The following is a 69,842-nucleotide window of genomic DNA, read 5'->3' on the forward strand; positions in this document are numbered from 1 at the left end:
TCCTGCTTTGCTCTACTGTAGCTTTCATTCACTGTACTACTCTGTTTTTTAGGTTCATGATGACACGATCATTCCCCTATGGCGTAGGCGTGGAAAGACACCCATCAAGTAGACAGCCTGTTAACCAGGCACTAAACACACTGGAGATAAGAGGAGATTATCAGACTGTTATTGTTCCAAAGGGGAGTCCTCTGTCACAGAGACCTGGCCAGGCTCAGTCAGTCAGAGAGGATGGATGGATGGATGGATGGTACAGTATGTGGTGATTACTTAGGGGGAAGAGGATCCTCACTATCTCTTCCTTCTGTTGTAAGCATAACCTTTGTAGTGTCGCCTCGGGGATTCAAATCAGATAAATATAGATTAGGTATATTTGTTTTTCACATCATATTATTAGAATATTTTGCATTGATGTGTGTAAAATTTACAAAAAAGGCTGTATTTTTAATACATTATTTTTGTTGAATCATAAGGTTTAATCTCTTAGTTTTCTGTTTTTGTTTCCCCTGAAATTAAAATCATCATATTCCACACTGTCTGACAGAATCATATGAATCTTGTATCAGCTGTGTCCAATTTTTTATTTGGACTGTATATATCATTATATATGTATATATCATATATCATACACTGAATGAAATATTCAAACCCATGACACATTTTATCACATTGAAATATTTTAGATATTTAATACATAATATTATACGCCTTTGGTGTCGTTGCATGAGTTTGAAATGTCTGACTCACCTGCTGCTTGTTCGGGAGTTAAAATTGAATTTAAATTATGCTGTCTGTGTTTATATTTGTTATTAGTAATTATCTCACACCTTGCATCTTGATAATTAAATCCGAGATGAAACAATTTAATTTTTAATCAAATAATTCATTCTAAAATAAATATGTAAATGCCTTTTATTTATTTTGCCAGTAATAAAAAAATAAATAAGATAAAATTACAAGTACTATCATAATTCTAGTCTCATTTTTGCAGCATTTGATATACAATAAATAAACAGATTAAATTTGGTGTAATTTGTTGTACATATTTTTTTCTTTGTCTTTTTTCCAATCATTTCAAATCACAGCTATACAGCTATATACATTATCCACATTTCTAAAGTACATAATAAATATATATTTAGATTCAGTATTTTATCTGGATAAAAATAAATCTCACCTTATACATCTCTACCTAACACTGAGACATGACCCTTTTGACCTTTTATCCAGTGTTTTACTTCTGTTCCACTTCCTCAGTAGATAAAAGCGAGGATGAATGGTCTCTGTGGGCATACCAAACACTGAGCATTATTTGATTCAGACTCCCTTGGGTGTTATGACTGGGAAATAATTGTACGTATTTGTATTTGTTTCTTTTTTGCTGTGGTGCGCTCTGGGTAATTCTTAATACCTTCTAGAGATTATACGGTAACTCCCAAACTCCCATGATTATAATTAAGCCTGACTTGGTTATAAAATGAGCAAATACCAATTTAGTTTTGCATCTTGTGAGGGAGCATCTCTGTGTGTTCCTCTGTGTTCCCGCGTCTCCATACATCTTTACATTTCTGAATATGCTTCAGTTTGTGCTTGAATATGCACACGCATTGTGTGTGTGTGTGTGTGTGTGTGTCAGGGGGAAAGTGCTGCAGAGGAAAAGCATATATGGGAAGGTTTGGTTAAGCATGGAGACTGCTATCATCTTCCTTCTGGCAAAAAGAAGAAGAAGAAGAAAAAAAACACAAACATTCCCCCATCCATTCTCTTTCTCCTCCTCATTCTCTATCTTGCACTCACTCTCTTCAGCTTTCTCCCTCTCTCTGTATCACTTACAAAGGCAGCCGTTTCCTCCAAAATGAGGCCACGTACGGAAGGTATGCAAATGAAATCATTGCTCGTGGATTAGAATGGGACACCATATACCCTAAATCATGATTGTCAATCATGGCTGGGGATTAAGGGATATGGGCTCACAGACCTAAAAAAGCAACATTTCCCCCCTCAGGCAGATCCCCATTGTGAGGAGCTCTGAGGAAGAGAGGGCTCCACAGGGGAGGTGAGCAACACTGGAGCACTAGTGCCCCCTTCTGCCTGATGTTCACTGCACCATTTCATCATCAAACGGAGCCAGTCTGAGCAGAAATAGAGGCTGGCACACACAAGCCTATTCATTTACATTCAATGTAGCCGCAGGCAAAAGCTTGATTAGACAAATGCACATGCTTTGGTGATGCAGTGTTTCATCTTCAGTGGAGGAGAGAGAGACCTCATTTGTTTCTCTGGCGTGTACACAGGCTTGGTTCAACATCAGTGGGTTAGGAGGGCCATAGGCCTTACAAACGTAACAGATGTTTGTTTGCCCTGTGAGTGAATGTGTTTAGCACTGAAGTCCCTTAACCATCAGAATCAATTTGTTCTTTATACTCTCACTGTGTGATTTTAATATGTAGTGTTTATGTACTGTATGTTTTTATGTACTTGTACTATGGATGTGCCAATTTGCCAGTCAGTGGTGTATGTTGTATCTATTTACGCATGCATGCATGTAATCACAAGAGTGCATTTTAGACTTTTAATTAAACTACTGTTACATCTACAACAATAAAGCACAATTTTAGCTAAGTATAATTATATCTTATGAAATATACTTAATAGACCCTGGACTCTCAGCTAGAGTGCCAGTCTGTTCCTGTGGAGCAGTCAACCAGACAAACCCAGCCAAGAGAGAGCAAGGCACAGGCACTGGGCCAGGAAATAGCACTGGAAAACACTCCACTACGGCAGAGAATTAATAGTGTTTTTATAGGAGAGAAGGCACAGGGGAGGGTGGAGGAAAATAAGGGACAGAGCACTAGTTTAGCATCATCAAAAGGACGGTGGTGTATGATTGCAAGAATCAAGGGAGAGTTTCATTAAGCCCCATCAGACGAGACCTTCGTAATGAGAAAAGTGAGCAAAGGAGGAGAGTTGGCATCGTTCACATCCTGCACAGTGCAGCTCCTGGCTGCCCAAGACTGAAGGTGGTGCAGCACCTGTGCCATTTTGGCCCCGGCATCACATGGGCAGGAGGTCAAGGCCAGGGCAACATCTGCATCTCATCAGAGAGCCTGGCTGTGTGCCCCATCACCCCACCATTTCCATTAAGTCTGTCACAGAAATCCTGAAGAATAGAAAATAACCATTTTCTATGGATATCCAGTCCTGCTTTCGGTTTATAAACCATTCTCAACTCTACGGCTCAATATTTTCAGTGATCACTGAACTGATCACTAATTAAACATTTGACTCTGATGAACTTTGTTATGTTTGAAAAATAAGAGTCAAGGACATTTACCTGCATGTGAAATCCTGCATGAGTGAAATGCATTCTGCAGTGTGTTTGGTGACAATTACCTGACTAATTTCAACAGGGAGATCCTTAATACCGTCCTAAGTGACTGCTACGGCTAGACCACCTGAGTCATCTTCCCGATCGCGGGAAAAATAAACCACCAAAATTGATACGAGCCGCCGGCACACTAAAGAGCAAATCATTATGCATCATTAGGTGAAGATTTAGTTTAAACGTGTTTAGCAGGAATTAAGCAAAGCTGTTGTTGACATGGATTGACTGCTGTAATGCTTTATTGTCAGTGCTCCAGGAGGCAGAGGGAGGGCCGGCCTAGTTGGGGTAGCAATGTGCCGAAAGCGAGGATTTATGGGATGTTGGAGGACTAGTCGGGTGTGCAGAAAGAGTGGACAAACAGGAAAAGTATGGTTGATGATTTGGCAGAGGAGACACATGAAGGAGGGTAAACAAATGAGGGCATCTGTGGTCAGTGGCAGAGAGGATTCAACAGTAGAATTTAGACATTTGAAGCTTAGCTTGAATATGGATGTTGTTTGCTGTTGTTCCTTGATTAAAGATGGATGCATATGTGCATGAGAAGGTCCAATTAAATATAATGATTGGTACTTAATGTGATAAACTTAGTTTAATGGAACTATCCAATGTTCAACCTTAACTTCATAAATTGACCTGAATGAAATTTCAGGCTTATGTTCCATTTTCTCTGGGTTGAAAAAAGGCGTTGCAAAGGTCAAAGGGTGTTGCACGGCAAGGTCAGTGTACAGGTTCTACTTCAGGGCTCATCACAGTGGTGTAAATGTTACTAGGAAGGTTTCTTGTTATCTAAATAGCTGCAGGGAACATGTTGCAGATGTTGAGTGATGGAAAGGCATGCAGCAGGAAACAGCAGCAGGAAACAGCCTCAACAAGGAGTACAGTAGTGTCAAGGTGTAACATGAACAACAGTGGTCAGTTCAACCACCGACAAGTTTCCTTCTTCTGTCCTTACGCCCCTGTGTTTGTACGTATTGGCGTCTTTATGTGTCTGAATGTGTATGCAAGAGCTGCTCAAACTGACGAGTAAGAGAGGACAGTCTTATCCAGCTCTCCAGTGTTGACAGTATTACTAATCCCCTCCACCTGCTCAAACACCCACCCCAAAAAACACATCCCTCCCCCTCTTCCATGTGCGTGCGCTGGGAGTCCCTGGGGCCAGGCTGTGCCTCTGCCTTCGTCTCCACACCAGTTATCGTCCCTGGCCCGGCTTCGCCCCCCCCCAACCCCTTCCTGCGCCGCGCACATTAATCGCCGCAAAAACAAATAGTTTTCAAATGTTTGGAAAAGACCCACTGTTTGCATCAGGGCCTAACAAAATAATTTTTACAAGCTATCCAGTTGTGATTAGGGCTGAGAGAATTGAATTTATGTGGCATTGATAATATTAATATTAGCCTAATTAATTATGTTGTTTGAACTTGCACAGCACTGTGTGTACCTTCTACACAACACTAACCAGCCGGAGCTGGAACTGAGCTCTCAGGCGTCTCTATCTCCCCGGCTCTCCCCAGTCCATGACTACTGCACACAATTCATCAACTCCTAGATATCTAATCCCCTCTGGCTCTGCTCACTTCCTGAAGTCTAAGAAAGAACTTTACTCTGGTGGCAAGAATTCCCATGAATACTTGATGACTTCTATAGAAAGGAAGACTGTTTCATCTCACTTTGAAAGTGACATTCACAGAGAGAGCTGGCCTAACTTTTGATTCACAGCTAAAGGATATTCATAGGAGGGACAATGATAAAATGCAACATCTTTTTAATGAGTCACAACAGCAGTACAGTGGGAGCAGCTTTGCGTAGCAGACATTTTCAGGCATCGGGAACAAGATCCGTCTTTTGTCTTAAGAGGAGAAGACAGTGACTGTGAACTTCCAATAAGCCCTGTGTGAAGAAGTCCCCGCTAGTTTGTTTCCTTAATCAGCAGAGGTCAACATTTCAATGTCCCCTGACCCAGAAACACAGCAGATCCAGCCAACAATGTCTTTGGACTGTGTGTGTCGCTGGATGAGCAAGTGTTGATCTGTGCAATTACAGTGACACATATTCACTGACCCATTACACCAATCATCTGAGCCTAAGAGGGACCACCCAAATCTCCAGAGAGGTTCTCAGACCTGTTTATAGTTCAGATCACACTTCTCTGCGATGGCCTCTTGACCTCTACTTTGTGGTCAGAGGTCAAAGGTTAGAGAGGTGGTCATGTGTCTCTCTTATCCAGACAGAGCTCTATCTCATGCTTGGTCGGGCTGTCTCTGTTGAGTCCTCTACAGTTCATTACAAAGGGATAGCTGTTCCCAATACAGTGCTACTGCAGGCCTGATGTCTAACTTTACAGTGTGATTGTTGACAATCTCCCTTTACAGCAGCTTTAGGGTATATTCCTGTGCAGCCACAGAATGTATATATATTTGGCACAATCAAAAAAAAGTTTTTCTTTTCCTTACATAAGCACAGAAATCAATGTTGTCCATTTACTTATGTCTGAAATCTTAGCCATGTATACTGGTGATAGATTAGTATTTAAAAACAAATTAAATCTTAAGTCAATACACATTTAAACTTCTTCAGCTTGGAGAAATCAACATGAAGAAAAAAAAAGAAGGTAAACTGCACATTTCCCACATTCAAAGAGCAGTGGCCTTTATGTCCATGATGTACAAAGCAACCCTGGAAAGTCTGTATGCTGGGAACAGACAGACGCATTCTCTGAATGAAGCAGGGGTGGCCATCTCCAAGGTGCATCATCTTATGAAAGCATGGGCATGGGAGGGAGAGGGGAAGGGGGGGGGGACTGCGTTACTGGACGGAGGGCAGCCAGGTATTGAATCAGTCATTAACTGAAGTGTCGGCCCAATCTGGCTGAACGGTAGTCCACTCTGAGCTGGACGAAGGCATGCAGGAGGTTCCGGTCCAGATTGGTGAGCTGCTCACCTGAACAAACCTGCTTCAGGTTGTCAGGGGCAACGACCAGGAGGTTACAGAGGGCGTGGAGTGTGTCGAAGAGCTGCAGCACGAGAGGGACCTGGAGGACAGAGGCACAAAAATATTTACACCTTGTAAAGTAACACATTTATTCCCTGCATATCTGGAAGCCTCTTATGACAAACGCTCCACATGATAAATCGCAGATTTCTAAGGAAAACTTGTATTGCTTTTAAATGCACCGTTATATCTAACATCCACATCAGCTCAGTGTTTGAAAAACTACCCTCATCTCTTTTATGAGTCCATTCACACTTTTATGTATTGCTTAAAGTATTAGTTGATTCATTGATTGGTCGATCAACAGAAAATGTATCACATATCAAATAAATATGTAAAAAAAAATCTAACTTCCAGCTTCTCCAATATGAGAATTTACAGCTTTTCTCACATATCATATCATTATAAACTAATTCCCTTTAGGTCTTTTAAAAGCTGTTGTGATAAAATAGGATGATGAAACCTAAGGCTCTGGGATACGTGCATGTCCTTATTTTCTAACGTTTTATACACTAAACATTTAATTAAATGTTAAAATTATGAAAATAAATACTTAGGTGCAGCCCCTCAAGTATGCAAGGATTAGAGCATTCAGCTGACCAGTTTATTTAATAAAATCACAGGCAGAGCCTTTGTAGGCAGAGCCATGTTTTGCCCTGTGACCAGTGTATCCTGGACCTATGCCCCCCGCTCACCCTGAAGTCCTTGGCGCATCGTCGGTATTCAGCCACGTCGCAGATGGCCAGCATGCCTCCCATTGAGCTGTAGCTGTACTGCTGTAGGTGCTCGTGGATGAGTCGGTGGAAACGAACGCCCAACTCAGTCAGCACTGTATCCACATTTTTCCCATCCATGGACTTCCGAACATGCTCCACCTGCCGACTGACGTAGGCACAAACCTTGGAGCAAGCCTGCCAGACGGGGGGAAACACAGGGAAATTAGATTAACAAGAGATACCGCTTTGTGGTTGCATGCGTCCGCCAACCAGTCAAGTTGCAGTTTACATCCGTGTCTGTCCAGACTCATAATATTTGTAGTGAAGACTTTGAAGAAATTTAATAAAAAAGGTATTAATTGTATTTTCTTTGTATGTGTTCACATATTTGGCCAATAAAGCTGATTCAGATAGAACACAAAATTGTAGAAATGACAGTGGACAGACGTTGCTGCAAAGAAGCTACAAATTCTAAAATGTGTGATGATACATAATGAGTTATGGGGATGAATACTGGCCGGAAAAGTGTTTTTGCAGAACATTATGATGTCACAGTGACGTTGACCTTTGACCTTTTGGATATAAAATGTCATCACTTCATGATTTTATGCTTTTAGACATTTGTGTGAAACTTTGTCATAATTAGCGTATGAATTCTTGATTTATGGCCAAAAACGTGTTTTGTGAGGTCACAGTGACCTTGACCTTTGACTACCAAAATCTAATCAGTTCATCCTTGAGTCCAAGTGGACGTTTGTGCCAAATTTGAAGAAATTACCTCAATGTGTTCCTGAGATAAAGCGTTGACAAGAATGGGATGGACAGACAACCCAAAAACATAGTTCCTCTGGCCATGGCTTTCACCAGCGCAGAGGCATAAAAACAACAAACAAAAACTAAAAGCCAACTTTAGTCAAAGAACAAGCAAGTTATTTGCCAGTTGACTCTGCAGATTTGTTTGTTTTGTATGTGAGCTCAGCGGCAGAGGCTGAATCTCTTACTGTAGTGTACTGGATCATGACGTTGTTCTCGTCCTCAGGCCTGAAATCAGTCTTCTTCTGCTCTGTTGCCAAGATGTGCTTCATTTGCCCCACCATGCAGTTTAGTGTTCTGAGTGTAACAGAAAAGACATGAATTAGAGAATGAATGAGTCATGACTCATTAATAAACATTTATTGTTCCATTATGTTGTTTTGATTGCACATAGTATAAATGATAAAACACATCATATGTAAGAGTAGCTTGTTAGTTATAAACATACTAACCTGTCAATTCCTGTGTCCAGTTTCACTTCCATCTGTTCAATCACCTCTTTCTTCTTGTGCAAGCACTCTGCTAATTTTGGGGATGAGCTGGAGACACAGATTTTAAAACAGTAAATTCAGAGGTCTCCCTTTGATCTGAAAATGAAGCTATTTAATAACTGAATATCGTGGAATATGGAGGATTTTGACCTTTAACTGACCTTATAAGAGGCATGAGCTGGTCATTGAACTGCTTGTCAAACAAGTGAAAGATAGAGTTTGCCTGCTGAACCACATCCAGGAAGTACAGGTTGGCATTCTTGGCATCTGATGAGGGAATTGCTGTAGATCAAAGAGGGAGAGAAAAAGTCCAGACTATAAACTAAAAGATAGATGAAAAGATAAATCAACATGTTCACACATGGAGGAAAACTGCTGCCACCCGCTCTTCATGGATCGAAACCACATAAACACAAAATATAAAACAGATTCTCATTCACAGCAACACTCTGCTTCAGCATCAGACAGTGAGGACAAAGTAAGTCTCCAAGGTCAGCTCAACACAGGAAAGAGAAGTTGTGGTTACAATGAGCTGAGTTGAATATACCTGAAAGGCCAATCTCCAAAGCATAGTCAATGTGCTCCACACACAGATGTTCAACCAGCAGCAGGAAGATTGAGAAGGCATTCTTGGGCAGGTCAGAAGGATCTGAAAGCTGAGTCACCCCAAACAAAAAGACAGGCAACATGTTTAACTCATTTAACCCAGCAGGAGTTTTCTCTCACAACAAAACGAAAATTAGTTCTTTCTATTTGTAGCTGCCGTTACCACACGCCCCTCCAGTCTATAGAAAGCACAAAAGGCTCACCCTGTGGCATCTCTCAAAGGCATGACGTGTCTCCTGCAGCAGGTTGACAACCAGCTCAGGGGACAGAAAGGTCTCCCCATGGGTGTCAATGATGGGGCCCAGGGGAAGGTTGGTGCGCTGTCGGATCCGCTCCTTCAGCTCTTGGATACTGTAGAAAGACATGAATAACGATTGTTTGTACTACATTTTATCTTTGTGCATAACATGTTCAAATAATCAAAACAGTAGGAGAACTTCAATCTGACCTGCCAGTGCCAATTGGACGTTTCTGGTGGTTCTTGGAATCATAGTAGCGCTGTAGAATCATAGCGCCTCGAGTGCGAAGGTATTCCCTCTCCATGTCAATGTAACTCTCCAGGTAGGAGGAGAAGATGCTCTTTATCAGCTTGGACAGGAAGGTGTGCTTGTCTGAGCCCAGGTTGAACTCTGTCAGCTTGGTGGCCAACGCTGTGGTCCTAGAGAAGTCACAATACACACAAAATGTAAGGGTGAAGGGTACTGTGTATACAGAAGGTCAATCAAAAGTGAACAAGCTAATTACCTAGTGTAAAGGTCATAGAGGTTCTTGAGGTACTGTTCCACATCAGAGTGTCGGGTCTCATCCAGTTTTTCCCTTACATGCGCCTGTGGACATAAAGTCAATCAAATATAACGTGACAGCTGAGGCCGGTCTTAATAAGCCTGAACAGATGGGAAACAGTAGAAATACCTGTAATTTGTTTTCAAAGATGTTCTGGATGAGTTTGGCCATGACAGTCTCTGGGCTGCTGAAGACTTCGCCCACTTGTTTGTTGACCCTCTGACAGAGGACTGCTGTGTCCTCAAACACGTCATTCCTCAGGTAGGCCCCCTAGGAAGACCAACAAAGGGTTAATCCAGAATCTAAAGGTGATACAGTCTTATAAAAAAGTGTATCATTAAGTATAAAACAAACTTAATACACTTACTTCCTGACACTGCTTGATATAGACGTCCACACAGTGTGCATAGCCCTATTACAAACAGACAGAGGTGTTACTTTTCTGCAAACATTTATTCAAAGAGCAGATTTAATCCGGCATTTAAAGACAGAAGAAAACTTCAGTGATACTGAACTTTTATGTTATTACATCATGTATGAATTGAGTGGCAATCCTAATTATAACATAACTGTATATAAACAAAAGATTAGATTAAATGTAGACATCAAACATGACTACTTTCCGTCACCTTGAAATGTAACAGAACTGCTGCCACCTCCCGCATACGTCCAATCTCACCCCTGCGCTGGGCAGCAGTGAACTCCTGGATTAACTGCCGCTCCAGGTCATGGTACTTACCTGCAAACACAAACAGAAACACGCAAAATATTATCATTTGTAGCTAACTGTTATTGTATTTGTATTGGGGATTACTGTATCTAGTACAGATTATCATAGGTGATGAGTTTTGTCACAAACTTACTTGCAATTTTTGCTTTAACATCTGCAAATCTGTCAGAGAAAAACATAATTAACCATCGAGGAGACAACTACTAATGATATGCCACTTTAAATTCTAAAAGTTAATGTGTTTTATTTCTTGAAACCTTGTAATATACAGACTTCAAATACTTTATATGTTCTTCGATGGGCTTACACTGTGAGGAATAGTCTACATCACTAATACACTACCTTCCCCTTGTTTGTCAGTGCTCTTGTCTAAAGCTGCCTCCAGGATGCCTGACTTACCTGTCAAATGGCAGCTCCTGGGCAATGAGATGCAGCTTCTGAATGATATCAGCAGCCTCCTTAATCTGAAGGAGAGAGAGAAAGTGTGTGTGTGTGAGAGAGAGAGAGAGAGAGATGTCAAGAGAGGGAAAAAGAGAGAGCACGACAGGACCATGAGAGGTGGACATCCAGACAGAAAAGTGGGCAGGCCACCGGCAGTGTCTCCACTTGGGGGATCATCACCTTAAAGCAGCCCTCCTCCACCTCCCCGTGTTGAACAGGGAGCTGATAACAGACAGGCTGCGCTCACCTGGGCATCGGCAGCAGCAACAGCAGCAGTCCTGACTTAGCAGCACATCCAACTCTTTATTGGCATGCCTTTTCTGAATGGGCTGTAATCCCACAGGAGTCTAAATCGCCTTCAATAATCTGTCCGGCCAGGGATATCTGTCTAAAAAAAGGGGGCCCTGTCGAGAACCCCCCTCCCGCCCCCCCCCGCCCCTCCTGACATACACGCTGGCTGAAAAAAAAAAACCCAGACCTACGAAAGGCCCGCCGTCCGCAACTCCTCTGTTCCCGCAGATGCCTGCCTCAGCTAACATCATTACTCTGCTCCCGTGAGGAGGATCCAGCCTTTCTGCTCGGCGAAGGTTTTCTAAGTATCTGTCCCCCAGCTAAGATTAGCTAAATCCCATGTAAGTAATGTAGCCGTCTCCCTGCAGTCAGGGTTTAGCAGCACTTGTCTCCACGCTGGCGGCCCAGCCCTCCCTTTCAGAAGGATTAGCAAAGCCATCCCCCTTCAGCTATTCACTTGCAGCTTTCCTCTTTCCCCCTCATCTGGAGGTATGCTCAGGAAAGGGAATCTGGCCATATATTTCTGCATGCCTCTCCGGAAAAACTAGCTCCATCTCCAGCTCCCGTCTCTGGGATTGACCCCGAGACTCACTGCTCTGCATCCACTAATGATGTTCCTACTAACAGGAATTAATCTAAAGCATCCCAATCTGTTACTGTACTTACAAAACTGCAAAATCAAACTTTCAGGGGTCACTTGTCTAACATCATCATGGCCTCTTTGTAGGCAGGGAACTAAGTTAAATGGGCTTTTCATCTACTCGCCTGCGTGTTATCACCTCCCTTACATGTACCATCACGCCACAAGCTCTTTCCTGTTGTAATGCCACACAAAGCTGAGGACCAACCAAATTCTCCCTCCCAGACAACATACTGTAAATGCAATTAGAGTTGACATGAGCATGTTGACATCCATGCTAGTCAATCAGCCAGCTATTGTGAGACAGCAAATGACAGTTTATTAATCCAAATTAGCCGAGGGATCCAACTAAAGGGATAAACTTGACAAATTAATATGGATGGTTTACCTCATAATCCTGTTCATTCTCACCTCCAGCAATATCACAGCTGGGGTCCTTGTCAATGGTCTCACACACACACACAAACACACACACACCTCTCCACTGAAGTGAATGGAGGGAAATGTGCAGCACGCTCACCTTGTCTGGGTTATTGAAGACATCACTGCGTAGATCTCCATCCAAGAACTCATTGAAGTAGGTCATCAGACGCTGAGCTTCCACGGCCCTCTGCCGAGGTGTGTTCACCCCCTCCAGCTGGTCGCCAAGGTGACAAACCTTGGTTGCCACGTAGCTGATATGCTCATCAAGCTCCTGGAAATGCTGAAAGGCCACCTGCATTGATAAAGAACAGAGAGGATGTGAAGAATTCATGTGATGTGACGAGTAAATAATCTTTTAAAGCTCAAAGACATTCAAGTGGGTGTCTTTGGGTGAATTTGACCATACAACACACCTGGTTGCTCCTCTGCAAGTCCTGCACTTTGTGGGCAAATTCCTTGGCCTCACGATGACACTGATGTTCAAGTTTCTCCACCCGCCGCTGGATCTTCTCATCTAGTTGCTTCAGTTCCTCTATGTGGTTCTCAAACTCTTCCAACAAACTATCACAGCAGAAAGAAGGTATGTAGATGCAGAACTTCACATACTGATCTAAATAACAACAATCCGCAACATACAACAGGTAAAACACGCAAAAAATAGCTGGAGTAATTAGGTACCACAAGGTTAAATGTGTCCCACTGACCTCACAGTTATACAGTAGTTAATAGTAACAGAATAGTGCCGGATGCTTAATTCCTGGGTCCCCAGACTTAAGAAGCTCTGAAAACTAGCAGCTTCGTCAGCTGCATTTTAAGTGCCATCAGGACTGCAGAGCAAATGTTCTAAGTCAGCAGCACATTTCATAGAGTAGGAAACATCCCAAAATGATGAGTGTATAATCTCTTGACTAATTCCCTCAGCACTGGCTAGAGCTTAAAGACATCTCCCAGCCCTTCCCAATAGACACTCATTCCCTGGCTGGTGACTCACAGTATGGTGGCCTCCAAAGATATGTTGTCTCCGACTCCTCACTAAGAGCTTCCGAGGAGGTGGTGGCAACAGTTTTGTGGAGGAAGTAGATAAGGCAGGATGGATCTACAGTATAGTTAAACTGTTATGGCATTTTTGCTTACGAGAAATAACTTGGTCCCCAAGTGTAAACATAGCTACAAACACTGAAAATGCCATGATGAGTTATATACTTATACCCTCCAACCAAACCATCAGAAAACACCTCAATAACCGCATGAGAGTGAGATGAAGTTTGGTACATGCACAACTTTATTTAACTCGAACAGTATTCAGCAAGTTAATGTTGACGGTTGTAGATAAATGTATAAATAATGTATCTTCAAAAATGTCTAATAAATTTAAAATGTTTGGTTTCTGAAGCCAAAGCTGATTTGAAAGAGGGCATCCTTGCTCTTGACCATATCAGCAGTTCCCACAAAGTATACATAACAGCTGCAGTAAGAGAGAAGAAAATGCAATTTTGGGAGCATAAGGGCTGACATTTTTCTGGCTTACTAGAATATCTTGATTAAATAGAGAAAAAAAAATCTTAAAAACATGAGGGGTGAATTGTGGAACGGGCAATGAAACAAGATTGAATTCGATTGAATTAGCGAAGAGGTTGCATTGTTATACAGCTGAACAATTGAGTTACATTCACACTGAATGTGAGTTTAAAAGCTGCATTGCACATATAAAAAGTAATATTTGTGTGGAAAATATACCATGTGTATCAGAACCAAACTTTTCATTGTCAAAAAGTGATTCCCATACCAGAAGTTAAAGTTCAGTTAATATGAGAATATTTTAAACAGTATAATGTGTTTGTTGTCAATTTTCATGGTGTGAAAAATCTTACTCTTTTTTTATATGTATATAAGACTGCAAAAATGCATTCAGGAGCTAAGTGACCCACTGGTAGTGTTACATTTTGTCATCGTAGTTAAGGTTAAAACCCGGAGCTCTGGACTCTACTGGATTTCTTTGGTTCGTCAGTTTATGATAATATCTATTCTAACCCTAAGGATAAGGGGGAGGAAGATGTGTGTGTACTGTAAATGTGAATGACAAGCTCATACAGTACCGTTTAGGGTCAAATGCTTCAGCTCCTCCTTTGGAGCCTCCTCCAGGAGTCCTCCATGCCAACCTTTCAATGTACTCATCTGCGTCAAAGGGCTCCTGTGGGTAACGTTAGAGCAAGTAGTGAGAGTAGTGAAGATCACCACACACATCAGCAAAACACCAGCTAATAAATAAATACCGTTAAGATACAAGAAAAGACTTAGTTTGTTGACGCTAACAAACAACAAGCTGTACTTGTGTTGACGTTACTGCACATTAACATTCAATAACATTGACGTTTCCCCCGAATGACTCAGATAAAGTACACAAGTCCACCTTTAATTGTAGCTAATAACATGAAGCAAGCATATTCCCAGCTGTTTGAGCCATTGCTGATTAACAATTACACACAGATGATCAATTAAGCAAGAACAGGACCGTTAATGATAGTTAGCCGCCTAGCTAGCCTGACAGCTATCATCGAGTCATTTTACCTCGAACAGCTGAGCAGTTGTCGCCATGTTCAACATTCAGCTGGCGGAGTAGTGAGATGCAGTTTACACGATGGAGCTCAGAGTCGGCAAAACCGCCGACTCCCACATGGATTTGCTAGATTTCAAGCAGTTAAGCCCCTTTGTTGACAGCTAGCTGGTTAGCAGCCCAGCTTCCTGTATGGGAAAGAAGGGTGGAGATAGTTGTTTGCAAGTGCGCATGCGCGTGTGTCGGCTGATCGGCGGCTGTTGTCACATGAAACAGTAGCAGGAAGCTCAGCCGCTGCGTTAGTGAAACAAATGCATGTCAAAATGTTAATATGTTGTAAGTCACAGAATTTTCTGTAAATTGAGAGACTGAAGTGCGCCTGGACAAATGAGTGTGCGTGCTGTGTGGATTATTTCTCAGGAGAAGGGAGAAAATGTGTCAATACGCTTTTCGAGGTTTGTAACCGACTTGTAATTGTTTTCATAAATACACTTCCCGTTTATGTAAGTGTAGATGACTGCAGTAGCGTTATTATATCATGAAACATCTGCTGGCACATTGCTTTGAGCACACTGTGTTTACTAATGTCTTGTGTCTCCCCACAATAGGAGGTTTTCTACTGTGGAGCACCGTGCAAAGAGCCTGGCAGGTTCCTCATATGTAGCAGTCCCAGAAGAAAGCACTGTGCTGCAGCTCCTGCTCTCTGAGCTGGGGCTGTCAGACTCACACAAGTCATATGTAGCACTCAGAGATGATTGCCTCCACCGTCAGCGGTCACCAGCCCTGGAGCTGCGTGTGGATAGTCCTGGAAAGGGAGCACTTTGGCCAGTGTTGGCCATCTCTCAAGGGCCTCTTATCCTAGCTTGCCTGCCTTTAGTGGATGCCCCTGCTGAGCCACGGCCACCTCTGGCCAGCCTGTTGTCAGTCTCCCAGGGCCTCACGCTTCTGGCAGGCCTACAGACTTTTCTACTCGGCTCTGCGAGTAAGCCTGATAGTGAGGGGCTGGCCTCTCGCCTGGCAATGCTGCCCTCTGTGCTCCTGCAGGTTTGTCCACTTGGCACACCATTGGATGTGCCACTACTGGGGCCACCAGCTACATCCACAGCACCCACGCCTGCTGGGAACCAGAAGCAGCCAGCCTGGAAGACGGGGCTACACCGGGGTCGGGCTGTGGTGAACGTAGTGCTGATAGAGACAGTACGTTCTATGCAGTATGGTAACCGGAGTAGACAGGACCTGTGGGATGTCTACGGCACTGTGACATGCAAAGTAAGTGCAGTTTAAAGTAAAGAAAGAGTAATAATTCTTTGTCTTTTGTTCTACTTACTATGTTTGTCCTTCTGTCAACAGTGTGAAGTGGAGGGGGTGCTCCCAAATGTGACAGTGACCCTCACTCTGCCACCAAATGGTTCTCCACTGCAGGACATCCTGGTCCATCCCTGTGTCACCTCACTGGATTCCAGTATCCTGACTGCCAGCAGCGTTGATAACTGTGATGGCTCAGCTTTCTCTGGGCCATACAAGTTCCCCTTCTCTCCTCCCCTGGAGCCTTTCAGACTATGCAGCTATACATCTCAGGTAAAAACATACAACACATACTAACATACCCACACATTAGTCTGAATATCTCCAGCGATTCCTGTTGAAATATTACTCCTTCATCAGGTCCCTGTTCCCCCCATCCTTGGGTCATACCAACTGAAGGAAGAGGCAAACCAGCTGCGTGTGTCAGTAACTCTCAAACTTCATGAGAGTGTAAAGAATAGCTTTGAGTACTGTGAAGCACGCCTGCCCTTCTTTAACAGGTAAAGAGCACAAGATGACATAAACAGTTTAAGTGTTCACAACATTGAGAAATCTGTCTCATTATGACCAAAAGTAAATACATGCAAATTGTCAAGTTGGCTACAGTGTCCTAGTCTTGCCAAAACGTATTCTAGCAGCAATCAAGTAAAGGTATGTGTAAGATAACTGTTTTAAAAAAAGGTTTTAAATTATTGAACAGTGACATTAAAAGCACCAGTTATTAGAGTAGCACAGTATTCTAAAAATAAATGTTTTTTGGTCTCTTGCATTGGACTTCTGTAATATGAAACAGATCCTTCCTGTATCTTTAGTTGGAAAAAAGCAATAGGCACTCCTTTTTGCAGAGTATCTGTGCTGGTCTCATGACAGAACACAGAATAACTCATTAATCTGAATAAATGAGGCCTCTGACAGCCAAGTAATAATCTACCCTCCAAATCTCAAACTTTACTCATTATGCGCAACTGTGTGGTAAAACACTCCTCTCACACAATTTGCACAAATGTCCCATAAATGTTGTTTTAAAAACCCTTTAACATATTTTTTTATCAGCAGACTGTTCTGCTGTGAGGTTCCCACATGAAATACATTGACAGTTCATTGTCCCTGTGGGTGTTCTTGTGGAGCAGAGATGATAAAATTCTCTCATTTTAATAATGATCCAGTATAGATAAACAGTTCTCCTGTGTCAAATCTGCTTTCATCACTTGCCTCTGTGTTGATAAATCTTTTTGGAACACCAATTAAAGTGGCCGAACCAATGAAAGCTTTCAAAAGAATTTGATATAAATTATTTCAGTTCAAGTTTGCACTAACAAACTTGCTTGTGGACTCTTTTTTTTGTGTGTGCAGGGATCAGATGGGTGTTGTGGATATGAAGGTGAGCTCCGGACAACTGGATGTTTCAAAGGAGAAGAACCTGCTGGTTTGGGTCCTCGGTAAGCTTTGTACTCCAGAGACTTAAGCTGCTTTTCCACTGCATGTTACAGCTCAGCTCAACTCGACTAGACTCTACTCACCTTTTATGGTTTTCCATCAGACAAAAGTTGTAGATAGTACCTGGTACCCAGTACTTTTTTTGGTATCACCTCCGTCGAGGTTTCAAGCAAGTTGAGTGAGGACTAATAGGTGATGTGAAAACACTGCAGACCACTGATTGGTCAGAGAATCGTCCCTAGAATCATCACTTGCTTGACACGGGACATCCTGCAGTGGAAAAGCAGTAAAAGAGCCTATGTTTCCACAGTAAATTAAGTAAGTTATTTGTTTGTGCTTTAGAACGTAACCGCCATTAAACAATCAGAAAGTTATGTTTTATCTCTTTCATTCACTGCTACTTTGTTCTCTCTACCGCTGCTCCCTCTCCTTGACCACAGCTATGTTGTCTCTCTCTTTCTTTCACTCCTACTATGTCTCTTTTTCTCTCATCTCCTTTAAAATGAGTCAGGAAGCCAACAACAAAGCCTCATTTTACTTTTAACATTATCAAACAAAGAGAAATGTCCTTCCCTCATCCTAAACTGGTCCTAAATCAATACTAAAGCACTTCCTTGTTTTATGAATGAAGTAGTATGCAAGTTGAAGCAGCCATACTGTGTGTGTCCGACCAATCTGTGACAGTCATCCCTGCAAACCGCACCCCTATTGAGGGGGTACTATCTGCAGTGTGTAGAGTAGAGTAGAGTAGAGTTGGGCCGAGCTGGAACCATTTAGATGAAACACAGCTTCACTGTAAAGAATAATGTTTACTGCAGCTCAGTATCTGAAAAAAAAACAATGATTACTTTTCACTTTACTTGATATTCAGGACAAAAGTTCCCTAAATGTCGTGAGGTCACGATGGAAGGCAGGATCAGCTTTTCAGGGCCAACACCAGGACCTACTGACCCCCTCTGCACAGAGCTCACAGCCTATATTAAAGTAAGTCAATATAAGTGGCGATAATCATTATCCAGTTACAATCAATACAGCACAGTTGTTTCTTACTCTCACTCTTGGCCATCAAACTTTTGGGACAGAATTGTAAAGTGATTAACAATTCCAACATTATATTCACAGTTGTATTTCAAAGTGCCTGACATGACGCTATCCGGATGTTGTGTGGACCAGCATTCAGTGCAGGTTTATTCCTCTGCCAAACCACGGATTGTAACATGTGAGTTCACAATATTCTTTGAAGCAATGTTGGATGCATAAACATTTGCTGAAACTGAAAGCATTTTTTCTGTCCTATCCTCAGCCCGAGAACTTCAATCCAAAGAGTACTTCATATGGAATTCAACAGGCACTGCTCCAGTATCCTCTGGACAGATGATGCTGTAGCATGGAGAGGAACGCAGTGGAAATGTGCACCGTGTACAGTTTTGGGACTGAAGAGGCTGTAAAGAATATATAATATAGTAGAGTGATCTAGATCCGATAGTCGACCCCATGAAAACACTTTGTTACTATTCTGTTGTTACTGGAGAGCTCACAAATGATCGAAAATTCTGCCTTTCAAAATAGTTTGTAGAGTTTATAGCTGCTGGTGATAAAGCAAGAGCTGATGGGAAAGTGGTATTGTTGGCCCTAACATGTTATTTAACATTCACATGTAAAATACTAGAATAATTTTCAAACTCAACACAGATCACATTGCACAAAGTTAAAGGAAATAGTTTGACTGGCAGAAGTATTAGTTTTGTTAATGGATGGCTACTACTAAAATAGCCGCTCCTGTTGTCCAACTTCTTTTATCCCCCAACCTTCACCCTCCCTCAGATTTATCCCATCGCAGACACAAGGGCCACCCCTTGCTCTGACAGTCCCACTTCAGTGACTCTCCATCAGCCGGATAATTAGCAGCTGGGGCCTTGTCATCAGCTGTTGTGGGCTTGGAGGAGAGGGGCGGCTGGGCTGTGAAAGACCAGGCTGCTCTGGCCAGTGTCTTGGCTACAAAAGGCTCCTCTTTAGAGCTGGCAGGAGGCCTAGCCCCCCCCACCTCCTCGCCTCCCATCACCACCACTTACCCCTACCCCTTTTGACCCCGTCCCCGCCCTGTCAACTAGTGGCTAGTTTGAACACAACCTCTCCAACCAGACTGTGATTGAGCGCTGACCCTCAGAGACTTTAAAGTAGCCGGTCCCATTCAGCTTGCAGGACCCGCCTAATTGGTGAAAAAGTCACAAGGATGGTAATTGTTGTGTCGCCTCTTGAGGTTGCATTGGTGCTTTAACTCAATTAATGTAGATCTTTAAGTATATGTTTTTTATCTTTGTTGTAGTAACACAATTGTCAGGTTAGACCTCTCTTTATTGTCAACACTTAATTATAAAAACATCATTTAAAAAGTTTTAGATGTTTCTCTGACCTGAAATATGACGAGGTACATATACTAACTCTGTTACATTTCTACTATAAAAGCACCACCTCAGTGTATTAAGTTGAATGAATAACAAGCTGATGAAGGGTTAAATCAGAGGAGATTGTGCCCTGCTATTCCACAGCGGCCAGACTCCTCTGAGTGCCCTCATTGTCTGCTGTTGGCCTCTTGTGCCCCTTGCTGGTCCAAATGCTACATTCTCACGTGGATTTCCACTCAGAAGGCTGACCATGACCAATCCTCTGTCAATTGGAACCAATTGCTCACACGGCATCCTTCACCTTCTTTTTATGTAGCTGTGCGGAGTGGCAGACACCGAGACCTCTCGGCTCTCCCCCTCCACGATGATTTGGCTTTAAGGCCCAGTGTGTGTGGCTAGCGAACTGGAAAAGGAGAAGTTTTTTTTGAAGAGTTGGGCCACTCTAAATCTCCTCAGTATCCCAATATGTGGTCAGTCTGGCTCCTCAAGTCTGCAGTCACCGACCTCTCACTGGCAGACTTTGCTTTGTTGATTGAATGGCTTGCTAAGTAGATGGACTCGTTTTAATGTGTTGCTCTGCTCCAGTGCCTTCAGTCCAAACCTCAGGGCATTAAATTCTATTGTGTTTTTAAAAATCATTCATTTATTTCATCATTGTTTACTTGTATATACATGCATACAGGAAAGGGATTTTTGTTTTTACAGTATTCATCAAAATGACGATCACATGGGCCAAAAATAAATTGTGAAAAAAACAGAAGTTTCCATTGTCATAAATCTTGTTGGGACAATATAAAGTTTTGCTCAGAATTTCCTTTCATACCAAAGGGTTCAACATACCTAAGCATTTATTACACTTTTTTTTAAATATTGGAACTGTTATTCACTGAACTGTGGGAGTGGAGTTTACTTTGTCCCTTAGCCCAATAATGACACCCAGTGGTAGACTTCAATAAATCATGTTGATTTTTAAAAAAAATACAGTTTAATCACCATTCTACTATTGAACTAGTTCTACTTAATCATTGCCAGATCATCTTTGCTGATTTAATTCCTGACCAGCCCCCCTGCTGTATGATGTGATCCCAGCAATGTTCATCTGATGCAGCGTGCCTGAGGACCAGGCTTTTGTTGGCAACTGTGGCCTCAGGTGTTTGGTAGGAGTCCAGTTACTCTCAGACTCTCACAGCCTGCTAAGAGCTGGCTTTGGGGAGACCACTTGAAAAATGATGGTGCAATTAGCAGTTTCCTGTTTGCATTCTAATTATTCTTCAAGAGCCACAGATCTTTACGGATATCTTTGGATACTGAAGGATTCTTTTGTACTAATTTCTATACCTTTTGCCCAAACAGACAAGAGTCTTCAAAGCTGGCTGATTTGAATCCCAACTCTTTGAACTGAATATGAGGTTTATTTTTGGATGTTTTGCTATCAATATTGTAGGAAGGCTAGATGAGCTTTATAGACTCAATGCCTTTACAGCACATTTACTCATTTTGTTCACCATTTTCACCCATAGAGGGCACCATAAGCTCAGCCATGCAGGGAATATCTCCTTTACAAAGTTCTATTTAGTTATTTTGCAAACTGTTTCTAACCCTGTGAGAAGATGACTGAAAATGACCACCTGTGCAAATGTGATGCTTTGGATTAAAGCATCTAGTGACCAAGATGCTACAGAAGCTGTTTTAGTAATTAATTTGCATTAACAGACCCCATGTTTAAGATCTGTTCTGATCCAGATTACAAAATGAAAAAAGTGCTCTTAGTTGAGCTTATGGTCCCAGATCCCTCTTGCACCTCTTATCCTCCCTGTCTGGCAGCCTCTGGCAGACCACATCCAACTATCCCTCTGTGTTTTACCCTTATTCTCTGTTCTCTCTATGTCCCTTTCACTTGTCCATGATAAGTTTTTGTCAAGAGACACCCCTTCATGTTCACTTTGTTGAACAGTCCTTTTATCTCTGTCTTTGGGGCCTCGAGCTTGATTTCTCTGGTTAGACTCTTCGGCTTTGCGCAGGAGGTTTTGCTGTGTCTCTTCAATGACGAGGGTCAGAGATTTTGGTTCCAGAAGGCAGCTGAGGTCCAGCCTTTCTCCTGTAGTCTCATCCCAGAAGATGTCCCTCTCTGTTGGTCTTCTCACAAGTTTCAACCTTTGGATCCCTTCTTTATTTGGACCTCCAGCTGAAGGAACCAGTGAGAGGATGGAATTCATCAAAAGGCTAAATTCAATTAGTCTTTGGATTAAATTACTCATTAAGATTATAAATTGGAGTCCTACCATCAAGTGTGTAGACAACTTTATGTCTTCTCTGCTCTCTGGCCTGTCGGAGATGAGCTCGTCGATACCGATGAGCCTGTTGTGCAAGAGCTGTCTGGGCCTCCAGAAACCCTCCCTAAAGCCCACAAGAACACATGTTCACACATAAATTACAACAATGGCAGAATGGACTGTGACTGATATATTATTATATATGACATAATAGATAGTTAATGAATCAGTGTGTAAGTAGCATTTTCCTGTTATGGTTGTAAAAAAAAAGTAGGATAGACATATATTAGCATAATACTTCTGCCTGTGCCTTTTCAGTCACTACTTAATACATAGACTGTTGACTTTGTCTATACTGTCTAGACTGTTTATACTAATTGTATATTAGATTTTATATTTTATATACTGTTTATACTGTTTATAAATATTAGATCAAATCAACTGTTATAAAATGACACAATAACTTCAAAATGTCACCTAGCTCACATACACCTATTTGGCACAACCAAGATTTTCTTGTTAACAAATCACCCATGACAGGCATCAAATGGAAGGAAAAAGGCATAACACATCTACATCTAATACTTTACTTACCTTCCAACAGTTAATGGAATGGGGGGGGGGGGCATACTTACAATACACTCAATTAAAGCTTGCAATCAGGGCAAAAACCAACACATCAAATAACAACCTTCAACCACTGCCCCTATTAGACAACATCAAAAAGTTTGCTAACTCAAACAAACCTTTGTCAAAATTATACAAACTTTTATATCCTCCACTGATTCCACCACACCTCTTCCAATAAATAAATGGGGAAAAAAACCTGGACTTCTGGACTCAAATATGCAAAAATACCTTCAACATGTCCATGAACACTAACACAAGACTAATTCAATACAAAGTCATTCACAGAATACATATTACACAATACAAGATGCAGATAATGGGACTTACTAGATCAGATATATGCACTCACTGTACCCACCAGTACAACACTTCTGGAAAGAAATAACTACTAAACTATCACTGTTTCTTGGGTGCAGCATCCCCCCATCCCTGTCACTGTGCATATTAGGAGACTTGGACATACTTCACACATCACAAAAACAAATCAAAACACCTCTACCGGTAGCTCTAACTATCACCAAGAAAACTATTTTACTAAATTGGAAAAACAGAAAACAATTCACTATCTCAGAGTGATTAAATATTTAACAGAACAGGTAACGCTGGAACAAAACTCAGCTCTTCAAAAAAAAACAAAAAAAAAACCCCAATCTGACCAATTCAGTGAAAAGTACCCAAAACTTCTTAAATCTCTTGAGTTGCTGGTAAGTTGGTGCCACAACAAACTCAAAAAAATAACATCCATGTACATTCACATATATATACAAACACTAATAGGACCATACATACACATACACTCTTACAAACACATATACACTCTTTAGAGGCAGACATACAATTGAAAACACACTTACAGGCATAAACACATTACATTGAAACTGCTAAAGAAGAATAGAAAAAAGAAAAATTTTGCCCTTTTTTGTCATCATCATCATCATTATTAATATTATTATTGTCACATAATGATTTATTGACATTTCTTTCTCTCCTCATTCATTTCTATTTTTTTTATTTATTTACTCATTCATCCACTTTTTCCTCCATTTTTCTACCAACCGTCCCTTTGTTTGTTTCTACTATTACTGCTGCTAAAATATCATTAATGATTCAAATACTTTTATGCCCAAACTCACTCCACACAGCTGCTTCCCCACAACAATCATTCACTGCACATCTTCTCCATGCACATCTGTAGTTAATCTCTCCATTTTAATATTCTAAATGTTGTTAACCTGTATCCACCTCTACCTTCCTACTGTATGTCATTCCTGCATCCTTGTTGTAAATAAATAAAAAAAACTAATAGAAATTTGAAACAAGACAAATACAAATTTTATACATGAGCTCACAAGACAAAAAGACTGTAAACCTCCAGTTTACTCCTTAACATTGTTTTGTATTTTACAAGCCTATTATATTAACCTCTTGTGGAAAATCTTAATCTGAAAAGCAACTAGTAACTAAAGCTGTCAAATAACTGTTGTGAAGTGAAAAGTTGCAGAAAATGAAAGTTATCATGTACAGTACAGGTACCTCAAAATTGTAAAGTATAGCACCTGAGTAAACGTACTTAGTTATGTCCACCACTGAATGACACAGCATTTGTATATTTTATTTTTAAAGCTGTGTTATTGTTGCTTTTACAAAGGTGATAATCAAATATAATTAGTGTCTTGAGTGGCCTCCTTGCCACTTTTTGTTTTTTTATTGTTCTGGGATTTAAGTGCGTCAAAAGTTTTAAGGGCTGTTTCCCTCACAAATCTTCCAATTATCAAGACTGTCCATGTTTACATTTGTTCATTTGTCATACGCTTTGTCCACAAGATCAGAGTATCGAAAATGTTTGCAGAATGTAGTTGTTACTGAGACCTGGTGTAATAGTCATGTCTCAGTAAAATCTGAAGTCCTCATTTTTGTCTGAATATGTGCCGAATTAAACATCATCCATACTGCTTGCCTTAAACCAACAAACAAGGCCTATTTTAAATTCTGTATTTTTCTAGGGGAGCTTGGTATGAGCGTTCAGTTGGGCTGTGCTTTCAGTCCCTCCAGCAGACACGCCGTCAGCATTTCAGAGCAGAGAATACTGCTTATTTTTTGAAGATTTTGAAACCCAATTTTATATACTTTTTTTTAATCATTCAAATTTGGCTGGGTGGTTAATTATACATTTTTCTGTGGCGTGACAAACTCAGAACACATATTTATTGTTGCTTTACATGGACTGTAATATTTTATGCATGGCTTATGTGAATTTGTGTCACAGCTTTTCTTCCTGTCAAAAAGGAGTTCAAGCACTCTTGCTTGCTATCAAGACAAAGTGGCCATTTTAATAACAATCAAACATTAGACATCTGTTTTTATTATTCATATTATTGTGAAGCTACATTTTGCCAGCTGGCTCAGTCACCATGACGACCTGAGAGAAGGCCCATCATACGTCATGATGCATTTCAGAACTTCCAGAACTCAGCAAACTGTTCATCAATTAGAATCTTCTCCACATCAGTTCAACTTTGTGAGTGCAGAACACAAGACCGATTTCTAACCATCTTATCTACAAGAGTTTGGAAAAACAGTTTGGAAAAAGAGTTTCATTCAATAGGATTCCTGTTGTAAAATGGCTGAGAAATCCAGCTCCTTTGTCACTTCTGACATGGACCTCCAAGTCTTCAGAGGAAGCCAGCTCTCCTCCATGTCCTCAAACTACACAGTTCAGGACACACTTGGAAAAGGAGCATTTGCAACAGTCGCCAGATGTATCAAGATCAAGCCTCTGGAGAGAAGAAAGAGGGCCTATGCTCAAATTTCCCAAAAAAACAACGGGAGCTCTGACAGCACCTCACCTGAAAGGAAGAGGAGGAAGATCTGTGATGGAAGATCTCCAGTGAAAAGGCCCTACAGTGAAATTTCACAGGGCGGCCACAGAATCGCAGAACTCTCTTCCCCTGAAAGGAAGAAGAGGAAGATCTGTGGAGGAGGATCTCCAGTGAAAGTACCCTATGGAGAAATTTCACAGGGCAGCCACAGAATCGCAGAGCTCTCTTCCCCTGAAAGGAAGAAGAGGAAGATCTGTGGAGGAGGATCTCCAGTGAAAATACCCTATGGAGAAATTTCACAGGGCAGCCACAGAATTGCAGAGATCTGCTCCTCTGAAAGGAAGGAGAGGAAGATCTGTGGAGGAAGATCTCCAGTGAAAAGGCCCTCCTGGGAAATTTCACAGGGCAGCCAAAGAATCCCAGAGGACTCGTCCCCAGAGAGAAAGAGGAGGAGGATGACAACGGACACTGAGGAGAAAGTCATAGAACTACCAAGTACGTCTAAAGAGGCTTCTTGCACCGTGGTCAAGATCATATCTACGATGAGGAGAGAGGTGGCTTCAAGTGGCACCAGAAACCCAGACACCATGTCCCCCCCTAAAAAGAGGAACGAGGACTGGAAGGTGACAGAAAGGGTGTCAAAGATCTGGATCATGGGCGACAGTTATGTTCGTCGAGGGGAGGAAGCATCGCATGAGTTTGGCAAGAATTTCGGACTTAATGCCAATGTTCAGTGGTTTGGCAAAGGAGGAATGCGTTGGAGTGGTGTCCTTCCCCGTTTTTATGCTGAGTTGGCCACACAGAGTCCTCCAGATATTTTGGTGCTCCATGCCGGTGGCAATGACCTAGGACTGATGTCAAGTCAGGAACTTGTATCTGTAATGCAGAGGGACTTGATGCAGCTGCATGCAGAGTTTCCCTCAATGAAGATTGCATTTTCCTGCATCAATGAACGGCAGGAGTGGAGAAATGGAAAGCCATGGAAGGTCAATAATGACAGGAAGATCATCAACAGTTGCATGAGGAATAATATTGGCAGCATTGGTGGTGAAGTAATTGAACACCCCTTCTTGAGATATTACGACAAGAAAATATTTCTGCCAGATCGAGTACACTTCACAAAACATGGGAACCAAGTCTTTTTGACGAGCATCCACTGCAGGTTGAAGAAGATTCTTCAGAGGTCTTCTCCAAAACAGCCATTCTGAACTGACCATAACTGTGAATATAAATGTGATTGTTGTTTGTATATGTGTATTAAATAAATACACATATACAAAATACAAATTTTGAAAAGTGAATTAAAAACGGATCCTGTATGGTGGTGCGATGTCTGTAGGGACAAAGCAGAGCAATAAATCTGAACAACAAATAATTCTAAAGTTCATAATTGGCAGTAGTGTTCAAATTTTCATTTTATTGACTTTTCTCCAGGCTAATCTTCTGTCATTTAATTTCAGCTCAAAATATATATCACATATATCAACCTCTCACATACTAATTAAAGAAACATTACATTGTCAATTATTCTATATGACATTATTGTAAATGCATCAGTGTGTAAACAGAATTTTCCTGTTGTAGCTGCTCGAGGCGGAGTCAGTATGAACTACTTTATATAAAGTTAGCTAGATAGTCCGGTGGGGTTAGATGATTAATCAATGACGAGATGAAAGAGATGAAAGAAGTTCTGATACATAAATCAGTTTTCAGTTTTTGGACTTTTTCTCTAATCTGTGATTTTTGGTGAAAAATTGGATCATTTGAACAGTTTCTGAAATTAAACCATGTAAGATGTTTAGAGGGGAAATGTGGAGCTGCTAACAACTCATAGACATCTGAAACATGACAGAGACACAACTATACACTTTTATGATACAAGAGACACAACCACACATTGATTTGATACCTGAGTTCACAAGACAAAGAGAGTGGAAACCACTGGTGTAATCTTTAACAATGTGGTGTATTTTATAAGCTTACTATATTAACCATTGTGTAAAATCTTAATCTGAAAACTAACTAAAGCTTTCAAATAAATATAGTGGGGTAAAAAGTACAATGTTTCCTACTGTGGAAATGTAGTGGGGTAGAAATATAAAGTAGCAGAAAATGGAAATACTCAAGTAAAGCACTCAGTATTGTCCTCAAAATTTTCCGCCACTGAATTACAATGCATACCTCATGTGATTTATAGCTTAGTAAGCGTATTCCTATGAACGGTAGTTAATCTTAGAGTAAACCATTCTATAGAAAAAATCATGTGACAGTCAAGACTATTCTTTTCTTTGTGTCGAGTGTGTGCTTAATAGTGAGGGCCTTTCTGTTCCCTGTACCCTGAAAATAGATCCCATTAAGGGCCAGTCATGGCTGTAGACCACCCCACTTTCCACTCCACCGGCACTTTAATCAGATCCACTGGGACAGGAAGGGCCCACACTCACAGCTCACAGTTGTCTCTCTCTCCCCGCTCCATCTTCCCTCCCTCTCTCTCTCTCTTTCTTAAGCACTACTGCACACTTTAATTTTCCCGCAATATAAAAATATATTATCTGAATTATTGATGTTATAGATGCACTTCAGCGCTTCTATACTTTGACAACATGCTTTACCTGAATCATTCTGCCGGTGCTGGAGTGTCCTGTCTGGCCGATTGTAGAAAACTGGCGGACACCCCCATCTCTGCAGTCCCTGCCCTACAACAAACATCAAATTCCTTATTGGGTTTCAAAATGGAACGAGGGTAGTGATGCTGGGACAGTCAGCAGGGATATTTCACTTTGATTTCTTTTTTTTATTACCATGGCAATTTGACTGGCAGTGCCTGTGTGGCCAATTTGAAGGGCCAATGGTTGCAGTGCCTGAGGAGAGATAATGGTGGGATGTCTGGGTAAAAAATCACAACCAGTCAGAAACAATAATGCAAAATGTTGTCTCCCTGATCCCAGCACAGGACTGAACACATGAGCAACTTCTCATGTGACTCAGGACACAAGAATAGCCTGTTATAGTTAAAAAAAACTACATTAGGGAGCTGATTTTGCCATGCTAACCTGGGGTCTTCGAGGTGGATGAGAATGAATGATGCTTGAGTTGTTGCTTTGCTTTGGTGGGAGGTTTCCTGCAAAGCATGATTCTTATGGCACACACATGCATACACTGTTATCTATCATCAAAACCAGTATCACCATGAGATGGTGTTAAAAGAAAAAAGCCTGAATTAAAAACTACTAACCTGAGAGTGTGGAAAGACTTATTTCCTGTTTCAATGGAGGCAAAGTTGTTTTCCTCTGTCCCAAAGATCCTGACGGCTGCTCCAGAGTGATCGGCAGAGTGGGGAGAGTCCACTGTGGTTTGGACTGGCTGACTCGTTGTTTCCCCTCTTTTGGTGGACTTTTACATGGGGCCACTTTATGAAGCCTGGGTCTGGAGCCTGTGGAGCCCATTGTCGTGCTCCCTGTCCTAAAGACTGACACGCAGAAACACTAAATTCTCCTCTGGTACAAATGAATTATGGAAAGTTTTAAAGTTAGAATATCTTTCCTCCAGTTTGTAAGGGTAAGGGTTAGGGCTAGGGATTTAAAATTGATTCTCCAACTTGCCCCATTTGTTCCAGCTACTTCCAAACAAACCTGGTGGTCCTCAGATCTCCCAAGCTAGCTAACTAAATGTTTATCTTAAAGCATCTCTGCCTCATGCTAAAGTACAAATGTAATAAACACTTTTGGTTGTGGTTAAAAGAGTAAGTGTGCAATCCATCTCTCCTTCGTACTTGACTTTCTCATTATAATGAGCTTGGTTTCTATGGCAACTCTCCCCACAGGTTACTTTGTAACTCATAAGTTAATGCTTGAAAGAACCTGTTATTTTCCTGCACCCTGTCCTTATTGGAAAGCCCAGAAGGGGGGAAGAAAGAGGCAGGTTCTTTGAGAAATTGTTAACTGACTAAAAAATGTGGCTCAGTAGTGCCCAGAAAAACCCAGGGCTGTAGACGAGCACTGTTACAAAGGTGGGTCATATTAGGCTGCATGTCAGGTAGTAGTTTATCAGCCAACTTTATACTGTACAGCATGCTGCTTAGTTTAAAATGTGTTCTCTGTTCCTCTTTGTCGATGCATTTTCTATTTATTTAAGTGGTAAATACATATATATATATATATATACAAGCACACACACACACATATATCACATATATATGTGTGTGTGTGTGTGTGTGTGTGTGTGTGTGTTATATTATTTTGATTATTATTATATACATTTTTTAGTTCTTTTCAGTGATGCATCTGCAATTTGTGCACAGCATTTCAGCGTCTGTGGACCACTATTAGTTGTCTCATGTTGCATTAAAATTGCTGATTTATGGGCCATTTCTAGCAAATGTAGCAAATGCTACTGATTGGCATTCGACCTGAAATATGAGCAGATCTTGTAGCAGCAGTGTTGTGTAATTTTTTTTATCTCTTTTTATGTTTTGTCCAGCCCATATCTAAATATTCAATAAGATTGTATACAAAAATCTGTTATTATGTCTGTAAAGCAGTATTTTACATTAAGGTCTCTTATCAGTATCAGACTGGGTAGCAGCAGCCATCACAGAGGGAGGATCTGAACATTACACATTCCTTTGTTTCTTCTAGCTGCACTTATTTTTACATGTTTAAATGCCATTTGCAACTGTTAAGCTCAAACTGACTGCACTCCAGCAACCATAACGACACTGGTGGTGCTAGACTCTTGAGAGTGTGTATGTATGTGTGTGTGAGACAGAGAGCGATGTAGAAAGGCTGAGAAATTATTCAACTGACACATTCATCACCTCAATAGAACCATTTGGACTAAAATTTAATTTCACCACCATGTTATGTGACACTAGGAAGTAATTTTGACAAGTGCCTATCACAGTGTTATGCTCTACAGGCAAAACATGTCCCATGGTCTTTTTCCATCGCCAGGCAGATAAGCATGCATTATTACCACAGATTTTGTGTATCTGTGAAAGAGGATAAATTATATTAGAAACAATTATTCTCAATCTTCCTCAGTGTGTGTGTGTGTGTGTGTCAGCACATGACAGGTAAGTGCAGCACAGAGAAGCATTGCATAATATATTATAGCAAGGAGAATTCTGCAAAGTCATTCCTACTAAATCAATGCAATGCACTCTACAGATTACTAATATTGTATATACCATTCCACTTAGGTCTGATAAAAAACACTTAGCCATGGTACAAGTATGATTGACACAACAATGGTTTGGCTCTTATACCTTATTCTAGAGGGTTGTTCCCACATTTTCAGTGAAAAAAAATAGTGAAAACACCTTAAACCTACACTTAAACATCAAAATCTGTGTCTTGGCAAGCATTAAGTCATATGGTCAAGAAGTATTTGTTATGTTTCCATGTTTAGGTGGGAGAGCAAATTCATATGGAAAAGGGAAAGCAGTGCTGTAGCCAAGATTTTTGAAATATTGAGTCCACCCTGACAATATGAATGATATCATAAAAATATGTATTGTTGTATGTATTAACTCTTCCATTATATTGTCTGTAAATTGTCCTGCCCAGCATGAAGCTGTCTCAAAGCTTTCTCCACACCACTAGGAATTCAATTCTGGTGAGGAAATAGTTTACCTTTTTATTTAATCAATTGTGTAAAAATAGTAATATTTAAATATATAAGGTCTAAAAAATACTATAAAGCCTATAAAATATGCTGAAAAACTAGAGTTAGTCTATGTAAAAACTATAATTTGTTTTAACACTCTGCTTGAAATGTTTTCAGTTCTTAAGAAACAGAATGATAATATATGTGATGTTGTAATTTTACTTTGGCTATTTTTGTCGACTAAACAATGTATATATGACACCTATTGCATGTGTGTCTATCCTGGAAGACAGATCCCTGTACTGTTGAGGTTTCCTTTCTTTTTTTTTCTTATGGACCATCTTTGCAGAGCTACAGTGTGTAGATGACAGGAAGTCAATCTAGTTTAATAGGAAGAACCTGTAAAGCTTTACCAACATCATCAGCATTGTTTGCATCCTTGTTGATGCTGATTTGGGCAACAGAGCAATGACTGAGAAATCTAAAGATGTTCCAATATTTTGATAAATAACTTAGCTGCATTCATGTGTGCATCAGTTAAACTGGTAACATACTGTGATAAATGTGGGTTTTAAGTCTTTTATTACAAAACCAAAAGAACCTGTACATTACGCATAGTATAATTGTCATTCTTGTATATAATACTATTCAATAAGACTTGAAATTAATACTCTTATTGATACAACTCTAAATAAATATCATAAATACATATAAGGTTGAACCAAACTGGCCCTGCCAATATTTATATTCACAGAATACAGTCCACAGAGCAGGTCAGGGGAGGCCAGTCAGCTCTTGGTTTGGGTGCGTGCGAGGGACAGGACTGAGCATGGTAAGTATTTCAAGAAAGTAAATAACACTTTCCACCCTTTCAATCTGCAAAATCCATAAAAGTTCTCTATTTCCCTCCTGTAGTGAACTGATGGAGACAGTGTTGAGTCTCCATTAAAGGTCTGTGTTTAAAAGTTCAAGACAATCCTTCCTGTCTTCCTGATAGAGAGTCCATGTGGACCGGTCATCCCGCCTCACCTCCTGGATTGGCAGTAGAGGAATATGAGCAGACAGGGCTTCAAGACTGGTTAACAGAGGCTTACATAGGAGTTCAGTATTGTCACGCCAAGGGAATGGAGACAGTGCCATTGGCTCGACTGCGGCTTCGAGTGTGGACACTGGACTCTGTGAGCTCCTCCCCATGTTCCTCGGACTTCTTGTCTGCTATGTTGGCCAGAAAGCGCAGGGTGACTGAGTCCCACTCCTCTGGCAGCAGCAGGAGCAAGAAGCCCAGGCAGATGATGCAGGTGGCTGCCAGGCGCACCACACTGAAGATCACCTCATGTTTCAAAACATCTACGGCTACAGGAACAAAGGAAGAGAGGAACAAAAGAGGGAGCCAGGCAGCAGGACAGGGAATGAGAGTGGGATAGAAACAAAAACAAATTGAGATTAATTACAGAAAGTAAGATAAACCACAGGACACTGCAGCTGTAGGGGATGAGTGAAGCAAATGCGGCTTATAATCAGCACAAGCGATCCACTTTATCCTCTGTGTCTTTGAGGTCTGCAGCTCTGGGGCAGGTTGCTGTAACCCACTGACCTTCATACAGTCCATCATGGTTAAAGAAAAGAACTCGTCTGCAGGCATTTAGTGTCGCCTTGGCAACCTGATCCTCCCTCAGCGAGAGAATAGTTGCAGGGACTGTTGAGGCACATTGATGATTGGGTTTCCAGGACGAGAGAGGCAGACTTGCTGCGTAATCTGTTTGCCACAGTGGTCCTAAGTGCTGACCTCTCAATACAAAACCACAGTATGTGTGGCCATTTACTCGCATTTTCACAATCCTATTAATTTACACTGTAATCATCAAGAAATAATAATCAGTAAATGGCAGGCAATACTTGAACCACATAAAGAAACCCCACCTGCATTGCCCGGCACACTGAGCAGTGTTCCTATGGAGATGAGAATGGGGTACGTCAGCACCACACCAACATGAACCAGGATGTTGAACACTGTAAAAGGCATGAAAGAGGTTTAAAAGTACAAATGAATTAGAGCTGAAATTATTAGTTGATTAATTGACTAGGTGACAGACAAAAATTAATCAGCAACAAAAATAAATAAATCATTTTCTTCATCAAAAATGCCAAAATGTACCTGCTTCTCAAATGTTCGTTTTTTTTTTCAGGTTTTTAGGCATACTAGTGGAGCAGCTGTAGGAATGGCAACGTTGGTTGAATGGTCCCAATTGTCATGAAATTCAGTGGAAACATTCATGTTGGAATAACTTTGGTGGTGCTAATTAGCAAATGTTAGCATGCTAATACACTAAACTAAGATGTTGAACATGGTAAATGTTATACCTGCTATTCATCAGCATGTTAGCATTGTCTCTGTAAGCATGTTAGCCTGCTGACGTTAGTATTGAACTCAAAGCACCTCTGTGCCTAAGTACACAGCCTCACAGAGTCACTAGCATGGCTGTAGACTCTTGCTCTTGTTTTAATAGTCAACTAAATCAGTCTACTATATCTTTGGGTTTTAGACTGTTGGTCAGACAAAACAAGCAATTTAAACAAGTCATCTTGGGCTCTGGGAAATTGCGACAGGTGTTTCTCAGTGTTTTCTTGTGTTTTATAGACCAAAAAAATCCATTGATCAATAAAATAATTGGCAAATTGATCAATAGTTGAAATAACGAAATAGATGCAGCCGTAAAATGAATTCAAAAAATGGTGTAATCATGATCCTCGCTCTCACCCAGCCACAGTCCTGCCAGTCCACACATGTATCCCCAAGGCAGTGAGGAGAGTGAGCCCCAGTACTCCACCTTGGTGAAGTAGAGGATGAGGGGCACACATGAGATGAAAATGAGGTTGAAGAAGCCCATGGTGGAAAGGAAATGAGCCACTTCTCCAAGGTTGGCACTGCCCAGGAACATCTTGAACAGCACCTGCATGCCAAGGAGACAAAATTAAACTCCCAATTTACACAAGTGACCTAAATCCAAAGCAAATGCAATCACACGAGTCAAACTTTAATATGGTCTAACCTTATAAAGAGCCGATGTTGAGGCTGAGCCCACAGCTAATGCTACACCCACAAAGGAATCACCATGGAAACCGTCAGCATAAGCCATCATGACAATACCCGTGATGGCCATTATGGCTGCCACAATCTAAAACAAGAGATTAAGAGCCAACAGTTCCCAACAGAAGTAAGAAAAAATATAATCTGCATCATTTAGTAATGTTCTCATACAGACCCGAACACCCATGAACCGGTCCTTGAGGACAATCCAGGACAAGAGAAAGACAAAGGCCTTGTGGCAGCAGTAAAGGGCAGAGACATCAGTGGCGGTCAGCTTCTTCAAGGCCAAAAGGTACAGGTAGCTTGTCAGCGTCCACAGGATTGAGAAGGGTGCTGTCCTCTTGACAAAAAGCTTGAGCGTCATTCCATCCTCCCCAAAGAGCTTGCTACACTCCCTGTTAGAGAGAACAAACCATGGATGTCAAGTCAACCGGTTTTTTACTTGGAAAAATGTCTTGTAGCCTTGCCATCATGAGAACAATGCTCTAAAGATGGACATGTTGATTGCTTAGTTGTTTGGTTCCTCTTGGATGGTTTGAACTTTTTCTGATTGAGTGTAAAGAGAAGCATGGGCTCTCAGGGCCATTTGTAGGACTTTTACAGTAAATTTGTAACCTGATTGACAGAGTTAATATTAAGTCTTTTTCTACTTGAGCTACAGAGTTTAGAGTGGGGAGAACCTTGATCTAAGTGTGGTTCTCTTCTCTGATGTTCTGTCTGTCTTTATTTTTCCTAACATAAACACAACTACACAACCACATGAATGTCAATTTATTATTTTGTTTTTATTCCACCATGGTAAAATAAATGTGGAAAAGATTTATATGTCTTCTCACTGTTTTAGCCCTTCCTTGACATGTATTCATATTCTATTGAAAAAAGCTTGAAGGGTCCAATCCAATTGGTCAGATATTTTACTTTTCTTACAAAGCAACTTCACAGCAGTTGTAAATCTTGTTTTTGCTGACCTCCAGTGGTTAAATGTCTCACATTGCTCCTTGTACACCATGACCTCACTGTCGGGTGTGGTTAAAGGTGCAACAGACTTGAAACTTTCAACCAGAGAGGGCAATGAAACACCACTTTTCAGTTTTGTGTTTGGTTATGATACTATAGATCTTTCACCTTTTCTTGAAATCAAATATATTCAGTGGGAAAGCTACCTGAATTTCTGGATGGGCGTCTGCTTCTCCCTTGTGGTGACCACATGTCCCGAGTAGTAGATGGGGAAGAAGAGGATGTTCCAGTTGCTGCTGAACCAAGAGATAAAGAAAGGACAAGAGAACGACTGGAAGGTCAGCTTGACCACCTGAGTGGTACCCACCCAGGAGGAGGAGACACACAGCACCATCAGCAGACCACCCAGCACCTTCAGAGCTGTGTTGGTGCATGTCTGGTAGGACCGGCTCTCTCCGCTGGTCTCGCTGCCTGGTGTCTCTGCATGAGACTCTGAACCATCCTCTCCTGGTGGGAGACAAGAAGAAGAAAGAAAATGCAAAGCTAATGAGAACAGAAAGCCATAAATGTAAAACTATTTGCCTCTAAAATTTTACTTTACTTAGATTTTAACTTCAAATGTCTTTTCTTTAAACATCTGATGTCCACACTTTACATACTCTATTTTTTGTATTGCTGTGTATACACTACAATGTAGCCTATGATTTCCTGGCTAAGATCCATCAGATAAGCATTTATTGATCAATCGTCCTCAGTGTTCACTACCACAGCTGGTGTTTCTTGCTGTAAAGGCACTAATGCATAAGGTAAGGCTTTGTTAAAAATGTGTTGGGTTAGCATTGTGGCTGTGCATGTCATAAATAGCTTTGCCGCCCCATGAAGCGGCACGCACTGTACACCCGTTGTATTCAGGTGCGCACAGAAACCTGATGCCTCGAAAGCAAGAGTAAACCTAACCACATGACATTCCACAAGAAAGTCATGTCAACCTTGGTGCTCATGGCAGCCTCTGTTTTGACTGTTTGCACAATCCTGCAATAGAAATGGTTCCTTTGGGATTTAATGGAACATGAAATGAGACTTTTATGGAGTAACTGGGTAAAATTATCACCAAACTAATTGTACTGTCACCAAAATTACACACATACAGTATAACTGACATAGATAGATAGATAGATAGATAGATAGATAGATAGATAGATAGATAGATAGATAGATAGATAGATTTAGAAAATCTGGCCCAGTGCCTTAATGGACTGCGGTAGTGAACGGCCTCTGAACCTTAACTGTGCTGTATAATATGAAAAGTGCTGTGTGTGTGTGAGCATTTCCGGAGAGAGCTTAGATCCGTTCTTTACCTTTCAACAGTGTGATCAATTTACACCAGGACAGGAATAAAAGATGACATGTGCTGGGTGTTTGCTGCCTGTGCACTCTTTGCTAGCTCAGCACGTGAAGCTCTGCCATTTCCACCATGGCTACAGCCACTAGCGCTTAAGTTGTACCAGTAGTATCTCCCTCTACAGTAGCAAGGCATCTCATTATTGCATCTAATGGTGCATCTAAGGGACCTCAGCAGGAAGTCAAGCAATCAATGGGAGTATGTAACCTCACTGACATGTCTAATTTAGATGGATTGCACTTACAGTTCAAGTAAATAACCCTTTCTTCTCTTCAAAAAACCTTTTTGGTGTAGTGAGATGCCACGTTGAACCATCTCATGAACAAACACATACAGACACATCTACTGTGTGTGTATCCACCCTGTTTACTGGACACAGAGAGGAGAAATGCTACCAAACTTTTCATCAAGTTAAATGGTTTCCCTAACAGGAGGGTCACTTTAATCCTTCAAGACAATTTCATGCAGAATTGAACTCAACAGTCCAGTCAAACATACTTTATAAGCTTAATGAATGCATGAGATCATTGCTGGCACCAAGTAAGTAAGTATTAAAGTTAAGTGTTGGCCATGTCTATCATACCCGAGTAAGAATGATGAATATAAAGTCACAGATTGGAGAGTCAAACACAAGTACTTGGCCCATGTGAGTATTATATATTACATTACTAGATTGGTGATACTGATGCATCAATGCATAAGTACCATTTTACTGCTGTAGCTTGAGCAGGAAGTATTTTTAACTTCTTTATATACAATTAGGTAGATTAGTCCATTTCTTGCCAACCTCTGGCCCCCTCCAAAGGGTCACAAGATAAATCTGAAGGGTTGTCAGATGATTAATGAGGTTGTAGAAATGAAAACAGCAAACTTCTGCCACAAACATTTATATTCATATCTTTGGACTTCTCTAAAAAAAAAAAATTTTAAAAATCTACTTTTGAGGGACCTCAAACACTTATTCTGAGAAGTTTAGAGGGAAAAGTCCGGTGGGGTTAGATGATTAATGAATGATGAGATGAAAGAGATGAAAGAAGTTCTGATACATAAATATTGATGTAGATTTTTGGTGAAAAATTGGATCATTTGAACAGTTTCTGAAATGAAACCATGTGCGATGTTTAGAGGGGAAATGTCTCTTTGGGGAACTGCTAACACCTCATAGGCATTTGAAGCAGACACTGCTTTTTTGTAAAGGGTAACAATCCAAAAAGTTTGGAAACCACTGGTTTAATTATTAATATGTTGTATTTTAAGTGTGTCATATTTTTTAAAATGTAAAATCTTAATCTGAAAAGTAACCAATAACTATAACTAAAAAGTCTAAAAATAGCAAAATAGTAACTAAAAATAGTAGTTGAGAAGAAGTATAAAGTAGCATAAAATGGAAATACTCAAGTAATGTACAAGCACCACAAAACTGTACTTATTTAGAGTATTTATGTAAATATACTTTACTTTCCACCACTGTGTTAGTGTAGCACTGGCCTTGAGTCTGCCCACACTGCACAGCTTCAGTTCACACCTACAGTGTTTGAAACAAAAGCCAAAGATCCCTCAGACTATAAATGACAATAAAAACCTTTAGTGTCCTTAAAGTGTAAAAGTGGCAATGACTCCCACCGATTAAGTCAAAGTTCTGTTTCAGTTCAGTAGAGTGCATTACAGACTGTGAATATCACCTCAAACATCTCTCAGATGAAAATCTCAGATAAAATCTTTCACCTTACATTATATCCCAGCTGGGAGTAGATCTATTCTAAGTAGTGAAAGCAAAATGTTCAACACGATACCGTTTCTTTTCTACAGGATCACCGAGGGATTTGGTTTAATTACATCCTGTCACAGCCAGGATTCTTAATCAACCTAATGAGCTGGGTGGTTGCTAGCTGGAAAACTGAGATCTTATATTTCTTTCAGAGAGAAGCACCTTTTTTTTAATTCATTTTCTTTCTTCATGTCTGCTTCTCTTCATCCACAGAGCAAGATGGTTCCTGTTTCATAGCACAGACAAAACCTTTTAGTTTTGGATATCGGCACTTCTGTCTGGAGGTAAAAGCCACTACAGGCTGATCTAATGCCAAGATGCAGTAATATTATAACTCTACTATTCCCCTGCCTCAAAAAAGCAGCTCTTGTGGCCAAAATTGTATTCCCATAGCAGACATTGTTATTGCTGACAAACATTCTTGCTAAAAAAGTTGCAGACAAAAAAATAATCCCTGCTATAGACAGCATAACAGCACAGTATTGCACTAAAATACTTCAATAAAGCAGAAAAAGTACTATTTGAGGTCCATTTCAGTCATCTCAGAGTAACCAAAGATTAGTAGTCTTCAAGTATTTAGACTTCTTCATTGAGCACCAGCTGTCACAAATGATTTGGAGCATATTTATTTTCCTCTTAAATAAAGATGATCCGTTTTGGTAGGTAACATTCAGGATTACTGCTTAACTTTACAGTAGATTTTGGACTTAAAATGTCATTACATTAAAGAATAAATGCCTGAGAGTTTAAATGTAGACTTCCAACAAATACATCAAAATGTTTAGTTAGAAAATCAGCTCAAGAATCAGCTCAAGTATATGACTAAATTTGTGTCACCGCCACCAAACAACAATCCATAGTCATGATATAAAGAAGCTTTTTAAGGTTACATTTAGGCTATATAATATTATATTTAGCACTTAAGAACTGAATAGAAATGTTTATATTCATACAAGCAGTAGCTGACTCACTCACAATGGCTTAAAAAGGAATATTTCAAAGCGCTAGCATTGTGCCATTTCATTACAGAAATCACAGCGCTGCATAGCATCATTCACAACTGGCACCCATTAAAGGAGCTTATCCACTCTGTGTGACGCAGTATGCTGCTCAAACCTCACATTTCAATCCATCCTGTGTTTTATCCCCGCCACTGACGCTGCATGCCAGTGACATTGATGGATGGACCCCTGCTGAATCCAATACGAAGCTCACAGACCCGTCAGCAATGTTAGGCAGGCTTACTATAGGTCAAACAGCTTTAAGTCTTTATCTAAATTAGGTCAGAAGACGTGGCACGGTGATGATGATACTGATGAAAAGGTGATTAGCGGTATCTCACTTAAATCTCTGTTACAGACATAAAAGGTGGAGGGATTTAGATGAAGTTCAAGGTTCTTATAGATATAATATGTTGAAGAGTTGAGAGTAGAAATACCCAATCAGATGAGGGAAGGACAGGTGAACAGAATGAACAGATGTGGAAGCAGCTGACTTGGGCCTGTTTTTTCTCTGACATCAGTGCTGGGCCACACAGGGCAGCCAGAAACAACCAAGCATATGCTGCTGCTACTACACTTCCTGTCAACACATTTAGCTTCTCAACTCTGCCTGCAGGAATCTCTGAATGCAGTGCAGAATGATACAAATTAGTTTACATCATCCAGAGTTTAACTGTCACATAGTCCTGAGGAAAACTAGTCCGTTGCTGATTTTTCTGAGATCATATTTTTCTGATTTTACATGTTCAAAGTCAATGCAGCACACAGACCTAATTAGCACATACCTCCTACATATTATCTGTATTTCATATGAGTACCTGCACACTCTTTATGACACTTCAGTGCACATGATGCCTTATGGGAAATAATATGTTGTCACTTGTAAATGCTGGCAATAAAAATAAATGTGCTGAATAGTTTCAAACAACCTATCGCTGTTAGTTTAGCGTTATAAAGGCCAATACATCAGTTCATGCAAAAACATACATATAAAGTATAAAACATATAATATAAATGGCGTCTTGGCCCTCTCTGGTTCTTGTAGTTTACCTTCAGAGATGGGGCAGGTCAGGACCTGAGTGCTGTACGAGCTGAGAGGAGCCACTCGGGCTGAGTGCTTCTTCATCCTCCACTGGGTGCACAACACACTGTCCTTCCCTGGGAAGTGTGTGTATGTGTGTGTGTGTGTGTGTGTGTGTGTGTATGTGTGTGTGTGTGTCAGTATGTGTGCCTGGGCTGCTGCTGCTGCTGCTGCACGCTCAGCAGCTCCTCCTGCTAGCTCCGTGCATCCTGACTCCTCCGCTTCTTCTCCACGCTCTTGATTGCTCCCCTCCTCTTAGATCTCTGTCAACTCTTCTGTCTTCTTCCCAGCACTCCAGTTCTGACTCTCCGTTCCTCTCCAGCCCAGCGTTTTCGCTGTACTGGTGCTTACGCTTTGCTTCTCTCTCACTCTCTCACTCTCTCTCTCTCTCTCTCTCTCTTAGTCTCTCTCTGTCTGTCTGGATAGTGACACAGCTCAGTGGAGATAGCTCAGTGGAAGTGCAGTGAAGTGGAGACTTTACTGTTGCACTGTCATGCCGTGATCCAGCACTGCCACTGTCTCCAAGGGAGACTGAGCTTCAAGTGTGTGTGGCATGGCGCAATCACACCCCTCATCTCTTTCTATCCTCCCCCTCCTCTTTTCTCTCTGTCTCACTCGCTTTTCCCCTCCTCTTCTTTTGCTCCACAAATCAGCAGCTTTGTTTGGAAGGTAACCAAGCAGCCCTGGCTAATTATGCTGCATCAGCTGCTGCCCTCTCGTTTCCTCCTCCCTCTTACCTCCTACCTCTCCTCCCCTTTCTACCTGACCAGGCTTCTCACTCTATCCTTCCCCTGTCTCTCACTATATACTCTCATCCTCTGTCTTCCAATGACTCTCTCTCTTCTTGGCACATCTCCTGCTCTTCACTACTCCTTGAGAATCAGAATATTTGTAGAGCTCTCTCCTGTTGCCTTTACCACTGCAACATCAATCAGTTGAGCTGTGAAAAATACATAAATATCCCAAAGACATGACAGTCCTATGTATGTAGCGCTCTCAGTGTTTAGAGGAGAGATAAGGAGATCTCTGCCCACATGGTCCTCACATCGCTATTACACATCCACACTTCACTACTACAATATGCTTCTGACACTGTATTTCCATCTTCCACAGATGGCATATACAGTACAAGACAGTGATACAACGAATATTTAAAAAGATTAGTGTAAGGTTTACACCTCACACACTACATATTCAACTTTTAAATCAATAATCCATCCCCTGGAACCTGGTTATCTGTTACTGACAGGGACTCACTTTTCTTGGTACAAAAACCAAGAAACACAGTCTATGATTGTTTCCCCCTGGTTTCATCATGTGCTTTGCCACAGGACATATCAATATATATATATATTTTGCACCAGAGATCTCCCCCTCACAGCAGAGGTACAAAGACGCATTTACTCAATACAAGTACTGTACTTCAGTAAAATTTAAGATGTTTGTACAAAACTGGACTATTTTCACTGTATGAGGTTTTATATCATTACTCTCATTACTCGTGTAAAAGCTGCATTGTTATAGTTTAAACTAGCCAACAGTAGTAGACCTATCAGCACCTGCAACATAACAATAAAGAACTGAAATAAATTAATAACTTGATACTTAGAAATGTGACATGCTTGTAGGAAGTCCTACATTCATTCATCCATAATAACATGGAAGTTACAGAGCTTCAATCCTAATCAACCATCACTGATTACCAAAACCCTAGTGTGACATTTTGGGAACTATGCTTATTTCTTTTCTTGCCAAGAATTAGATGAGAATATAAACACCGCTCTCACTTGTATCAATCCTCTCATCTAACTCTTGACAAGAACAAATATTGTGATGATGCTACTTGAATGAAATTTCAATACTTTTTCCATCACTTTTACAGCATACCCTCCCACCAGCAGCCAGTGTAGACATGAGAAGGGTCCGTCTGGCCCGTGTGATTCACCCTTGGGACTGTGGTCAGGACTTTCCATCGAAAGGAAAGCCCTCTGGTCATTCTATCTCTAGCTGTGGTTTATCTTCCTGAAGTTTTAATGGACCTAAATATTGCTTGGGCCTTTATATCAGCGATGTATCAGTGTTCAGTGTATGCAGTCAGACATACGAGGCTTTGTAGTCTGTAATATAATCTTAATATAACTTATGCTATGCTATGCTTATTCTTACACCACTGATGTTAATACAAGCCAACTGAAAAGACAATAGTGACCTCACAAAGAGAAACCATTCAAGTAAACAAGCAGTACAGTAAGTGCAAAGTCCCTTTGTCTAAGTTAGTCAATTAAGAATATAGTTAGCTATAAATGAGCTGCGGGTCTATTTTATAGTCATATTTGCTCCAGGATCTCTCTAATTATATCAGTATCACCCTGAATTCTTCCCTTTTCATCTCTCTCTTCACTCTTATGGTCATCAGCCAAAGTTCTGGCACTGCAATAGAGAGCATTGCAGGTCAGAGTACTTCTCTGTGCATTCTTCAGGCTGAGAGAGAAGAGAAAACACAGTTATTGTTTGGCTGGTTGTTAAAATGGAAAAAATGCAGGGCCATGTTCCAATAATACCATGATGATTTATTTGTTTAGCATGCAGAATTCAATACTGGGGACACACTCTGTTGTCATTTTTTAGGACATTGCCACGGTGCAAGCACACTTATTTCCCATGGTCACTCAATGTGACTGAATGAGCGCAGCACTAATGCAAATGCATAAAATAATGTCATGAGAATGAGCCTTGTTTAAAGTGTTTGTTCATTAAGTGTGTGATGCAAGCTTGGCATGAAACTAATGTTTGGTCAGGTGTAAGTAGGGGATGAGCTGGGGGTATGGATCCCTTGAGACTAGGAGGGTTAAACTTAAAAATAGCCCTGCTGATGAGTGGAGCCAAAAGCTAGACAGGGAGGGGACAGAAAAACAATGCAGTCAGCAGAGCCCAGGATGCTAATCACTATCAGATTAAGAGAAATACCTTGAGCAAAGGCACCACAGGAGGCCTCAGTTCAATTTCAAATATTGGACCAAGCACTGAAAGTTTGCAGGAGATTGTTTCTCTCTTTTTATACTAGTTTAAGTTTACTTGCATGCATTGTTTGGTTTCTTTCACATCAGTATTCATCACTCAGTTTTCTGTTTTGCAGCCCAACACCATGACATCCAACACAAAGAACTGTACACCTCCCAGTATAACATTAAAATTCAACAGCACCAGAAACTACAGCCTCCATCAACAGCTCTCCAACAAAAGTTTAAACAAAAACTGCCCATTATAACCCCCTATAACCTAGCTAGGTGACCAATTAAACTGGCAACCAAGTGTACATCAGACAATCATGCTGTTGCATCACAGATCAAAGCACAAAATAGTAAAGTGTCCCCCCTCTTTACCTCCATAGCAACAGCTGTTCTCCCATGCACTGACGCACTAAACCCATTCAGGCTCTTTTGTCATTTAGATTTGCCAATACTCCTCAGTTATATGGTGCCTGGTTCTTTGTGTTTAGCGCCTCTCTGTCACTCATCAAATCTCGACAAGGACCAGGAGCAAAGAAGAGGGATGAGGGATGAGAGAAAGGCGTATGAATGATACCTGCGGCTAATTTTAGCTGTAAAAGGGACTAGATAGCCACTGAGTGAAGTGCTGACTGTCAGATGTGTCTCTGCTCACTTGACCTCATGTCATCAAAGGAGTTGGAACAATGGAAGATGGGGACACCTAGTGGTGAATAGGATGGACTGCATTACAGTAGCATGGACACGGACATAGGCACAGATTTCCCTTTAAAAAGAAAAAGACCCTTTAGGGGTCAATTCACTCAAATTCAAAAGAAAACATTTCTCATTTATTCCTTTGGTGTTTTGCCATGTAGGCACGATTTTCTAGCAAGACATCTGCTGCTCTTTGGCCATCACCACAAAACAATAGAAGCAAATGGAATTTTATTTGTGGTACTCAAAGTCAAAACATGTAAAAACAGCAATGAATCAGGAATATTGTTCCAGTTTCTAAGGATAAAATCACAGACGTCACTCTAGACAGTTTTCATGGGGTCTGTTTCTTCTGTAGAAAGTGGTTCTGTCCACAGTGTGGCCTGAGGATCATCCTCAGTGATTGGGACATCAATGGAAAGACCATGGCCAGATTTACCTGTTAGGGGGCCCAGGGCAAAAATTTGCTGTTGAGCCCTTATTGTACAACAGAGTATAAATGGCAGCATCATTTATATAAGTGAGGTGACAATGTGGATCTGTTGCTTTTGACATGTGAAGCATTTTTGATACATAAATTAAAAACGCTATTGGCCCATGCACTGAGTGAAGAGCTGGACTTGAGGTGTTTCCTTACAAGCTAATTTACAGCCATTATTTATCTTTGATGATATTATAATTATATAATGACTTGATGACAGAATCATGTAACTATCCTATAGGAAGCTTTACGTGTTGTTTTAAAATGTATAAAAAGTTGTTTTCCACCCATTATTCCGTTTGGCCCCTGATGAAGGCGTAAGATGAAATGAAATGCTTTGATTCAGCATTGAATAAAGTCTAGTCTGTGTGTAGTCCTCCTCCTTCAAGCTTTACTATTTACTCCTATGCTGAAGTACTACCTGGCCTTACCTGTGTCCAAAAAAAAAAAAGTTTTAAATCTAGATTTTGATACATAATAATGCAAGACCTATCTTAGTTTATACTGTGATTTAGAGGTCAAAATTCTTTAACACATTTGCAATTAATCAAAAAAACAAAAACTATTGACACAAAGTCAACCTGGGGCTTTTCAAGCCCTTTCGTTTCTTGTGTACCAGTGCAGTTGCCCACTTTGCCCAGTTGGTAATCCAGCATCAAAAAAGACAAGTTGTTATTGAGTTCTTCAAGTGCCATTTTTAATATATTTGAGCACTATAACTTAAATTCCTGTCACCCCCATTTGATTTAGGGAGGCAGGAGAAATCTGAGGGACACACATATCAAAGTCTGAGTAAGTGAAAAAAAATTATTCGTATTGATTTGGATTAAATGACCCTTCAACTTAGCCCAGATATGTAGAGGATTATAAGTACTTTTTACGGGGGAATGGCAGTTGAACAAGTTCAAAATGACCATTTTTCATGGGTACTAAATTGAAACAATTATATTTTGGATGCTCTGTCTTGTCTTGACCTGCAAGACACAATGAGTTGAGGTGTAAAAATGTTTGATTTACACATGGAGGTAGTGATTATAGATAAAGTAATAAGTAGTGACATTTACTGTCTGGCATTTTACTGGTGGCTATGGAAGGTCAGTTTATTGTTGATGTTGCATTTACAGACCACATGAGGGCACTGCTAGGCAGCTGACAAGACAGTTGCTGCTGATCAGTGTCCAGTATAATGGAAAAACCATTACAAACCTTACACATGTTGTGCTGTTATATTATGTAACATTACTTTTGGATTACAGAAGTTTCCTCACAGGAAAAATCCCTCAACCGTGAGACAAATTGCTGGGGCCAGCCAAAATATTTAGTCATCTGACACACAGTACTACAAAATGTGGCCAACAGCACAGTGGCACGAGTACAAGTCAGCAGTTCTGTAACTCCTGTGAAGAAATATTGCACCCATTAGACTACATGGAGAGTGTTTTTGCCGATTCCCAGGAGAATGTAGCACTCCAGGAGTCATTCAGGCAAAGCTCATATCCCATTAGATGCTAGGCTAGTTAAAAATAGCTCCGAGTGAGCAGGCATGGGAACCGGACAGTCCAAAATAAGTACAGCCACATACTGAATGTTCTGAGGAAGGAAGTGAAATTTCACCTGGTGTTAACACTGGCTATGAGTGGTGAATTACTAATAAGTACAAGAATGAATTAAAAGGCATGTCTATATTCTTTGTATATCTCTCCATACTTTCTCTGTGGATTGAAGTGCACACAACAAACTGCATGGTTATAAATGTTTGCCTTTATTGCCCTTCCTTCATAATTTTCCTCTGAGTGCCTGTGTCTGATGTTGTCTTGCTGTGATGCCAGCGGTGAACACCACAGGCACAACTCTGAGTGGAACTGCCACTACAAGTACCTGTCATTTCTCCTACACCATATCTATTTACCCAGCAGGGACAGTGCCAGCACAAGAGACTTGCCCTTTTCTAAATTAGCTATTCAAAGCAAGATACCCAACATCATCGTAATGGTTTTCTGGGAGATGCTGAGGAAGCATTTAGTGCACACTATTGTTGTCTGCTCCTACAGAAGCCAAGTGGTTAGAATGTGCTGTCCATTCTTCTTCTGATTTAAAGTCAATTTCATTTCAATTTCCCCTTGTGCACATTTTTGTATCTACCTAAAGTGGTGCAACAGGAAAAAGACCATTATATCATAACCATACTGTATGTATGTATTACAGCCTAAACCTTGTCACCAAATGTAGTCCACAATCCCCCTCAGAGGCATTTTCTAATTCTACACAGATGGCAAATGGCAATAACAAACTGGCAACACGATCTTACTAAATATATCATTACCCCATAGGCTTGGCAGGATGAGCCCAGTGTTCTATTTACGTGCTCCTTTGTCCTACACTTTATGGAAAATGATACTCGCCAGCTTGAGGGACATGTGACTCCCAACTCAAAGTTTACAATTGTGTGAACAAAACTGAGTAAATGAATGTGACAGTTTCAGGAATCAAGGAAGTGACTTTTCACATTCCTGTTCCCAAGAATTAGCAAAGTTCATTTAATTTGACAGGAAGTCTTGTGTGTACATAAGCAATTTAGTCAGACTCCTTCTCTCTGACAGCACCAGCAACAGCATATTTAATAGCTGTGCGAGCAGGAAAAACTGTGACATGTGCGCTGCCCTGAGCAATACCTTCTGTTGACTCTGGCATGCACAAAAATTAGTTGATGGATAGACACAGAGCGAGAGACACAGAGTTGTATAGATGGCATATTTCATCAGAAAAATGGGAAATGTCTCTCAAATCAAATAACCTCTCAGCTCACAGGTACACTGGCTTTTATAGGCTTTTACAATCCACACCTGCTCCTTATAGCTGAAATTACAGCACAGATGACATCCCATCTTTCATTTTCCTCTGCTACAATGTACAGCAGGAAATGAGATGGGAGAGAGACAGGCCTGTGGATTGGCAACAAGATGAATATGTTGATAGTCACATACAACATCTTGCCATTCAAGTGTCACTAAAAGAATGAGATATTTAAGCCAGATTTACTATGTCCATATGCCTGCTGAAATTATTTGTTCAATCCCAATTTGTGGCTATTGTTAACAGGCTTCTATATTTCACCTAATAGGCTAAAATGAAGGCACAAGATGATACTAGAACCCTTAATTTGCCTGATTATCACTTTTGGTATCAAAGACAAAGATCCTGCATTGGATACACTCTGCGAGAGATTCAATACTGATGTTGTTTCAAAGGTCCTGGAATTGTTAAAGTTTTTCAATCTGTTTTCAATTTGAAGTTTTGGGTGCTCTTCGTTAATCAGGTATTCTTTCTACAGACTAATCTGGACTAGTAGATATATTCTCAAATGAAAGTGTGTGATTGCATTCACGGTTAATCTACTGCAACTGACACCTCTGATAAACAGGAGGCAGTTAATGAGACAGGCTCATTTCCTTTTGCTCAGCTTCTATCTAAAAATCCATTGCGGTGATCTCAGCTCATCCCAAAGAGAGCATTCGAAAAAGCCTCAGTTGGAATTGTCCTTGATTGAATAATCTGCACAGTCACATTTCCTTTGAGATTTAAAACTGGATTGTTACTCAGCCGTAATAATGCGTAGTGCCAGCTTTCAGTAGTAGATTTGGGTGGGAACACCATAACTTTGAGAGTACATCGTCTTCTAGACATGTAAGTCATGAATTTGCAGTTGAGCTTTTATGTAACAGCCGGAGGGAGACATTGGGGAGCTTGCGTGACAAGTCGAATTCATTTGGGAGGAAGTGTATCACCATCTGAATCACAAGAGGCTTACAGATAGATGACCGGTTACCTTTAGGGAGAGAAAAGCTCCTTCTCATCACTCTTTAGTAAAGAGTGATGATACAATACAGCGAGCAGGCCAATTATGTAACAGAGGAATGAGACTCTGAGAGCACAACAGGCCTTGTGAAAAAGCTCTGCACATCTTGTTTTAATACCTTAAAGCTATTTGTAAAACCACCGATTGGCTGTTCGCAGAGGATTGCAATGATTGTTCTTTTCTCCTGTTATAACCCCATTGGCACTTTAAAAATCTTCACTGAACAAAGTGTATCATCAGCTCTCTCTCCTCCAATCCCAGTCATTGTCTCTGTGTCAAAATTCAGAGGATTGCTCCACCAATCAAAAGCCACATTGACAAAATAATAAAAATTATAGAGAAACTTAATGTGTTGAAGTACTGCCATAGCTCAAGTATGTCTGGAGATAACTGCCGATCGTCACATGCATCACATAAAGAGAGCTGCAGCCTGCTGTATTTGTCAATTGGATTTTTTTTAAATTAAACTTTAAACAAGGTAATGTGAGGCTGCCATGTAATTGATTATCTGCAGACTTCACCAACATGAGTAGGCTATTTGATCTGGTAAACATCAGGCTACAGTTGAGATTAGGGTTGGGCAATATATCAATATTATATCGATATTGTGATATGAAACTAGATATCGTATTCGATTTTGGATATTGTAATATCGTAATATGGCGTGAGTGTTGTCTTTTCCTGGTTTTAAAGGCTGCATTACAGTAAAGTGATGTAATTTTCTGAACTTACCAGGCTGTTCTAGCTGTTCTATTATTTGCCTTTATCCACTTGGTAATTATATCCAAATGACTGATGATCATTTATCAGAAATCTCATTTTGTAAATATTTTGCGAAAGCACCAATAGTCATCCCTACAATGTTATCGCAATATCGATATTGAGGTATTTGCTCAAAAGTATCGTGATATTTGATTTTGTCCACATCGCCCAGCCCTTGTCGAGACATTCGACTTTGAAATTGAATTTGAGAATGGCACCATCATTTGTGCAGGACACTTGCTTGAGTGTTTTGTTTTTGCATTTCTTCGCTCTCTCTCTCTCTCTCTCTCTCTCTCTCTCTCTCTCTCTCTCTATCTCTCTCATATTGTGTCTCAGAGATGGATGGACCGGCGCATCCACCCTGCCTCCAGCTGATAGTGGCAGTGATTGACATCATTCTGCTCCATAATAGCCATAATTAAAACCCAGTTAGCTGAGTTTGCAATAGCGGATTTCGCAATGGCCTAATTAAAATTAAAAACTAATTTGCAAGAGAAGAAGATTTGTGTTTCTTCCACAAACCACTGCAACCGCATTAACAATATTAATGGGTTTTTTTTTCTGCATCAGTAGGCTATAAAATTCCCTGATAGGCTACACGTGTTTTTCATCATCTATTTACATAAAACTGAATTTCTTTCATTCACTGGTGATCCTATCACTCTACTTTGTTTTTGCATCTTCTCACTTACTTCTATGACTGGAGTATCCCGGGTTGTAGCCGTAGTAGCCGGTGATCCTCAGAATCCGGTCCTCTATGTCGTGCACCCCGTTGGCTGTCACTTTGGGGCTGCCGGTGTCCATGAAGACAGCGGTCGGCGTCGCCTTGCCCGGCAGATGTGAGTTATTGAGGGGCTGCAGCGGGATGTAAGGCTGGTCTCCACTCTCCAAAACACTCTCGGTGCTTATCATTGTAGGTCCGAGCGGACAGAGATCAGAAGAGAGACGGGATGGACCCTGATCACCATGGGCTGCATCAACAATCAAGCAGCAAGAGGCGGACATCCAAATCCACATTCACATTCCTCCAGTGATGCTCCTGGACGCAGAGCAAGGGTATCAAACTCCAGGAGGCTGGCGGACATGAAACACTAGGGGGCGTGTCACTACTACCACATGCTTTGAATTCAATTAAATAAAGAAGAAAAAAAAAAACTTGGCCGTAGTCAGCAGTGGGGAGCAGAAGAGCCAACAATAATTAACAGCAGCTACGAAAACAAATTCATCAAAATCACCATCAATGCCACAAATAAAAGAGTCTCTATGGCCTTTTCTCACTATGCATGGCAGGCTATCTCTATTATTTTCATAAAGTGCCTCTGTGGTTCTCATTAATTCTTTGTAAGTGTATTTTTAATCTTTTTAATGTGCCTCTATGACTTTCCCTATAATAATGTAATGACTCAGGCAATCCTTTGACTTTAATGTTACCTCTGGCATCACCGATGTTCCTGTAATATCCGGTCTGGGACTTGAATTTGGTGTTTGAGGAGTTGCTTTTGAAAATGAGCTCTATTGATCTCTCGAGGCTATTTTTTGATTTTCAGCATCAATCAATGGCAGGCAGGCTATTCAGTCTAAAATAACCGTGTGTATCTACAGCTGTTTTTAGAATATAAAACTATAATAGAAGACAAACTCAATCTAACAGATTGCATAAATGTTAGCCTCTCATTTAAACCCACACGAAAATAGATTAAAAAGATCACAAAAAGTTTATTTTAAGGATATTATTTTCAGCATCCATTCACTGTTCCCTCTTGGTTTATTTGTGCCTTTTCTGCTGCATCATCCTGCTGGACCTCTCGGTGATGTGATGTCTCCATTTGTTGTTCACAATAAAATATGCATGTGCTTTTTTGAGAAACAAGTGTGGTACAGGTTTGTCTCACACACTGTGACAAACCTGTAAACCAAACCTGGTTCACAGTTATCGACTACGCTTGAATGTGGGCCACAAGTGTTATTTTTATTTTCAGCACTTGTTTGAAGTGTTTTCCTGTAAGTATAACAGCTCACAGATTATAAAGTTTGTGCACATTACTGTATGCCATGCTAAATAAAGTTCTTTTTTTCTTATTATTTTCAAGCACTCATTATAACATGAATTGTATTCTAAGGTAAACCCCCAGAACAATCTCTTTTCCTCAGCTGGCCACAGGTTTTCAGGCTGGCTCCTCACAACTGGATCCCCCAGCTTGCAGACACTGCGCAAAGAAAAAAAAAAAATCTGAAAACTGGGCTCCAAATCCAATAACACAAGATGCAGTATTTAAGTGTCTTTCGGTTACGCCTCTCTCCAAGTCCTCCACTCTCTGTGTGAAATTGATTCCCAGTGTGTGGAGAATTTGCGCCCCTGTTGGCATTGTTGTGCAGACACATGCTTGGGTTTATGATGCCCTTGGACGCCAGAAGTGCTTCCTCCCCCTCTCTTACTTACTAAACCAATCTCCACCTCATGTTCTTTTGTTTCAGTTTGTTTGTGCTCCAAAAGCACTTATCTCACACATTCAGTTCAGGGACAGCTTTGTGGCTGCAACAATGATATGCCAATGCCCAGAAAGTTTCTCCACGCCTTTTGAAAATTGCTAATTTATTATTGGACACATTCTTACAAGTCTTTGCAGCTGCAGTCCAAAAAAAGTTTTCTTCAATCACCTACTTTTGTCGTGGCGCTTTACAATTCTGTATAGTTTATGCAATACAAAATGTAAACAACTACATTAGAAGATTATGCGTCGGTTGTTCTCTTCAAAGTCCAAGGTGCTTGTTTAAGTTATTATTGTCTATCAGCAACTAATGTATTAAAAAAGAATTCAGTTCAAAGGAGGAAATTGCCCTCTGACAGCAACGGGCTCATTAAAAGCCTTTGCAGTCATAACCTACATTAAGAAAACCCTTTATGCATGAGCAGTGACAGTGCAAGTTCTGCCTTTTTAGAATTTTAATAGTGTGAGAACGTGCGATTGTCAAGTGATCTCTAAAGAAATCATACAATCCTCGGAGCCATATCTTAAAAGCTATCATTAAATCCTGACATCTTCTTTAATATCATCTCTAATTGTCCCTCAGCAATGAGGATGGATTGAGGCTGACTTCAATCTCAACATGATTAGCATTCAGAGCATCCCAAGACACGAATCCTGTGCATGATGAACATTGTCTTACCTTCCTCTCCTCTCACCTCTAGTATTTCAAGAGAATAAATCAAAGGAGCTGAGCTTGAAACACCGCAATGTGGCTCATTTGAACTCTAAACATTTCCCTTTACTGTACCTGTTTTAGTGTAACAAGATTTTTTGCTTCTTCAAGTCTGTGCAGTTTGTGTGTGCAAATAGTGTGGCTTCTATTTTTAGATCCTGGTCCTGATTTTTATGCTGGGAGTTGTGTTTTTTGACCACAACTCACTGTAATAGCTCATTGACTCTTTTCCTCAGCGCTTGCGGTAGGCATTCAACCATAAAACACAATCCTTTGCCTAAGTGGAATAAAAAGACTGAGGAGACAATATGTCCCATGTGACTTCATCGCAGGCCAACCCTCACGCACCAGCACCCCCCACGGAGGCTCAGCAAGTCACCTTAGAGATCAGTGACCGACTCCCCAGCCACCTGCTGTATAAATATTCAATGTGCACTAAAGATAACCTGGCTCCTGCGGCAGGGAGAGAGAAAGAGGGCTGTTCGGCAGAAGAAGGGGGTTGTCATTTGAATATACACTAGTGAGCTCAACTGTGGCTGCATGGCGTGTTGGCCTGCAAAGGTCACGTTTGAAAGCGTGATAAATATTTAATAACTTTGATCACCAGGTCTCTGTGGTAATGTACGGCTTTAATTAGAGAGCGAAAGGAGTGAGTACATTGAAGAATAAATCCCATCAAAGTAGATTTATAGGATGAATAAACACATTTTTAGGCAATGAATGTACAATCATGCCAGAAAAAAATAGCTGATGCATCTCTACTTACAGTAGAGGCAACAGTGAGTGTTGATTTTACCGTCTCTCTTTATCTATTGGGACAGCGCACAGGATAAAATACCATAATGTCCTTTGAAGCCTGTTGTGACCTTTCTTTGTTGTCTCCATCTGCAAAGAAAAACCCAGTCACCTGCCTATGAAGTCTAACAGAGCACTAAGCAGCCTATAGGATTTCCTCCTCTCCTCTCTTCAGCAATAAAAGTTGATTTGCCTCTAGGAGGCAATTGAATCTGCTTGCTCTCTTTTAAGGATGCCAATCCACATATAAATAAAATATACAATGACCAGACTGCATTTTTAAAAATAGAAGATCCACAGTGCTTAGCCTCTCCATCATGCCAATACACTCCCTGTCATGTTTCATGCCCGTTTGAACATGCTGTTAAAGGAAGACACTTAAATACTGTATGTTCTCCATCGTCACATGTACTGTACATCAGACCCAGCTGGCAATTAGCCTCGATACCACATACCTGCTGCATCTAACTAGAAGTGTTTTTGCGCATGAAAATTTCATCAGCAACTGTCTGGGTATCAATTCCTCTGAAGGTCAACAGCAACTCCATATGTCTCCATGCATTGTTAAAGCATGTACACATGATTTATTGTTGCCTCACAGGGGATGCTGGAAGCACGTCACTGAACCGTCAGCAAAATGGAAATCACATTATGTCTTAAACATATGGCTTGTACACGAGAAGGCACTTAGCCTTTGACCTTTTTACTAAAGGACAATCAATATACCAATCCAAATAACTGTGAATGTTGCAGTAAGTCCCTCAATCTAATCAGCAGAAGATATGGAATGGTATGTGAACTTTTTTAAACTAATGTAGCTCAAAGTTGGACTTATTTCTATATTTTTTGTGCCTTATTACATTGTGTCATAGTGTGTGTCCATGAAATGCAAGAGTACATAGAAAAATTAAATATTAAACATGTTGGGTACAGCAGATAATTCTTTCATTTTGTGAGGATGTAATTTATCTTTCAGATATCTTAAGGGCTTACATCAACCTAAATCTCTAAGTGAGGAATGGAAGTTGCTTCACATCCTGGTATGTTGTTGCCTCATCACAGCAGCCTCATGCACATGTGCAGCATTCTCACCAGACTCAGTCAAGATATTGTTATTTTTCTCAGTGATGTCTATGAATTCCCATATGTCATGTGTTTAATCATAGTGGTATGATGCACTGTATTTCTGTTCTCCTTTTGTAAAAGTGGACAAGGGCTCCTCTGGGTGAAGTTTAACTTGATCTCACCTGCTGAGGCTGGGAGGCGATCGTTGGAGATTTATGTCCTCTGGAGGTAACAGAATTAAATCCCTCAGCAAAGCTTTTCTGCATGCTCCATCCTTCCTAACTGCAGTCAGGATGATGGATGAGGGCGCTAGTGTGAGGGGGCTGAGGAGCAAAGGCTGGACGACAACAGCAGGGATGGGGCATTTATTCTGATTGACCAGACAAGATTGTGAGTAATGTTCACATTAATATTAGCTTCGGGTCTGTCTCACTCTCAGATACTCAGAATTTAGATTATTTCAGGATGTTTCTTATAACAGATGCTGTTCAACAGATTGCATCTACATTAGATGTGTCATTTCAGTTTTACCGGTGCATTTTTGACAGGAACATGACAGTAAACAAACATACAGATTTTGTTTTGAGCTGACCAACATTCCTGTACCACTTTCTAATAAGGCACCTTTTATAAAGGGTTGTTATGTTTAATGGCCTTATGATAGTAAATTATTTATTATCTGTATAGATCACTTAAAATCTGTTAATAATAATAACTTAGATTGCGAGGTTGTGAAAAATCCCTTTGGCTTTATCATTTCTGTTAAAATAACAATGCAGATATAAATGTTGGTAATCCATCAAAGGTTCTATATGTAGAATTGTGAAGCAATTTACACATATTGATTGTTTTTTATTGCCAATGAGTGAACAGGTATGTACGTCATGTAATGTAAAAAATTAGACCTTCCCTGATTTTCTCGGTTGCTGGTAATACCCTGTGGACTGATTTCTATGTGAAGGATGTGGGCCAGATTTTCCACGAAAATCCAACGGATGTGACGTTTTGCGCGCTCCCGAGTGCCTTGCCTCTCTCCCGCTAATGTCTGAACAACCACACAACACAACAACACAACAAAAACGGTGCTATCCAAGTAGAAAGACCCTACAGATATTAGCTCTCCAGCTAATTAGACAGCTCACTGCCTCCATCAACCACTACACATTTCACAACAAAACACCCCCGCAATGACAAGCAGCCCACTCCCAAGCACACACAGCTAAAACAACAATTATTTCCTCAACAAAAGAGCAGAAGACAAGCTCCAGAGCGATAGCAGAACATAAGTTACCCCTTTTGTTTTTCCTGTTGGTAGTATAAAGGTTGTAATAAGCACACATTTCACAATAAAACTGCAGCCTGTTGCTCCCCTGCCACAGTTCACTGAGCCTATTGTGTGTTTAGTAAACACAGCTGGTAGAAAAAAGTTGGCGGTTTATGCTTCGGGTCACGTTCAGGTGGTAGTTTTACAGTTATTTAGTCATAAACCAAAGTACTGGACAACTTGAAATTTTAACCTGCTGATGGTGCTAGATGAAGGGTTAAGGGGTCATGAAAGTTATTATGATTCATCCTGTTGGGAACATGAATGTTTGTACCAAATTTCATGGCTCTCTATTGAATAGTTGTAGAGACATTTCACTCAAAACCACAAATATCAACCTCATGGTGGCGCTAGAGGATAAATCAAGTGATCACAAAAGTCATTTGGATTCATCCTCTGGCAACCATAAGTGTCTTTACAAAAAATCATGACAATGCATGGGATAGATGTTGAGATATTTGGTGACACACCAGACATAAAACACTAAGGATAGAGAAAAGGGTTTGCTTGTCATCTTTAAAGAATATCCAGTCGATTTCACTTCATCTCCAGACCCTGAGAGACATTGTGCCTCTGCAGCAGTTAGTCAGATGAGCTGTAACTATACAGACAATCAATTAGGACATAAACCTGGACCCAATATGCAGCAGCTATTGAATCACAGCTGACCTCACTGTGGATGGTTAGTTTTTTGATTTTGTGATGTTAACACATTCTCCTCCATCTGCAGCACTACATCAGCTCAATTACAGTTGACTGTGGAGATGGCTGTCTCTCTTCTGCTCCATAGGCAGATTAATGGTCCCATTGAACTCTCAGCCTAAAGCTACTCTCCCCACAGCTCATTAAGTACGATCTAATAAGAGGGGTATATCAGCCAGGAGGGTCAATTCTCAGAGTCAAACTCGTTGAACTCCGGTACAAGAGAGGCATGCTGACACTGGGAATTCAAGGTCGAGATGGGTATTGACTGGGGGATCTATTAGGGGAGTTGGAAATTCTCCACAGAGCCCTCTATAGCAGCCTCTTTTCTTTTTGTCTTTTAAAGAAGAATGGTCTGAGAGGCTGTCATTGTTCCAGTAGAGTTGTCTCCTGTGGCTGGTGCCCAGGGTGAGGTGATGGAGACGTGTAGCTACGCACACGACCTAGTGGCTCAGAACCAGTGTCGTACTAAATCATCTTCTCCCAGCAGCTGTTACACTACAGTATGCCCGCTTTCATTCATTAAACTCTGATTCTTTACGGTTCCTCACACATAAAGAGTCACTGTCTAAATGTTGTCAGGAAGTGCCAGTCAGCAAATAATAATAACATAGTACTCCAAAGCAGCATTTAAGTAACATACAACCACATATTAAAAGCTATTAATGTCAACTGGTAGATGAAAATAAGTGTGATTAAAGGGCTGTTGCAGAGGGGTTTTTTTTGCTGTGATAAGCAATATGCCCTCATTATTTGGAGTGACAGAAATGAAAATGTTACGGTTCACTATATGTGGTTTCACATACAGAATGCTGCCCCCTGATAGCTGATTCAGCTGTTCCGTGGGATTATTGTACCACAAAAACCTGAGATATCTTTTACTTGTGAGATCAATTGGTCCAAATATTTGACATGCACATTGCAATATGACTGGTAAGTGGTCCACGGGTAGACATCTGCATGGGTATTTCTCTTTGTCCAATTCAGTCATGAAAACATCAACCCTGTGTGTCTTTTTGCATCACCTACAATGTCCCTTTCCTCCTTAAAGATCCAGCTCGATTAAACCAATTACCGAGGTGGTATAAGTGCTGGGTCACATGTTCTCTCTCATGGTCACTGTCTCAGCAGAGAGGAGTTTTCACCCAATCAATGCTCGCTAATAGCTACGATATGTCTGTTTTCTGAAACAGTAAATGGTCTCGAGCACCTGGTCTGCAGTCAACAACTCACCAATAATGCCTAATGGTGATGAGGTTATTGATAATTTGTTTTGCCTTTGCAGTTCAGTATTTCATCAACACTGACTATAAGTCAATACATCAACCACTCAGATTCTCACTCTGGCTGAATGTCTACCAGTGAGCAAAGGTGAAACTATACCTGATGATTTGGGGAAATAATGCAAAAACATGTTGTTGTTTTTGTGTTCATAGAAACAGTTTCAGTGCTGAGATACATGGCAGCAGTGCATGCTGTCATTTCAGGTACAATGGCAAATCTGAATCCTTAACAACGGAATATGCATTACATAAACATTCACTACATTTCGATTCACAATTCAAACACATTTCATATAAGAAATTGAATCTAGCACATTTCTTTCCATGAGTTCTAGTTCAACACGAACACTTCGATTCCACATTAAAATTTAAAGCAGACTCTTATGCAGCCATTACCAAGTGTCGTCACATTAACTTTAATGAATAATAGCTTGTGAGGTTTTTTTTTTCTTTCACACTGCTAAACCTCAAACACCAGAGTATTAATACAATAGTGACCTGTTTTTTGTATCGTTGCATGAGAAGGATTATTATGTATTATATCTTATGGTGGATTTATTACTTGTTATACTCTACAGAATACACTGCATGTGTGTTTGTGTGATATGAGGCACTGAGTACTGAAACACAAGGTGATGTAACACATTGTTATCAGTGTCCAGGCACTGGTACTTAAATTCATATTATATTTATAATGTCTTGTAAATGCAGATATGATGTATTAGAAAGCAGATGTTAGATTTTATTTAAATGCTTCCAATTTCTATTCATTTTTCAACATTTTATCCATTCAAGATTGACTATAACTGAATTTTGAATTAGTAAATTTAGGATAAAATTCCTGCTTAATTTTTTGCAAAGTGTTCTCTTGTTCCTACAGCTCCTCATGGATTAGTCAGGTGTGCATTTTGTTCTCTGGAACCCAGTTTCTCTTATGTACCATCTATAGTGTGAATATAATGTTGGTGCTATATTTATCCTCCCTGTTTATTACAAGATATTATGTTGTTAATGCCATTTTACAGCTGTTACTAGAGTGCCACCCTCTGGTCAACCTGTAAATCGCACAAGCAGGACCTTTCCCACAGGCACGTCCTACAGAGACGTTGCAGACAACTGACACAGAGAGGTTTATAGGGAAAAGGTTACAGAGTTTGTACACAAATGTATAACAAGCAGCATGAGTGTTGCTTTGTTCTGGTTTGGCAAGTTTTACACTTTTGGACAGTTCAAAAGGATGTTCTTAAGTGGGAGCTGCACATTACAGAGCGATTATCAAAGAGTGACTCTGCCAGTTGGTCTGATGTTTCTCTTAACCGCATTCATTTGCACTAATCATAGATGTTTACATTATTAAACTTCATGTTCAGTTATGTAAGGGATATTAATTCACAGATAAGGATATGTTTTACAGCTTGTGCATTGACGTCTTATTTGTAGATTAAAGCAATTATTTGTATCTATATGTTGCAGTTTCTGGAAAACAGATAACTGCCTGTAGAGGGTCATTTCATCGGCTGCAATTAAAACTGGTTACTAACAACAGATGCCAGCACTGCCCTTCAGGGCCTCCAAACACTCACTGTCTTTTGTAAAGATTTATTTTGGTCTCCTTTGATTTCCAGATTTTATTTGCTCAAAGACAACATTTTATGACTTTTACAGAATCCAGAAACCATATATGTCTTAATAATATATAGTAACGACTAAGATACTGGTCATGTTTGTATTGTACAGTTTGCTGCTCATTTGAAGTTAGTCTTAGTGGCTGAGTTCTGGGTGTATGAGTGCTTTAATTAACTCATTAACACCAGACATCCTCCTGTGTGAAAGATACTAAATGTCACCCTCATGTGGCACAATTAAAAAGCTACATTGCACTTGGTGCACAATTGCTTATAACTGGCTAGGCGAAGCTTGAGAACAACACTCAATTAAGATGTGTCACACTTGATTTTATCACTAAAGCTTAATTTATAATAATATTTTTCAGTTTCAAGCTACAGTATTCTGTTTAAATTCAATACATGCCTCACAAATTTAATATTTTAATGAACTGATGCACCTCTTGATGTTTCAGTGTGAACATTAAAAATACTTGCAATTATAATACAATCTCTGCTGTTGCACTATGAAAAGAATATAACTTCATACAGATGGTTTTATACAATCACCTGTACAACAATAAGATGTCAGCACTGAATACTGCACATTGCCATTTATATTCATCATGCCGCCCTAATATGTCATGAATAAAACATTCATCTTCACTGCTTTATCGCAGGCAAGTCAAGTCCAAGTAAAGATGGTCTAACTTCTTTTTAAAACAACATAACTCTGCAAGACAGAGAAGACCATGTCTAGGCTACAGAGCCTGTCTATTTATACCTCTCTTGGGGGATTTAGATTTAAAGCTTTCATTTTTTAATTTATAAACAGGAATGAGAGCTGCTTTAACTGCCATAAAGCCAGAGCACAGAGGATGCATACAACATGTTAAACATTGGATTTAAGGTAAAATCCTGGTGCTCAGGACATCCTCTCCAGACAGCTTGTGTCATACATTAAAGTTGCAAGCTGTACTCCTATTTTTCTCAGAGATTCTACAAATATTTACAACTAGCTGGCTGTTGAATCAGACTAAATTAAGTATGACCGTACGTTCAAGGGCAGATGAACCTTTATCTGACTTGCCTATCCTGAAGTCTCATGACTCAAACACCCCACTCCTCATCCTGCAGTGTCAGTGTTTAGTGTGAATTGACAAGACGTCCTCACGCTCTGCCAAAAGCTATCGCACTGGCACCTCATGAAAAACATAATTTACTGGCTGAGCGAGTCACAGCGCTCCAACTGCACAGCAAGACGGCATTTCCCAACCACTTTTCTGGGAACAGAGATTAGGAGCAATTTCAGATGTTATAGCGATTGCCAAGTCTCCCAGAGCCGAACTGAGTCCAAACCCCAGTTCATATACAGTAGTCAGTCAATGAGATATAATCTGTCTATGAAGCATGCCACATATGGAACAGACTGATCAGTTTAAAATGATCAATATTGCTTATGACAGACTGGGTCAAATTACATATAATATATCACTAAGCTAGTACAAGACAAGAGACCAGGAAAACACTAAAGTTTATAAAATGGTAATTTGAGATACTATAGATTAAATAATGGTGTAAATGTACCCTAATTAGAAGCTGCAATTATCCATGATAGCACAATTTCTTAAATCTCATTAGGTGATTTAAGTGTGACGCATTTGGACTCTGCACACATGTTGAAATCTTCATTCATTATTATATTCTGGCTTCAATGTGTACCACAAAGCTTATTTACTTGTCAAATCTTCTTTCATCTCATTCCTGCAATCACCACAGGAAAACTGAGGTTGATTTCCCAAAACAGTGCAATACTGACAATATTTCTCTGGCCTACTGAGAGGTGAGTCTCAGGAAAAGTCTAAATGTATTTTGTGTATGTACAGTATAATAAAAAGCTCACAGAGCACAGTGCTGTGTCTGTCACTGCCCTCAGTTCTACATAATCATAATTTTGACACAGAGCAGTCTGTTACTCATCAGTGACACTGTGGATTTAATTTAGTACTTACATACTGTAGTTTACCACTTATCAAACACGTGAGATATGCTCAAATTTGGACTTCTTGTACTCAATATAATATTATTCTCAAACACAGGGACAGTATAAATAATACCTTCAAACTAGTACGCTTCATGTTGGTTTTTGGTTTTTCCATGTGACTGTAATCTTTAAATCAGAAAATACAATATATTATTGGCCTTTGGCAATATCTTTCATGTTTTTCTTAAATATTATTTAGAAAATATGTTTTTCTTAATTGTGTTTTATTCATTTTTATATTTGTGCTGGAACAAATTGTGTGTGAACTGTTGAACCTAGAAGTGTCGGCTGTCCCCAATGGCTCATTCTTAACTCTGTTAATTACATAGACACATATAAAGTGTTGATATCTGATCATTCTTTTTTGTTGAAAACTTTTGAAATGTGTGGAGAAAAACACTCCACCGATCTGATAAGGCAGAGTAAAGCTTTCATGACTTCCCAGCTGCTCTCTTTCAGATGCTTTGAAGCTAGTGAATTTGTTGCACTACTGAGATCAGTAGTGTGATATCATATTTTGATTTTTATGAGAATTATAAATATGTCATTTGAGCATTTGCAGACATTTCTTCGGAATAAAAACACAAATAAAAACAAATACAATGAGATGAGCTGGACAGACAAAGACTGCAGAGTTTCAGTTGTTCAAATCTCAAACATTCAGGACAGTGGATGGTGCACTGTAACAGATGTTTCTGATTATGACATCTAATACAGTGCTATACAGTCTATAGTGTTTCCCATTTTCTGCTTACCATTAAAGGTAAACCAGTTCTCATGAGATAAACACACACACACACACACACACACACACACACAAATTATGATTTCTGTTTTACAAACTGACAGCATAAAACTGACCAAAATAAGTGCCAAATTACAATATCTTGTCCTCCACGAGCCTGTCCATGGGAATGACCATTTCTTGTTAATTTGAAGCTTCTCACTTATTTCCCATTTCTCAGGAGGTTCACTCTTGGCCTGCATGCATCACATCATCTCAGATACCATCTGCTTTGGACAGGACAATGAGTGTAGTTTTTTAGCTCCTATCTGCCTGCATCTTTGAAATTACAAAGTGCTCTCATGTCTCCTGCTCCACTTTCCTCAGCTTCCATCTCATTTCCACAGCAGTGGATAAATAGGCAGTGCATCAACCACTGTGTCGTTTTCAGGTTGAGAAAATGCACAAGAAATGAAACACAGGAAAAAAAACCCAATGAAATGAGAACCGAGAGATCAATTCCACTGTGCTTCCCCATTCAGAAATTTATTCATTTCAGTTTTATGATTCACACAGTAGCGCTCTATCTCACAGGGTATTAGATGTAAAACTCAGCAGTGTGAGCTGTATACTATATTTCATGAGTACTTATTTCCCATGCTGTAGTTCCTGATGTCTCCCAGCTGTTCAACATCTGCAGATTTGTGTTTCCTGCCCAGAGTAAAAAGGTCTGTCGATTCATGAGCACATTTCCCATGCTTGCGTGCTCAGCCTGATCCTGCTGCTTGCATGCTCTGTGCCCTGTCCTGCTCCCCTTCTCCGAGGCCTGTAATCTGATCCTGGACCTAACACAGTGCACAACACAGATCTTGTACTGAGTGCCACAAGGCACCCTGCCTAACAGTTACGAGACATGCCCCCCCCCCACCAGCCCCCCTCTAGCTGCTGCAAATACTTGTCACTGCAGACAGAAGATGAACAGCAGTGTGCAGGCTCCTCAAGTTAAGTTGGCATTTCCTCCTGTGACTTCTTCACATTGATAAGAGCCATCCCAGGGGACACAGGGAGCAGAGGGTGGGGAAGGGGGGAGCACGAGAATAATTTCCGAATCCCCCGGTATCACATGAGTGTGTAAAAACCACTTGCCAGAATCCATTTGTCAGAGTTTATCTGTTGTGTGGAAGACTGCAAGAGTTAAGACAGGTGGGTGGGGGGATCCCTTGGGATGGCAAGTTCCTTACCCTTCTAACCTCTCTCCCAGTAGAGCCATAAAGCTGCTGGGTATCTCTGTGGTGAGAGTCACGACAGAAAGGACCCAGATTGCTTCTGGTCACAGTGTGGGAATATATCCTTTCAGGAAGAAGCAGGAATAATAAGAAGAGGAGGAAAACCACGGGGAAGAGGACAAGGGGGAGGGGGGAATCACTTGTAACTGCACCATCAAAGGCTGCAGATGTGGAACTGCTTCTTCCCCTCAGTTCCCTTGGTTAAGAGACAGGGGACCCCCCCTTTGGTTTGAGTCCTGGCATTGAATTCCAAATAATGGCCCATTTAGTCTCCTGCTGTACCATTTAGTCTCCAGGCCGTCCCGCATATACATTTCTGCATGTTATGACCACACTGTCACAGTTTCCCATAAATCACCCGCATTCATCTGCCGTGTGATTAATCTCTTCATCTCCACTGTGCAGGTGCCTGTGGGCTGGTGTTTCTTTACAGCCAGGTGTAGTGGAGTGCGAATAGAGAGACCCCAGAGGTTAGACAGTGGAACATTAGAGCAGAGTGGCAATTGTTTAGTTCCAAAATATGTCAAAATGATAGATGGGTTCAGTACTAAGTGCTTGCTTTTGTATGTCGGGGGTATACAGGATCAGGTGTAAACAAAAGACTGATTATTCTCTGATCAAAGGCAGAAAGACACCTGATCATTGTTAAACTTCAATTTTACATGTCATAGTTGGCTGTTTTGAGATTTAAAGTCTTGGATAAATCATTATATCCTCCTAATTATATCTGGTTAATGTCATCTTTCACAAGATCTTGCCTCAAAGCTCCAGTTTGTCACTCACCGTTTCTGCTGATGTTATACTGTAGCATCAGCTAACAACTCCAGGTGAAACCCAACCAAAGTCACTCTATGACCCATATATATTAGTAGTTAACATGCCTTTAAAAAGCACTCAAATCAAAGCTATTCCTGACATCCTCCAGCTACAATTTGAAACCACTGCCCTTAATCCGGCAAACAATTGTTGGATTGTTAGTGTGGAACTCTACTGAAATGGGCACTGCGCAGCTGCTGGTGCATAAAGTACATATCCTTATCTATTAGAGGTAACCCTCAAATTCACAGAATTCACACCACACTAGTGCATTTGAGGATGTCGGACTTTGAATATTGATGTAGGAATATATTGTCTGCAAGAAATCATCTGTAATCAGGTGTCAAATCTGTGAGTATTGTGTGTGTCTGTATGTACTGCTAATAACTTAATCAGATATGAGAATAGGCAAAGTGTACTTTACTGTAAATTAGTTTAGCAAGTTAGTTTAGTTTTCACTGAGTGTTTCTTCTACTAGTTATCTGTCTTTTTAGCACTAAATTCCTGTTTTGTGTTACTTCCCTCTGCTGCAGCTCAGTAAATGAACACTGTAACACAAAGGCAGAATTTCATGTTGAGAAGACTGCAACTTTGGACTATTCCCACCTGATTTTTCTAGTGCTGTCTACTGAAGCCTCATATTGGTTGCAGCTGAAAACTGAATTCATTTTTGCAAAGAACAAGTACCGTGGATTTTGATCCCCATCAGTTACAGTGAAATCACTGTAGGATGGGATTTCTACATGGAACAATTGAGGCAAGATGGAGGAACACGCATAGCGACAAATAAGCATTTCAAATTACATATGGGTATGTCAGTATTGTTTTAAGAGAGACTTGAAAATGTGAACCTATCATTTAATATGACATCCACCAAATGATGTCTACTACTATGGGAGCAATTCTGTGGCTGATGTGGACATGCATACAACTATAGAAAGCTTCCTGAACACACCCTTCAAACCCTCATCTGCACCAGTTTGTCATCTCATGTGAATATATATATATATATATATATATATGTGTGTGTGTGTGTGTGTGTGTGTGTCTGTGTGTGTCTGCCATCAAGCCACCACTAGCCTCCTTTTAATCCCAGGTCATTCAGGTCTGCTTAAACACTGAGCCGCAGAATGTAAACACAGCCTTATTAACACTGCTGGACTCAGTAATCTTCCTCGGTAACCTTCAACCATGACTCAGGCTTCAGCCTCAGATGTGCATTGTGCTTTGCTCATTATAGCCGAGCACAGCATAGTAAAGTTTATAGTCAACATTTTTCCAGGTTTGATTTTTAATTGACGACAACATCTAGTCACTTCACCCTGCAGTGAGAAAAAAAGGTTTTAAATATGTGTATTTAGAAAGTGTTGCCAATTGGGACTCCAGCTCATAACATCAAACACTATTTCGAAAGGTTTACGCAAGAAAGTAGAGAAGCCAGATGTTCTCTGATGTTTCTGTTGAAATTGTTGACTGTTTTCCCAAAATGCTAATTTGTTGTCATGCAAGAACTGCACAGCTCCAACAACTTAATTATATCAAAAAATGTAAATTTATTATCAGGGTTTGTGCAGTTGTAGAAGATAAATAATATTAGGATATCAATTTATCCTCAAGGGGTAGTTTTCTGTTGCTTGCCTCTCTCCGGCCAGACTACAAGCTCAGCTGAAGAGCAGCATCACAGAGATTTTTAGGGATTCAATGTTTCGGTCAAGGACACTTCGAGAGAAATTTGTGCTAAAGTGGGGGCTCTAACCTTGGTGCTTTGATGGAGGGATGATCTCTCCAACCATTAGGCCACCCTGCAATCCTAGATGGCTAAACAATCTCATACCAAAAACCTTATCTTGGATGATGGCATGGCAACTTGGACATTTAACAGGCATCCATATAAGCCTTATATCTCGTCCCTTGGCTCTCCCGCCTCAGTTAGTCTCATCTCCACTGGGAGCTCCTGTTCCTCCTCTTGCTGATCTGTTTACAGACTACAACCAAACACCCGGTGACTGGCCCGCAGTTCGTCTCTGTCTGTTTACGCTGCGAGCCCGAGTACGCACGTCAGAACTGAGCCACAGGAGCCAAGGGGTTGGGCTCCAGGGAAGCTGGAGCAGGGCTCAGGGGAGCTGCAGGTGCATGAGGCGGAGCCAGAGACTCTGAGGATTCGTGCTGAAAGTACCAACTCCAGAGACATGATGAGAGGAGGAGGAGTCGAACAGTCTCTTACGTCTAATATCCATGATTCCTCTCTCTGCCAAGAGTCAGGGGTCACACACTGGATCAACACTGGGAACAAAACAGTAAAGTCAAAGCAGCTCCAGTCCACCTAGAAAAGCCAGCTAGCCAACGCTTGTCCATTTTAAGTGGGAATCATCAGAACATGACGTTTTTGTCAAATCGCCTTGTTTGCGTTTTTCCATGAGAAAGTTGAGAGCTCTTGGACTGGCTCCATGTGCTTGCAGCTCAGTACCTAAAGGCAGTGCCTCCCACAAAAAGGGCTCCTTCGTCACGTGACTGTGCTCAGGGACAGCCACCCTTCCCATGGTGCTCATGTTCCTCTCCCGTCCCTGAGGGGACGGAGGTCCAGGTTTGACTCAATGAGGGAGTGAGACAGAAACAGAGTCGGTGCAACAGCGCGAGAGCGAGACAGAAAAAGAGAGACATCTGCTTCTCATCTCGATGGGAAAATTCCCCCGATCCTGGAGATTAGGATGGAGTCCCCCAGACAGAGCGCGCTGGCTCCTCCGAGGCTCCCCATTTGTAAGCAGGCTCCCTCAGGCCTCGTTGGCTGTAATCCAGAGTAACCCATTTAAGTGAGTGAACCTCTGCTTGCATGCAGTGACACACACAATAACATAAACAGCAATGATGAAACAGTGGTAAATACAAAATCAGAGTGGTGATAACTGGTCTAATTATGTTTCCACACATTGGAGGGAAAACAGTGATATAGCTCAGGAAACCAAACTGACAGGAACACGGGTCGACTGTGTCTCATACAGGGCTTGCTATCCTGCAGTCATTCCTCTTGTTACCATGATGCCCGGGGGTGCTGCTCTGTTTATTTTCTCCTGATTAGCACTGCGTATTTTCACTCCTTCACGGCTTGGGGTGTGGGGAGTAAGTCAGTGGTCTGCGTTCATTCAACACCAGCCCTTTACACTGTGGTTCAAAGCTTATCTCGACACCTTCAAACCCCTTCCAACACCAGATCTGCTCCTGAGCACGCTGACGAGCCCCACGTTCTGAACTTTGTTGATATTACTGCAGGGATTGTCAAACACCAGTTTTCAATCATTTTCCCCCCTGACTAATCAGAGGAGATAAAAAGCATTCTCCACAAGTCATTGCTAACACAGTTTTGTATAGTCTGAAATCAATCATGCTTGTAATCACACTTGATGTTTCTGGGATGTCATGGTCTCACAGAAAGGATTGATGTCCTGTTCTTCATCAGAGATGGATATTGGAGGGACCTCACAGTTGGTTTCTAAAGAAAAGAGTCTCTGCTCTGCTACAGATCCCTCAGCTAAGCGCAGTGGATTACTAAAATCTCTGCAAAAGTAATAAGGGAATTGAAAGGTCTTATGGTGTAATGTAAGAACTGTGAGGTACTTGTGGGGCGCCATCTTATCAGTGATCAGCTTTTACGTTGATATGGAATCCCCTCTATACTATACTTTATCACTCCTATTTGATAATATCAAAAACTAACTTCAGTCATTTCCAAATATTTGAGAGATATATGTGGATTAGTTGAGGGTTTGTTCCTGAGCGATGTTGCTGGTTTCAGAATGAAAGAACTACAGGGCAGACAGGCTCCTCCTTTCTCACAACCCCAACCTCACCATCCTGGAACTTGTGTATTTATTTGCTTATTTTCTTTTTTAGGGTAATGGAAAATTAAACTTCAGCCAATGTCACTGAAAATGTTTCCTCACAAATGGGAAGTCATACCATTTTTGTCACAGACAACTGAAACTCATTTGATTTAGCAAATTTGAAAATATGCTGCTGTCAGGTCTCACTTTATCCATTGCATTTACTTAAACATAGTTAATGTAAAGCACGTTCATCCTCTACACACAGTGTCACTGTCAAGCTGTTTTATCCACCCTGGTGGTCCTCATTTATCTGTCCCCTCTGGGCAGATCGCCATCTGGGATTGGTTGTCTCCACCATCTCGCTGGCAGCAACACTTCAAGACCAGACACTTATTTGCAGGCGCAAAAGAACAAACACGCACATTGTCTTGAGTAATGAAACCTTCTGTCCAGGCAAGTGCACAGTAGCCACGAAGCAATGAGTTCAGCCATCTTTTGAGGCAGAGTGAATAAACTGATGACAATAAATAGCACTGTTGCCAAATTCCCATCAGTCGGCTGTATTATTTATTTTTTCAAGTTATTAACTTTCCCTAGCTCTTTGACCTCCACCCACCCTCTCCCTGCTCTGCTCCCATTTCCTTGTTCCTTGTTCTACAAGCTATAGCTATTTGAGTAAATGTATTTCTCTACACATAAATAAATCTTTGTGCACAATTTTGCTTGGCTACAGTTTGTGTAAACAATTGCGCACAGATGAACTTCACCTAACACTTGCTCAGGCCACGGCCTACTTCTGTACTTTTCCTCTTAGGGGCTCCTCTTCTTACAGTCGATCGGTCATTTCTCCACCATAACTCGAAGTCTCCGCCTCTAAAATGAGTCTCTATGGGTTTATTCGAATTATTTAAGTCGTTCCAGCTTTCCCTCATTGTCGAAATTGAAAAGGTCAGATATCGTATGATTATGATTATATATCCAGCGAATTCCTTGTAATCAAGATCCAAGTATGTGTTCGGTTATGAAGAAAGCCATAAAAGTGCAGCTTTTGAATAGGACCATTTTGTAATTGTTTTCAGCAGCATGACTCATCAAGCATTAGTCAGCATCAGTTCTTGTACAGCTATAGAAACGTTTATTTGAGCTTCAACTTTAATAACATCTTTATACTAATTGCACAAGTATTACACAGCTACTGTCAGTTTACTAAGGCTTACTTTATGAATGTGGCTGACATGTGTATTTTCTGAGGAAACCTTTTAAAACTCTCACACATAGCCCCTGAGGGAGGATATACTAATTTGAGGTTCAAAAAACACTCTGTGCCCTGAAAAAATAAACAGCAGCACTCAAGTGCAATTGCAGTCCAGTAAATCTTACTGCCTGATTAAAATCCATGTTTACTTAAGTGTCTGCCACTTCTAGGAATAAATCTAATCTCATTGCCAATCAATCTCAATGCAACATTTACTATTAAAAGGTATATTCCATTAGCCTTGGCCTCAATATCTCTTTTAATAACATGTCAGAGGGCTGAAAAAAATCCTTTAAGTTTACAAGGAAGCATGTTTACAGAGTAATCTGAAGCTTGCGGCGGTACACCTGCTGGAGCCCAAAGACATGAACATTATATTTACATTAAACATAATTTTGGGGTTATTATTTGAAGATAATGTTGTAGCATGAGGGAGATGTTAAAAACATCTCATTTATCTGTTTTATGGCCCAAGCTAAACCACC

The 69,842-nt window shown here is 40.6% G+C and overlaps 4 protein-coding genes across 5 annotated transcripts; 1 reads left to right on the forward strand and 3 right to left on the reverse strand.

Annotated features, from left to right (window-relative positions):
• Positions 1 to 5,130: 5,130 nt before the first annotated feature.
• Positions 5,131 to 15,059, reverse strand: exoc5 (exocyst complex component 5). The gene is made up of 18 exons (XM_067613392.1): positions 14,876 to 15,059; positions 14,404 to 14,498; positions 12,721 to 12,868; positions 12,405 to 12,599; positions 10,912 to 10,976; positions 10,646 to 10,674; positions 10,412 to 10,521; positions 10,150 to 10,194; positions 9,912 to 10,052; positions 9,744 to 9,826; positions 9,448 to 9,657; positions 9,203 to 9,350; positions 8,941 to 9,049; positions 8,555 to 8,675; positions 8,355 to 8,441; positions 8,091 to 8,199; positions 7,069 to 7,284; positions 5,131 to 6,413 (listed from the first exon to the last, which is right to left on the reverse strand). Exons 1-18 carry the CDS (start codon positions 14,909 to 14,911, stop codon positions 6,225 to 6,227), a joined length of 2,136 nt encoding a protein of 711 aa, XP_067469493.1. The 5' UTR covers positions 14,912 to 15,059; the 3' UTR covers positions 5,131 to 6,224.
• Positions 15,060 to 15,111: 52 nt separating this feature from the next.
• On the forward strand, positions 15,112 to 19,224 carry ap5m1 (adaptor related protein complex 5 subunit mu 1). Its single transcript, XM_067613393.1, has 8 exons — positions 15,112 to 15,316; positions 15,470 to 16,130; positions 16,212 to 16,439; positions 16,527 to 16,666; positions 17,520 to 17,605; positions 18,475 to 18,587; positions 18,726 to 18,822; positions 18,907 to 19,224. The coding sequence occupies exons 1-8, from the start codon at positions 15,249 to 15,251 to the stop codon at positions 18,987 to 18,989; spliced, it is 1,476 nt and encodes a 491-aa protein (XP_067469494.1). The 5' UTR covers positions 15,112 to 15,248; the 3' UTR covers positions 18,990 to 19,224.
• A 1,403-nt stretch (positions 19,225 to 20,627) lies between these two features.
• On the reverse strand, positions 20,628 to 29,600 carry LOC137199248 (uncharacterized). The gene is made up of 6 exons (XM_067613394.1): positions 28,966 to 29,600; positions 28,784 to 28,866; positions 28,532 to 28,591; positions 28,343 to 28,426; positions 22,291 to 22,405; positions 20,628 to 22,193 (listed from the first exon to the last, which is right to left on the reverse strand). Exons 1-6 carry the CDS (start codon positions 29,174 to 29,176, stop codon positions 21,775 to 21,777), a joined length of 972 nt encoding a protein of 323 aa, XP_067469495.1. The 5' UTR covers positions 29,177 to 29,600; the 3' UTR covers positions 20,628 to 21,774.
• A 2,300-nt stretch (positions 29,601 to 31,900) lies between these two features.
• slc35f4 (solute carrier family 35 member F4) lies at positions 31,901 to 50,807 on the reverse strand. 2 transcript variants are annotated; one of them, XM_067614701.1, is made up of 7 exons: positions 50,130 to 50,807; positions 35,589 to 35,889; positions 34,601 to 34,820; positions 34,388 to 34,513; positions 34,096 to 34,288; positions 33,258 to 33,347; positions 31,901 to 32,690 (listed from the first exon to the last, which is right to left on the reverse strand). In XM_067614701.1, the coding sequence occupies exons 1-7, from the start codon at positions 50,452 to 50,454 to the stop codon at positions 32,449 to 32,451; spliced, it is 1,497 nt and encodes a 498-aa protein (XP_067470802.1). In that variant the 5' UTR covers positions 50,455 to 50,807; the 3' UTR covers positions 31,901 to 32,448. The 2 variants fall into 2 exon arrangements, with proteins under 2 accessions (XP_067470802.1, XP_067470803.1); XM_067614702.1 differs by lacking the exon at positions 50,130 to 50,807 and adding an exon at positions 40,604 to 41,279.
• Between the last annotated feature and the right edge of the window lie 19,035 nt (positions 50,808 to 69,842).

The sequence above is a fragment of the Thunnus thynnus genome, chromosome 16 (assembly GCF_963924715.1).
Source record: "Thunnus thynnus chromosome 16, fThuThy2.1, whole genome shotgun sequence".
NCBI lineage: Eukaryota > Metazoa > Chordata > Actinopteri > Scombriformes > Scombridae > Thunnus > Thunnus thynnus.

Bases quoted from the DNA above. Each gene is read 5' to 3' on its own strand.
- slc35f4 (XM_067614701.1), bottom strand. From the start codon at position 50,454: ATGTGGATTTGGATGTCCGCCTCTTGCTGCTTGATTGTTGATGCAGCC. The intron at 34,821-35,588 runs GTAGCTTTCCCA...TCTCTCTAACAG, and splicing joins ACGCCCATCCAGAAATTCAG to GGAGTGTAGCAAGCTCTTTG. The intron at 34,289-34,387 runs GTTAGACCATAT...CTTGGCATGCAG, and splicing joins CAACATCGGCTCTTTATAAG to GTGCTGTTCAAGATGTTCCT.
- LOC137199248 (XM_067613394.1), bottom strand. From the start codon at position 29,176: ATGGGCTCCACAGGCTCCAGACCCAGGCTTCATAAAGTGGCCCCATGT. The intron at 28,427-28,531 runs GTAATAAAAAAA...TGTTTGTTGTAG, and splicing joins CTGCCAGTCAAATTGCCATG to GGCAGGGACTGCAGAGATGG. The intron at 22,194-22,290 runs GTAGGACTCCAA...TGGTTCCTTCAG, and splicing joins AGTTGTCTACACACTTGATG to CTGGAGGTCCAAATAAAGAA.
- ap5m1 (XM_067613393.1), top strand. From the start codon at position 15,249: ATGAGTGTGCGTGCTGTGTGGATTATTTCTCAGGAGAAGGGAGAAAAT. The intron at 16,131-16,211 runs GTAAGTGCAGTT...TTCTGTCAACAG, and splicing joins ACGGCACTGTGACATGCAAA to TGTGAAGTGGAGGGGGTGCT. The intron at 18,823-18,906 runs GTGAGTTCACAA...TCCTATCCTCAG, and splicing joins CAAACCACGGATTGTAACAT to CCCGAGAACTTCAATCCAAA.
- exoc5 (XM_067613392.1), bottom strand. From the start codon at position 14,911: ATGTTGAACATGGCGACAACTGCTCAGCTGTTCGAG. The intron at 14,499-14,875 runs GTAAAATGACTC...CGTTACCCACAG, and splicing joins CAACTGCTCAGCTGTTCGAG to GAGCCCTTTGACGCAGATGA. The intron at 8,200-8,354 runs GTTAGTATGTTT...TGTTACACTCAG, and splicing joins CTGGACACAGGAATTGACAG to AACACTAAACTGCATGGTGG.